Source organism: Magnolia sinica, chromosome 14 (assembly GCF_029962835.1).
Source record: "Magnolia sinica isolate HGM2019 chromosome 14, MsV1, whole genome shotgun sequence".
Lineage (NCBI taxonomy): Eukaryota > Viridiplantae > Streptophyta > Magnoliopsida > Magnoliales > Magnoliaceae > Magnolia > Magnolia sinica.
In genome coordinates this window covers 3094615-3166703 of record NC_080586.1, presented here as the reverse complement: position 1 = coordinate 3166703, position 72089 = coordinate 3094615, and the positions used below count along the sequence as shown (strand labels likewise).

General features: G+C 40.9%; 3 protein-coding genes and 1 pseudogene across 5 annotated transcripts in view; 1 reads left to right on the top strand and 3 right to left on the bottom strand.

Moving 5' to 3' along the window:
- The window catches only part of LOC131225586 (peroxidase 5-like), a 6918-nt gene extending 3737 nt beyond the window's left edge, over positions 1-3181 (bottom strand). The window contains exon 1 of the mRNA XM_058221137.1: positions 2875-3181. Coding sequence (XP_058077120.1) covers positions 2875-3084 — 210 coding nt within the window. The 5' untranslated portion in view covers positions 3085-3181. The remainder of the gene's footprint in view (positions 1-2874) is intronic.
- A 3462-nt stretch (positions 3182-6643) lies between these two features.
- Positions 6644-11417, bottom strand: LOC131225961 (peroxidase 5-like; annotated as a pseudogene).
- Positions 11418-13807: 2390 nt separating this feature from the next.
- On the bottom strand, positions 13808-17895 carry LOC131225618 (peroxidase 5-like). Its single transcript, XM_058221177.1, has 2 exons — positions 17627-17895; positions 13808-14731 (listed from the first exon to the last, which is right to left on the bottom strand). Exons 1-2 carry the CDS (start codon positions 17834-17836, stop codon positions 13904-13906), a joined length of 1038 nt encoding a protein of 345 aa, XP_058077160.1. The 5' UTR covers positions 17837-17895; the 3' UTR covers positions 13808-13903.
- Positions 17896-43923: 26028 nt separating this feature from the next.
- On the top strand, positions 43924-70614 carry LOC131224801 (uncharacterized). 3 transcript variants are annotated; one of them, XM_058220199.1, is made up of 23 exons: positions 43924-44082; positions 45814-46118; positions 46257-46377; positions 50150-50232; positions 50541-50582; positions 52891-53108; positions 53253-53382; positions 58962-59044; positions 59195-59407; positions 59549-59908; positions 59991-60153; positions 61587-61778; positions 61855-62064; positions 62207-62299; positions 63780-63994; positions 65339-65893; positions 66248-66328; positions 66464-66549; positions 68131-68799; positions 68912-69004; positions 69591-69744; positions 69864-69980; positions 70068-70614. In XM_058220199.1, the coding sequence occupies exons 1-22, from the start codon at positions 43968-43970 to the stop codon at positions 69946-69948; spliced, it is 4266 nt and encodes a 1421-aa protein (XP_058076182.1). In that variant the 5' UTR covers positions 43924-43967; the 3' UTR covers positions 69949-69980; positions 70068-70614. The 3 variants fall into 3 exon arrangements, with proteins under 3 accessions (XP_058076182.1, XP_058076183.1, XP_058076184.1); XM_058220200.1 differs by lacking the exon at positions 50541-50582 and having other exon boundaries at positions 43925-44082; XM_058220201.1 differs by lacking the exons at positions 43924-44082; positions 45814-46118; positions 46257-46377; positions 50541-50582 and having other exon boundaries at positions 50213-50232; positions 52881-53108.
- The last annotated feature ends 1475 nt before the right edge of the window (positions 70615-72089 follow it).

The following is a 72089-nucleotide window of genomic DNA, read 5'->3' as shown; positions in this document are numbered from 1 at the left end:
AGTCTATCCTTTTGCCTCGATTAGTGAGCAACTGAGGCAAAAGGGGGCTAAAAGTCTGCCATTTTATCTCAGTTGGTGAGAAACTAAAGCTAAAAGTTTGCCCTTTTGCCTCAGTTGGTGAGAAACTGAGGCCAAAAGTCTGCCCTTTTGTCTCTATTGGTGAGCAACTAAGGCTAAAAGTCTGTCATTTTGCCTCAGTTGGTGAGAAACTGAGGCCAAAAGTCTATCATTTTGTCTCAGTTAGTGAGAAACTAAGGCCAAAAGTCTTCCCTTTTACCTCGATTGGTGAGCAACTGAGGCCAAAAGTTTGTCATTTTGCCTCGGTTGGTGAGCAACTGAGGTCAAAAGTCTGTCTTTTTACCTCGGTTGTTGAGAACTGATGCCAAAAGTCTATCCTTTTGCCTTGGTTGGTGAGAAATTGAGGCTAAAAGTCTGTCAACTGCGGCTAAAAGTCTGCCCTTTTGCTTCGGTTGGTGAGAAATTGAGGCCAAAAGTCTGCCCTTTTGCCTCAGTTGTTGAGAACTTAGATTAAAAGTCCGCCCTTTTACCTTGGTTATTGAGAACTGAGGCCAAAAGTCTGCCCTTTTGCCTTGATTGGTGAGAAGGTTAAAAGTCTATCATTTTGCCTCGGTTGGTGAGTAATTGAGGCTAAAAGCCTGCCTTTTTGTCTCGGTTGTTGAGAACTGGGGCCAAAAGTCTTCTCTTTTACCTCGGTTGATGAAAAACTGAGGCTAAAAGTTTACTTTTTAGCCTCAGTTGCATACGAACTGAGGCCAAAAGTCTACTTTTTAACCTCAGTTGCATACGAATCGAGGACAAAAGTCTACTTTTCAGCCTCAGTTGCTATTTTTCCTCAGTAACACAGGAACCAAAGTTAAAAGTCTAATTTTTAGCCACAATTGCATAGTTCTCTTTGATGTGGTTCACCTATGCATCACAGCAAGATTCGTCAATCTGAGCCTAAATGAGGTGGCTCATATAATGGACGGTGGAGATGGAAACATATTGGCTACTCAAACATCTTACTTATGATATCCATTAAATTTTCTTTTTACGCTCTAGAGTCAAGGAAGGAACATGATGTACGGAGTAGATTTTACATACTCAACCTGGTGGACCACACAGAGCTTCTGTATTTTACGCCTGCATAAAACAGGTTTTGCGGAGGATTCCGGTCCAAACCACAGACAGGCATTGAATTGAGTTCTAATATCTTGATGCACCCAATCCCCGTATGTGTGGCTGTCGTTTGCGGATCGAGAAAGTTGATTTTATGGGACACCTCAAATGGGATATACTTCCAAACCCTTTATCCAAGTTTAGATCTATCAGATCAACGGTCTGGATCACCTAAATTTAGGGCCCACTTTCTTAGACTTGCGCAGCAGGAAAATTTAACGTTGTAACACATGACGACCATACAAATTCTTCCACACGGTGTCGGTATCTTCCAAACATCCAGAGCAACGCGTTTTCGAATTATCACATACAACTACGTCGTATGTAACTTAGCAATGGAAGTGGGTCCCACTTTCTTGCTTTGGACTCTTAAGGTATAGGTATGTAAAGTGGAATCCACTTCAAATCATGGTCTCGTGTTTGAGATTGTGGTATGGCATTTTATCGATGAGCGTAAGGTGTTTTACCATTCGCGTTTCTTTGCAGATGGTTTCACATGTAAAAAACATACAGTGCATATGCATAACTACCATGGATCTCACTTCTGAATTATTTCTTTTTTTGTTTTAGGTTGTAGTCGAACACAACATTGAGCGTGCAACAAGAAAATAGACTGAAGCAGATGGGTGCGATGGTGAGGAACGTTTGCTCGTATGTAGAGGGAAATGTTAGCAAAGACTGAGGTGGGGAAATCAGAAAATGTCTATAGGGCATTTATCTAATCTGCTCTCAAAACCTGCAGCACACGGCAGCTTTCAAACTTGCGTAGAAGGCAACAGGAAGCAGAACTTGATGCTTAGTGTTATTTGTCTTTTTTGTTAGTTTAAATAGGTGGTTAACTATTTTGTTGGTATTGTATTTTTATGCTTAGTGTTATTTGTGCCTGTAGTATTTTGAAAACCTTAAATAGACTGTTAACTACTCTATTGGTATCGTGTTTTTATGATTGTTTTTAAACAAATATTTAAAAAAATAAGCATTTTTAACCACAGTTTAGAACTGAATTGAATAAAAAATTTAGTCTCGGTTTTGCTTCAGTTATCTAAACTGAGGCTACAACCCTTGTCGCTAAAGGCTTTAGCCTCGGTGGTTAAGTACCGAGGTTAAAAATAGATTTAACTTCGGTTAAAGACAACTGAGGTTAAAATTTTGATTTAGCTTTATTTTGAGAAAGCTGAAGTTAAAAAGGTTCTTTTAGCCTCACTTGAAGAACCGAGGCTATAAAAGTTATTTTAGCCTCGGTTGTTAAAACTGAGGCTAAATCCTTTAGCCACAGTGGTTCCAACCTCGGTTTGAATAACTAAGGTAAAATTGAGGCTAAAGGCTTTTGTCTCAGTTTTTAACCTTTTTAGTCACGGTTTTGAACCGAGGCTAAAGCCCCCTTTTCTTGTAGTAACTATCTATTATCTAGTATAATGATTTGATATGTATGATCCAACGAGAAGACCATTTGAGGAGAAATATTCACGTACAATTTCCACGTGCAATGCTCTCTTTCCCACCAACTTAATTAAGGTGGGCCATCCCCATCAAATGAGTCAGTTTTCTATGGTGTAGCTAACCAACGTGATGAGCAAACCATCCTAACCTTTGTCTAGATTATCATTAAGGTGTGGCCCATGTATTGAACGGATCAGATATTCACTACGAGAGAATTGTATGACTTAAATTGTATCAGACGTACAAAATACATACCCTTACGAAGCAATCGTGGAAATGCATGCGGATGAGACCCGCGGCGAGACCCGAGTTGTTGGCGAAGGCATTGGCAACTGCCTGCCGCACGATTCGCTCAGCCGTCGGGCATGTTCTGTTGTAGAAACCAACGGTCAGGGCGGCTCCGCAGACCGTCGATAATGCGGCCACCAACACGAAGACCATGCAATGCATGGGAGTTGCAGACATTGTAATGAAAGCTAATAACACAAGCTTTGTTATGCTAGCTTTGCTGTCTTGTGATGAAATTACATGGGCTGAGAGATGAATTTATAGAAGAGAGAGAGAGAGAGAGATTGAATATTTTTTATGTAGCTAGGTTGACTAAGTATACGTCGGCATTTGTGGCTAGTGAGAAGTACTGCCAAAATGACTAGTGAAAAGTAAGGTACTGACAAAATGGCTAGTGAAAAGTATTGTTAAATTTCTATTTAATTTTAAAACGACATTGGGTTAGGTTCGGCCAAGATGTATTGGATGGACAGTAATGTACACACATGTGGGTCTAGGAAAACTATATAGTTTTTTCATCCTTTTCAACCGTCGTGAAAAAAAAATAAAAATGAAGGGCCCTCAACCTGGGGTGGCCCACTAATTGGACAGTCCAGATTGTTGCCATGGGCACTAATTAAATAGTTCACTAGAATAATTATGGTATCACAAGGGCACTTCTACTCATCGTGTTCAATTTTTTATTATAGACGGGATCTTCCATCCACCTTCCTTTTTTTGACTTTTTTTAAACGTGTACATATCTATCTTACTAACCTAGACTTCTATTTATATAGACAAAACAATAAATATGAAAATGCCTTTACTTTTCAGCTGCTTTTATCTGGAAAAATAGAGATATTTTTGTCCAAAACCTTTTTTCAGTACTTGAAAAATTTACTTTCCTAACATAGGTTTTCGTACCTGAAAAATCTACTTTCATAACATAAATTTTCTGTGTTCATAAAAAAAAAATACATAAAAGTTAAGCGTTTACAGAGCTAATTTTTTCTCCTTCTTTTTAAACAAATGGAACCTTTTAAAACTCACACGTGTGTACAATAGCTCATGTACATGCCACACATGTGACAGCATGGAATATTGGCGTAAGATCCAATTCGTTCATCAGAGTACTACTACGTAGACGCTCTAGTACACGATCCAGATAGTTTCACTTGTCAGGTGGAGGACATGTTATGAAACAAATGTGCGGACGAAGGCTTGGATGAAGTTTTATTAACCGTAAAAAAATTTCTAACGTAGTGGCCCACATAATGAATGGAATAAACTCTTTTTTTACTAGAAGAAATCTAAACTTCCATACCCACCTGATGGAAGGAGTGGATTTTACACGGGTTGTCCATGATGACATATGTGATAACGTGTACATGAGAAGCCATGTACATGCGTGTGTACTCAGTAAACTCCTTTAAAAAATGCCTTCTCCCTCGAATAAGAAAATATAACAATGCGCACCGCCGTGTACTACACTTACCGGTTCAAACTCTTAAAATATCACGAGCTCGGTGCTCCGAAGCGAAGTATGGCGTCCTTCTCATCAAGCAGCGGATTCTCGTACATCTGAGAACTTTCCCAGTAATCCAAACCGATAATATGTTAGGATGGACGATTCTATCAACATATGCTAGCTTGGACGCTCCATAACCCTCTATTTTTGGTGAATAGATTAACAGTCGAGAGAAAGAGTAGATTAATGGTGTACGTTCAGATCAAAATGGACCACATGTCGAAGGTTAGATTTCTTGTAGATTTGGGCTCATCATCGATCCATGGTGTGGCAGATCGAAGGTTTAGATCACAGAGCGTAGGCCCCATATGTAGGCAACTGGGTCCGCCGCAGACTAAATTGTGTTATTAAGTCTTAATTGTTTCTTTTACTTTAATTAATTATAAAAAAATATAAAATTATTATGAAGCAGCCGACTCTAGATTAACATGGGTGGTCCACCACATGTACGAGATCTAAACCATTCATCCATTGGGACATACGGAGGATAAGTCTATCACAAAAGTACCACTGGTCGGGTGATACAAATATGAAGAGAAGGTCGAACCAACGGCCCATTTTCAATGGGCCAACAACCTCTAATTATTGCCTAGAATAATCTGGTTCGTGTGATTTTTGGCACATGAGCTATCCAACGTGGGGTACAATAGATGAACGGTCCGGATCAATGACATGCATGCCACTTGTATGAAAATTGATTGCCTGATGCAACCAGGATCTTAGCTCACTGATGGGCCAGGATCAGACCCAGATCTGTTGCGTCTCTTAACTGAGATCATTTACGAGAAGAAATGTAAAGATATTCGCACGAGTCCTCACAGGATGGTACGTACACGTGCAAGATCTAGGCTTTTCATCAGGTGCACCCCCTCATGAACATGACTTCACTCAAAATCAAGCAATTCTACTCATCAAAATAGGCTATGATGATGGCTGAGGTGGCAACCATGATGATGATGATGATGATTTATACATGGTTAAGATCGTTTGACCATCCTGATCTTCTCTATCAGGATTTGATGGACACGGATTTCCTAGGAAAGCCTTTCGCAGCACCGAGATGTTTGTAAGAAATCCACCTCTCTCAAATCCATTTTTTTAAAGGATGTTCCACCAAAACTGAAGTGTATCTAACACTCAAGTGGGCCACATGAGAGGAAAGAGAACTGTTGAAGAATTCTTATGGATGTAAAAGTTTTGTATAAGGCTATATTTTTAGTGTTTTCACTTCATCGCGTTGCAAATGACCTTATAAACAGTTTTCCTGTCGCGGAGAGCACAGAAAGGTTTCAACGGTAGGAATTTCTTTTCCAATTTCTCCTCTCCTGTGACCCACTTGAATTTTGTATCCACTTCATTTTTCGTCACACGTGCTAAATTGATCTCTCACATACATTGGAGTGGGCCCCACCCAGCATCCTAGCGCAGGAAGGCTTGGTTAGGAAATTCACGTCTGGATTTGATTGATTGGGTCATTAGCAACAGCCAAAGCTGGGGCAGGTCAAGCATTTATTCGACCAAAGAACTTTCAAAGCGCGTGGCTCTGATAATGACACATGGTTCAATTAAATCCCACCACCTCAGGTTGAACATTTCATATTCATTTGTGGAGTTTTCTGATATAAGTAAGTTGCATATAGGTAGGACACCCGGACTTTTTCATGTGATAGGAGTTAATTAGGCTATTTAACATTATCTGATTGGAACAACTTAATTTAAAACATTTGGATTGGAGTACATGACACAATCAAATCCACCTATTATAAGCCACCAAGGTCACCTGTTAATACACATTGATCTGATTGGAATAATTCCCAAACACACTTGTGATACTGTACCTTCTTTTGAAGATGATCACCCACTAAAAAAATCAGCCTGGCCCACTATCACGTAAGCCCCACCATTTGAAATAATGGACAACTCATAATTTTGCTCACCATACAAGTGTGGCCCATCTAGTGAGCCGATCAGCTTGATTTTCAAGAATGGTGATCTTCATGGTAGGGCCTACTGTTTTCACGGTACTGATGTCCAATATATTATCATATTGGCAGGAACTCATGGTACCATCCTTGGGACAATCACTTAGAGAAATATGAGTCAAAATAGAAACCGAGTGGACAATTGTACAAGCTAAGCACACTCTTTATACAGTAATCCTAACAGTAATTGCAATCACAATAAAGATAAACGGCTTAGATTCATTTCGATTGATCTACATCCAGCCTTTATTGAGATACATTTCTTCATCTTGGATTGCACTCAGCTGCTAGCAAGATCATACCCAAGCAATGTCTTGATGAGAGAGCAGGAACTGGCACTATTCACTACACTACAATTCCTTCTGATCTCCCCTTGGGTGCCTTCCAAAACCTCAATATTGCCCATCTTCACCATTGCTTGCGCAAATTTTGCAAACATCCCACTTTGGGCTGTACACAAACTAGGCTAGCACGATTAACTCACTCGACTCGGCTCGACCCGCAACTGAGTTCGGGTCGGGACGAGCCATTTTCTTCGGTCCGAAATTGAGTTCGGCCGAACTCGACCCGACTATATATATATATATATATATATATATATATATATATATATATATATATATATATATCTATATTCCTAAATTCTTACCCAGTTACCCTAACCATTTATAGCAATCCAAGCCGTCCAAATTGTGGGTCCCTTTGTAGATGGACCAAAGTCCTAAAAATCTATGACAAAAGCCCTCCCTAAAAATCAAGGCCATTCAAGTTACCTGTCAAAGCTCTTCCCATGGAGTAGTTGGAGCAGAGTCAAAAAATCATGGCCATCCAAATTGTGGGTCTAAAACTAGCCCGAACTCGCTCGATTGCTGACCAGGCCGGGCCAGGTTCGGACTAGTTTGGCTGGTGACCAGGCCGGGCCGGGTTGAGCCCAGTTCGACCTGGTTCGGCCCGATGTACACCCCTAAACCCACTCTGATTATTTGCACTTTCATTCACCATCTCTGCTAGCAAAGTATAGGTGACAAGAGCGTGATCCGACATCAAGAGTCCCAAATTGTTAATAAGGCCCACGTAATACTTGTTATCGAGAATGATAGGTGTAATGATGTTTAGTGCAGCAACGATTGGACCTGTTAGGCCGCTATTTAATGGGCACTTGCATTGGAGGAGCTCGACGTAGGATGAACTAAGGGTTGGATCTGGTCTACCAGTGCCACTGATGTTGTAGAGCCTATCAGTGAATGTAGCACATTGGGCTACATCTATGGAGTGTGCCCCCCAGAAAGTATAACCATGTCCTCAGCTGTTAAGTTCTTCGCCGTGAAGTTGGCAATTAGTTGGATGGCATTGAAGGATGGCGGTGGGAGATTAATGTTAGCCTCAGCTATAGTGAAGATGCAACCATCCCTTCGGCCTGAGGAGACTTGGTACGATATGATCCCGGCGAGGGAAGCACTATCTCGAGCAGCAGCGAATGTGATGATGTCGGCACATGAGACTGTTTGGGCATTGTGCTTCGAGTGCGGCCTTGGCCGCATTAATCACCTCGAAGCCACAGAGGCTAGGGTTGTTGGCTGATGAGTCCTTCTCAGCTGTATTGTTAACTGTTGAGTCTATCAGCACCGAAGCATCGCAACCCTATAGAAGCAATCTTTTTTAATGTCGCTATTTCATTTCTAAATATAAATTTAATTAAGGGCTCATTTGGAAGCGTCGAAAAGTAATTGAAATTCTTTTTATTTTTAAAATCTTAAATCAAATTCATGCAATAATAAAAATTCATTTCCATTGGCAAGATAGTTAAGCTCTTTGAATGCATGAAATCTATAGTAAACTATTATTCTCATACATTGTTTAAATTTAATTTAGTGTTGGAAATGAAATGACTATTGTTTAATGAATTTAAGCATTTCAATTGCTATTTAAACACAACTCTTTTTCTTCTTTTTTTTTTTAATAAAAAAATCTAGCTTCTAATGATAAATAAGAAATTTATCACCGGATAATCATTACCTTAACCTATGGATTCCATGTATCAGGATGGGGTTTGGCTAGTTGGTGTCAAAGCTATGTCGCTTCATTGTATGTATTTTATCTTTTGGCAACTCATTCTAAGACATGAGTTCAAACATGAGGCAAATCCAAAACTCAAGTGGATCACACAAGAGGATATATATATATATATATATATATATATATATATATATATATATATATATATATATATATATATTTTATTACTCATTCACCATTTAAATTATATCGGATATGAGGTAACTATTGTTTAATAAATTTATATTATTTAAATATAATTCAATTTTTTAAAATTCACTTTCCTCTTATGAGCAGGAAAATTGTCAATGGATAATGATTATATCAGCCTATGAAGTCTCTGTATTCAAACAAGCCCAGGTAAAATAGATGTTTGGATGATTTTCAAACCCTCTGAGAAAATTGATATCATATTGTCAAATCATGAGCGTCCTTTTCATTGTAATGTCGTTAGTCATTGCATTTGGTTTATTATGACATCAATGAATTGCTATTTGATTCAATTGAGCATCCAAACGCACCCGAACTCTATAAAAAGTTTGGTTAGAAGTAGGCTTGATTTGACTTTACGTGGACGATAATTACAGAATAGAAAAACGTATCTGACTGAAGAAATATGTCAATTTGAAGCAAGAACGTCTACTCAATTAAGGGCTACACTCCAATTATAGTTTACCCATGTGGTGGCTCGTCCTCTTTGCACGTGTGATTCATAGGTGGATCACAAATAGGAAAGAGTTGGGATGGAAACGACCACCATTTAAACCTTCCATATTGAGTGTGGGGTCCACCATGTTTTTTATACTCAATCCAATCATTCACGAGATGTGACCCACCATGATTAATCGTTACTCTAAAGAATCAATCCATTCAGAAACTCAGGTGGACCACAACATGTCATTTTATAGATTTTAGGCATGATTTTACGTAATATGATTCACCTGAGTTTTGGATCAGCCTCATTTTTAGGATTCAAATATAACATGAGGGGGACCACACGATGGACGGACCAGATCTCATGAAACATCACTGTCATTCCCACACAGTAGAATAAGCTTATTCATCCATCAACGGCAGTAAATATTTCTTTTTTATTTATATTAATTTTAGCAGCAAGGACCCCACACACACGACCTCTGCATGCAATCCTTTGGCACATGAGTCGGATATCTAATCTTTGTACGGGTTTTCTAGCCCCACAAATCAAATGGGTTACAGATGCACGAAGAAAAATAAAATGGACCGTCTAAAAGCTGGGGCATGTTTTCCTCACGTCGGCCATTTGCATACGTGTGCGACCTAACTGATAGATATTTCAGAATGACATTAAAGCATGATAAATGATCTTATACACCTTTTTCCCACCTACTTAAGGTACAAATGGATTGTACTGGACACGTGTACGCATCGATCAGATGATCCTATCCATCGAACACATCGATCAGATGATCCTATCCATCGAACAGTGGCTCATTTTCTCATGACTGCGATGGGGTTTTCCTCCTCAGTTCAAGGGAGAGACAGTACAGCGGGTTGAAAATTCGGAGTATTTCACTACACTGCTCGATCGGTCAAGTAGGCTGCTCGATCAGTCATGGGTGGCGCTTGACCTGTTGAGTGGGGCTCGACTCAAAGTCCAGCGACCATCTGATGTGTTTTCTCCGAAGTACTCGACCAATCAAGTGGGCCGCTCGACCGATCGAGGACTCGGCTCGACCAGTCGAGGTTACACAGGTTCGAGTCCGAATCTTATGCAGACTACGGAAATCTGAGGCGGTTTCGCAAGAGGTACGAAAGAGAGTTGCCTTAACTATAAATATGGGTACTTAGGGCTTTTCTAGGTAATGTAAGAGGGTTTTCTAAAGCTTTGTAAGGGTTTGCTAAAGGGCTTAGGGCTATCAAAGGTGAGAGAGTGAGAGAGAGAGAAAGAGAAAGAGAGAGATGAAGCTTGTGGAAGGGAGGTTATGCTCATGGAGGTAATCTACTGTGCAATCAACATCTCAGTTAGCGCTTCTACGTCTTCGTGATTGGTGAGATCTCTCCATTTTTCTTTTATTCTCATATTGTTTATCCACTCCTGCATGAGTGAAGAAGGTTTTATCCAAGCGAGGTGTGCTTGTGATCGGTTGTAATGTTCTACTTCATAGTGGATTGTTGATCTGAACGAGGTCCCGTGGCTTTTACCTCTTTGAGAGTTTTTCACATAAAAATCTCTTATGTCGTGTGGTTTGTGATTTGATTTATTTCATTGCTTTATTATCCCATAATTCTAGTGTTTTTGGGAGGGTAGATCCTAAAGTTTTGTGTAAGGCCCCCAATAGACTGTCCATTGTTTAGTACAATAATTGTATACGTATGAACCTATGATGGAATTTCTATCCATCGATTGATCGATTGGCTTGATTAATCTGCCTCGATTGACCATAATTCAATCGAACTTTTACTAAATTTTATTGATTTTCTTCTTGAACTTCTTCCGATCCAATCATAATATGCACATGCTTGCTTCATGTCCTGCATCATGGCATCAAACTAATAAAAGGGAAGCAAATAACCAATTGCCCTACCTGGATAGACTTGGTCTAAGCAAGGGCTCCATGGGGCTTACCATGATGTATTGGTTTTTATCCACGATGTCCATCCACTTTGCCAATTAGGGTTTAGGGTATAAGTCCAAAAATGAAGCAGTTTAAGGCTTAAGTAGACCACATAGTAGGAATCAAAAGGCTACAATTAAATACATATTGGGACCAACAAAAGTTATGATGAAGCTGATATTTGTGTTTTCCTTTCAATGTGCAATATTTATGTTTTCTATTTTCTTTTTCTTTTTTTTTTCTGTGGATTCCAGGTATGTGAAGAGTCCATGAGAAGATCCATGAATTCGGAGTAGCTATCCTCTTGAGAAAGACGGTGATTGACCTCATCACGCTCATCCCTGCGTCACATACTTCATACATACCCATCGAGTGATAATGAAGATAAGAAAATGAGTGTCTGCTCTTGAATGATCGCCTGAGATTACGTAATTGATTTAACTGGCTCGTCTCCCTCTTGAATGATCGCCTGAGATTACGTAATTGATTTAACTGGCTCGTCTCCCTCTTGAATGATTAATTTGAGCGGGGCACCAATTTTCATGTCTTGACCATGTGATTATGGCGTGGCTGATCGAAGGTTTAGATCACAGAACGTAGGCCCCACATGAAGGCAACTGGGTCCGGCAGCAGACTAAATTGTGTTTTTAAGTCTTAATTGTTTCTTTTAATTTAATTAATTATAAAATATATAAAATTATTATGAAGCAGCCGACTCTAGATTAGCATAGTTGTTCCACCACGTGTACGAGATCTGAACCATTCATCCATTGGGACGTACGGAGGATAAGTCTATCACAAAAGTACAACTGGTCGGGTGATACCAGCTACCGGTTGGAGGAAGATGAAGAGAAGGTATAACCAACGGCCCATTTTCAATGAGCAAACAACCTCTAAATATTGTCTAGAATCATCTGACTTGTGTGATTTTGGGCGCATGCATGACCTATCCAATGTAGGGTACAATAGATGAACAGTCCGGATCTATGATATGCAAGCCACGTGTATGAAAATTGATTTGCTGATGCACTCAGGATCTTAGCTCACTGATGGGCCAGGATCAGACCCAGGTCTCAGGTCTTTAGGTTGCAGGCCGGGCACTATACCAACTCGGTCTGTTGCGTCTCTGAGATCATTTATAAGAAGAAATGTGAAGGATTTTCGCATGAGTCTTCACCGGGTGGTACGTACACGTGCAAGATCTAGGCTGTTTATCAGGTGCACCCCCTCATGAACAGGACTTCACTCAAAATCAATCCATTCCACTTATCAAAATAGGCTATGATGATGGCTGAGGTGGCAACAATGATGATGTTGATGATGATTTATACATGGTTAAGATCGTTTAAGCATCCTGATCTTATCTATCAGGATTTGATTGGGTCATAAGCCACCGTCAAAGCTAGGGCAGGTCGAGCATTTATTGGACCAAACAACTTTCAGAGCAGACGCTATGATAGTGGCATATGGTTCAATTAAATCCCACCATATCAGGTTGAACATTCCATATTCATTTGTAGAGAGTTTTCTTATATAAGTAGATTGCATACAGGTTGGTCACTCACGCAGTGATGAACGTGATGAGGTCAAGCACTGTGTTCCTAGGAGGATAACTGTACTAAATCCATGAGACTTCTCTAGATTCCCCACAAAGGCTTCTCGAATTCACGAGAAAGAAAGCAATCAAAATAGAAAATAAATTCTACAAAATTCAAAATTGATTAATGAATGAAATAAATGAGTTCACAACTCTTTAAATAGAGATACCAAGCAATGAGAGAGAAATCAGAAACAAACTACAAGCAAAATTCATAGAATTCGCACCTTACTATAAATAGTAAAATTACTATTTATACACGGTCATGATGTCTACTAGTGCGTAAGGTTTCTAGTAAAAAATAGTAAGTGTTCTATTTGGCTTTACCAAGCTATTTTCCTAATTATTCTAAGCTCTTTTCATGTTGGGCGCAACCCAAACTTATTATTTATAGTAAAAACGTAATTAAAATAGGAAAACGACCGTGGATCTAGGGGTATTTCGCAAATTCAGTTTGTGTAACCCAGCGTAACAGGGTTGGTTGGTTAAAGTAGCTTGTTCTACCTCAAAATCATATATTTTACGCCCGATAGCTTATTCCGGACTTTGAGATACGCTCAATCTAAAGTCTGATAGTCCAAATCACTTCTGCTATCGGCCATGCCTTTTCTGATCCATCTTAGCCATGAAACTGTCTGCGACCTGCTATACATCAGTCACCCGGAATTTCCATGTGATAGGTTTTGATATGGCTATGTAATACTATCTGATTCAAACAACTTCCAAAGATTTGGTGTGAGGTATTTATGACAGCCGTACCAGCCATTATAATTAATACACATCGATCCAATTGGAATAATTTCCAAACTTGTGACACCGTACCTTCTTTTGAAGATGATCACCCACTAAAAAGATCAGTCTGGCCCACTATCACGTAGGCCCCACCATTCAAAACAATGGACAACTCATAAATTGGCTCACCATATAAGTGTGGCCCACCTAGTGAGCCAATCAGCCTAATTTTCAAGAATGGTGATCTTCATGGTAGGGCCTACTGTTTTCACGGTACTGATGTCCAATATATGAATCATATTGGCAGGAACTCATGGTACCATCCTTGGGGACAATCACTTAGAGAAATATGAGCCAAAATAGAAACCGAGTGGACAATCGAACAAGCTAAGCACACTCTTTATACTAGTAATCCTAACAATAATTGCAATTACGATAAAGATAAATGGCTTAGATTCATCCATATTCGATCGATTGATCTACATCCAGCCTTTATTCAGATACATTCCTTCATCATGTATTGCACTTAGCTACTAGCAAGATCATACCCAAGCAATGTCTTGATGAGAGAGCTGGAACTGGCACTATTCACTACACTACAATTCCTTCTGATCTCCCCTTGGGTGCCTTCCAAAACCTCAATATTGCCCATCTTCACCATTGCTTGCGCGAATTTTGTGGCCCACCCATTTGGATTATTTACACTTTCATTCACTACCGCTGCCAGCGAAGTATTGGTCACAAGAGCGTGATCCGACGTCAAGAGTCCCAAGTTGTTAACAAGCCCCACGTAATACTTGTTATCGAGAATGATAGGTGTAATGATGTCTAGTGCGACGACGATTGGATCTGTTAGGGTGCTATTCGACGGGCACTTGCATTGGAGGAGCTCAGCGTAGGACGAACTAAGGGTTGGATCTGGTATACCAGTGCCACTGAAGTTGTAGAGCCTATTAGTGAATGTGGCACAGTGGGCCACACCTATGGAGTGGGCCCCAGAAAGTATAACCATTTCCTCAGCTGTTAAGTTCTTGGCTGCGAAGTTGGCCACTAGTTGGCTGGCATTGAATAATGGCGATGGGAGATTAATGTTAGCCTCAGTCACATTGGAGATTCGACCATCCCTTCGGCCTGAGGGGACTTGGTATGATATGTTCCCAGCGAGAGAAGCACTGTCCCGAGCAGCGAATGCGACGATGTCGGCACAAGAGACTGTGTTTGGGCATTGAGCTTCGAGTGCGGCCTTGGCCGCGTAAATCACCTCGAAGCCACGGAGGCTAGGGTTGTTGGCCGGTGAGTCCTTCTCAGCTGTGTTGTTGGCCGTTGAGTCTATCAGCACCGACGCATCGCAACCCTATAGAAGCAAACTTTTTTAATGTTGCTATTTCATTTCAAAATATATATAAATTTAATTAAGGGCTCTTTTGGAAGCATTGAAAAGTAATCAAAGTTCTTTTTATTTTTTAAATCTTAAATCAAAATCGTGCAAGAATGAAAATTATTTTCCACTGACATAACAATTAAGCTCTTTGAATGCATAAAATCTATAGTAAATTATTATTCCCATCTATCATTTAAATTCTCTAGTGCTATAAATAAAATGACTATTGTTTAATAAATTTGAGCATTTCCCTTGTTATTTAAAAGCAACTCTATTATTTGAAAATCCAGCTTCCAATGGTAAGTAAGAAATTTATAGCTCGATGATCATTACATTAACCTATGGATATATCCAGATGGGGTTTGGCGTGTGACCTGGGCACTAGCTAGCTAATGGGTGTCAAAGCTCAGTGGCCCTTATAATTTGTGTTTCATCGTTACCCATCTGTTTTGACCGTTCATTTTAAGACTTTGAACTCAAGGTATATTCAAAGCCCAACCACATCAAAGGAAATAGTGAGGATAATGACAAGAAAGAACATATTATATAAAATACTATTATTCTCATTTATTATTTAAGTTGTTTGACATGCGAAATGAGATGGCTGTTGTTTAATAAATGTAAATTATTTAAATATAATTCTATTTTATTTTTTTTTTACATTCACTTTCTTGTAGTCTAGAAAATTGGCAATGGATAATGATTATATCAGCCTATGAATACCATGTATTCGAATTAGCCCAAGGAAGATGAGATGTTTGGATTATTTTCAAACCGTCGTGACAAAATTGATATCAATATTGTCAAGTCATGACGTCCTTTTCACTGTAATGTTGGTTGTTATTGCATTTGAATGAATTGCTATTTGAGCATCCAAACGCACCCTAAGTCTACGTAATTGTGTGTGGGGTCCTTCACAACTGGATCGCTGGTTTTGTTGAACGGTTTGGATCACCATACAACTATAACATGGGTACGGTTGAAGAGCCACCCCCATTTCCTAGCGCCCCACATCAAATGGAGCCGGGTCGCATCCACGTGAGTTGCCCAGTCCTGTTCTTAAGACGATTGAAATCGACGGCGGATCCTCAGCAACTGCTGCATATTCTACAATGCGGAGTGTGGGGCCCACCGTAATAGAGGGATCAAATCCAATCGGTCCAAAATGTGTGCCTCTTCGATATACCCTCGTATATAAAGAATCAGTCTGACCTAAAACATAGGTGGATCACAACTAGGTAAGAGTTGGGATGGAAACGGCCACCATTTAAACCTTCCATATTGTGTGTGGGGTCCACCATTTTTTTAATTCAATCCAATCATTCATGATGTGTGACCCACCATGATTAATTGTTAATCTAAATAATCAATCCATTCAGAAAATCAGATGGACCACAGCACGTCATTTTATAGGTTTTAGGCATGATTTTACGTAATATGATCCACCTGAGTTTTGGATCAGCCTGATTTTTGGGCTCTAAAGAGAACATGAGGGGGAACACATGATGGACGGACCAGATCTCATGAAACATCACTGTAATATTCCCACACCCCTTGTTGAAAAATAAGCTTATTCATCAATCAAAGGCAGTCAATATTTCTTTTATATATATATATATATTAATTTTAGCAACACTGGCCTCACACACACGACCTCTGCATGCAGGACGCCCTCTGGCAGATGAGTCGGATATCCAATCTTTATACGGCTTTTCTTGCCCCACAAATCAAATGGGTTCTTATAGATGCACGATAAAATAAAAAAATAAAAATGGAAGGTCTAAAAGATGAGGCATGTTTTCCTCACGTCATCCTTTGTTTTCATACGTCTGCGACCTGCCTGATAGAAATTTCACAAGGACATTAAAGCATGATAAATGATCGTCTGTAACTTTTTCCCACCGACTTAAGGTGTAAATGGAGTGTACTGGACACGTGGACACATCGATCAGATGATCCTAACCATCGAACAGTGGCCCATTTTCTCATGACCATCCATTGTCTAGTACAATGATTGTATATGCATGATCCTATGTTTGCGGATGCAGTTTGGCTAGTGACGCGGCCACTATCCAGGTGGCTAGTAGTCGGTGCTATGTGGACCACATCATAATGTATATGTTTTATCCACGCCGTCCATCCATTTTGAAAGATAATTTTATTGCTATAACCCAAAAATGAGATATATCTAAATCTCAGTTGGACCACACCATGGGAAAACAGTAGTAATTGAATGTCCACCATTAAAAACCTCCTAGGCCCACTATAATGGTTATTTGAAATCTAACCTCTTGATTAGATCATACAGACTTGGATGAAGGGAAACAATATATATCAGCTTGATCCAAAACTTTTATAGCTTCCAAGAAGTTTTAATGGTGGACGTTCAATCAACACCGTGTGGTCCACTTGATATTTGGATAAACCTCATTTTTGGGTTCATATTATGAAACGATCTGTAAGAATGGATTTAAGGCATGGATGAAACATATAAATTATGGTGGGGCCCACAGAGCACCGAACACTAGCCTAGTGGCAGGGTCCGTAGCCAACCTGTTTCCTATGTTTGCAATTTACTAAAAAGCTTTTAGGGTTTTGTATGAATGAGAAGTCCATTTGAAGAGAAATATTAAATTACAACTTTCACATGCAATGCAATGCTCTCTTTCCCACCAACTTAAGGTGCGTACACCATAAGGTGGGCCAACCCCATAAAATGAGTTAGTTTTGGACGGTGTAGCTAAGCAAACCATCCTGGCCTTTGCCTAGAGTATCATTAAGGTGTGGCCCATGTCTTGAACGGATCAGATGTTCAATACGAGAGAGTTGTATGTGAATTAAATTGTATTAGACGTGCAAAATACATACCCTTACGAAGCAATCGTGGAAATGCATGCGGATGAGACCCGCGGCGAGACCCGAGTTGTTGGCGACGGCATTGGCAACTGCCTGCTGCACGATTTGCTCAGCCGACGGGCATGTTGTGTTGTAGAAACCGACGGTCAGGGCGTCTCCGCAGACCGTCGACAATGCGGCCACCAACACCAAGATCATGCAATGCATGAGAGTTGCAGACATTGTTATCAAAGCTAATAACACAAGCTATATTATACTAGATTTACCGTCTTGTCTGGAAATTGCATGGGTTGAGAGGTGAATTTATAGAGAAGAGAGAGAGAGAGAGAGAGAGAGAGAGAGAGGTACTGCCAAAATCACTAGGGAAAGGTATTACCAAAATTCCATTTAGTTAAAAGCCATGAAGTCTATTAGTATTTGCAAAACTGCCATTTTCCCGTCGGCCCTTTGAGGGGTTTTTTTTTTTTTTTTTGGTTTTGTTTTTTAATTTTTTAATTTTTTTTTTCTTTCTGTCTCTATTTAGTAGTGATGTCGGTGGATACGATGATCAAATTTCATAACTTACCAGACTATGGTTTTGTAAATTAAAATTTTTACAACTTACCAGCCTATGGTTTTGTAAATTTCTATGGGAAAAGTACTAATAATGTGATGATTTTCATGGACATCTCTGTGTGGTGCGAGATCAACGGCCATGAGGCCCTCTATCCTGGCCATTTGTGATGAAGACCCGTGTAATTCCTAGTCAAGTCTTTCAAATGTTCTAATAAAATTATTATTATTTAGTTTTAAAATATAAGTTACCAACCGTTTATGTCGAAGATTGAACTCTCGTTAGCACGAGGGGGCTTTTGACTTTTAGGTATTACAGATCTGACCATTGGAGTGGTAGATCAGTGGCTAAAAAGAGTTGTTGCAACGCCTTAGCCTACACAACAAGAAAACATCAAAGAAAAAGAAAAAGAAAAAAGAAAAAAAATCCTATTGCGACGGCAATTAGGCCGATGTTCCATTTTCATGTATGCCACGAGGATGGTGTCCCACATCTTAGATCATTTTAAGGTGATTATCATTGTAATTAGCACTGACCCAATCAAGATCTGATAGAAAATGTTGCAATTAGTTAGTTATCCTTTCTTGTGTCTTTGAAGTAGACATGATTAATGCCCTCTAATATAGGGCAAAACCATCTGCTGCCATCCATCGGGGTGAGATGGGACCATATTTACTGATTAGAAAACATTTAGATGTATAAAAAAGAAGAGAGAGAAAAAAAAAAGAATATGGAATGAATTGCATGTCATCATAGACTAATGACTTGCCATAACATATTTCAATCTTGTTTTATAATAATGGGTTATGGCACCCCACTTTCTATTTTGCTTTTGTAAAGTTGATAGTTTCAACTTTTTTTTTAAAAAAAAATGTTGTCTATTAACTTCTTTCACGTGAGAAAACACCATTTTAAGCATGTTGCATGAGATATATATATATACACACACACTTATGGTTGAAGTGCTGGATTCACCATAAAAGATCTACACGTAAAAGAGAGAAAATGAAGCAAGCCATAAAAAATAAAAATGACAAAGATTGTACCCATGCTTGAAGTGTTGGATATGCATTGAATGTTAGCTTGTTTTGAATTTTCTTGTCCACTCGTTGCAGAAGTAGAAATGTCTGCATTATATAAAATAGAAATGATTAAGTCTTAAACGTGTATGAATAATTTTATACTCATGTGAATAAGTTTTACAATGCAAACAAATGTTTTGAGTTCAAGTTTTGTAGGTTTAGCTTAACATATTGTTGATGTAAATATCCGGTTCGTCCTCTCTGACCTTCGTATACCTGCACAGAGAGAGAGGACAAAGGAGACCCTGGCTTGAGCAGGGGACCCTCCGATGCCAAAGTCAGGCCTGGATCCTGGGTCTAAGTATATTGATGAGTTTTTAGAGAGAATTCTTTTCGTACCTCTCAAGGTGACAGGGGTCCCTCTTTTATAGCTGCGGGGGCATTTAATCGTACGAGGATTCTCTTCCTGATATTGTGCGCGGGATCTTCTCCTGGGATCACGGAGATAGGATCGTGCCCCTCTCGGGCCTTCATCCGATCCCGTGAGCTTCGGGGTCGGAGACCTTATCCCAAGATATCCGGGACGAGGCTTGATCTTGCGATGGTCGATCTGATAAGGAGGTCCGCCCGACGCATGCCCGGAATGCTGATGAGTCGTCCGATCCGACTCAACCTTTGTCTCGGTTCAGCGAATCATGCCTTGGATTTGGCGCATCCTTTGATGATCCGAGGCATTAAGTCCGAGTCTGCGGACTTGTACTTTTTGTCCCCAACAGTAAGCCCCCCCTACTCCGTGTGTTTCATATGACACTTAGGAGTAGTGAGTTTTGAGTCGGTCCACAACCCAGTCCGAGACAGTAGGTAGTCATTTAATGCGTTCCGTGTCGCCTTTGACGGGAGGCGGTTCGGTTCCTGACATCGCATCCGCCGTCAGCCGTCAAATCGCACATCCCGCCAATGAGGGTTGGACACGTAGCCAGGGCATTATTGTCGTCAGTCGACGAGCGCCACGTGTCGAGCGGGGGAATCGATGCAGGCGTCGAATCATTTCCCCATTAATTACTTCCGCCGTATGGCCATCTTATAAATTAGTGGGGGTCCCGCATTTTGAACTTCTATTGCCATTCCTACTTTTCATTCCCTTAGGAGCCTTCTCAGTCTTTCATCTTCTTCCTTTCCTTTCTCTTAACCGTCAGCGCTTCCTTCCGCCATTTCCGTTCTCCTTTCTCCCTCCGGTGAGTTTCTCCTTCCTCTTTATTAGATAATAATGGCGGATAGGGGTTCTCGAAGTCCCCAGGGGGGAGCTTCCGGAGACGAAGGCGAAGCGCAACGTTTTTAGACTGTTGCGGAATCGCCTTCTTTACTGACGGAGATAGCAGTGGATGCCAACGCTGCTTTTCTATCTGAGAGAGTCACTGAAGCTCCGGCGGAGCGCCCTGCTTCCGTAGCTCCTTCTCGTGGTGGGTCGTCTTTATTAACCCGCCCGGGAAGGCCTAACTTTCCAAGGGGCATGGAGGAAGATGAGGAGAAAGAAGATGAAATGTTGATTGCCGAGGGAACCTCTGATCCAGTTCCTGTTGATGAATCGGCGCACGCCGAGTCAGAAGGAGAAGGATCGGGGGAAGATTTAAGCGGTCCAGTTCCCTCGGTTTTAACTGAGGCGGACTTAGACAGAATCCGAATCGGGTATCACATCCCCGAGTCGGTCATCACCTATCTCCCCCGTCCGAATGACTTGCCGGATCACCCTCCTGCTGGGGCGGTCGCGATTTACCAAGTGTCAATGCAATGTGGCTTGCGTCTGCCCCTTCAGGCCATCGTCCGGGGAGTTTTGTCTCGCATTCAGATTGCCCCGGGGTAGATAGTCCCGAATGGGTGGAGGAACTTATTCGGGTGTGCGGTGTTGTGGGCCGAGATGGAACAGCCACCGCTTACAGTCGACGAATTTCTCCACCTGTACCAAGTGCGAGTGAATCCGAACTACCCTGGCTTCTACGTCTTCGCTGCTTGGCGAGGCGGAGGCGGTTCCCTGATCACTGACCCTCCCACTTCCAACAAACATTGGAGAGAGCGTTGGTTTTGGGCATGTGGTCGCTGGGAGACGGATGAGTCCGGGTCTTGCGAGGCTCGTGTTCCTCGGACATTTCAGAGAGCAAGTGACTTGGGTCTTCTCTCTCTCGCCCTTTTTCATTTTTTGTAATATTCTGAGCCTGACGGGTTTGTGTCTGGCAGACATTCCGAAGAAGCGGCCGAAACTCGGTTCCAGTGCCTCGGCTCGGATCAAAGAGTTGAGGACGTTGGATCCGGCGGATAGGTCTTGGAAGGTGCTTTTACAGCCGGAACGCCTTCACCTTGCAGGTCTAGACTCAGAAGTCACAGGTAATTGAAAACGTATCTTCTGAATATTTCAAATTTTCCCTGACTTACTTCATTTTTTATTTTTTTTTTATAGATCTGCCCGAGGCCCGTCCCAATCTCAGGATTGTTCACTAACCGGCTCCCTCAGAAATGACTGGAGCTCGTCCTCCCCTTAGGGCAGTCACGAAGTTGAAGGCTCCGCCGCGGTCAATTCTTCTGTCGGAGCCTCGGCCGCCGAAGAGGCAAAGGGTCGTGCGGAAGGAGAAAGAGCCAGCGAGTTCTTCTGCCCCTTCCGTCGTCGTAATTCCTGACCCGGAAGAAAGGGCGGAGGAGACGGCGGCCGCTGCCTCGGAACCTCGGGCGGCACCCGACTCGGTACACATTGAGACGGATGTTCCGAGACAGGAGGAAGAGGCCAGGGCCGCGTCTTCCAGAGGGGAAGGTGAGACGAGGACCGCATCCTCCAGAGGGGAGGAGACGAACCAGGAAGGGCCGTCTGTCCTGCAGCAGGTGGTATCAGGGATGGTTCCCTGGGCCTTAGCCCACGGGGGCGAAAGAGAGTTCGTGAAGCTCTACAACGCTCCGTCATCGCAAACCGTCAGCCATGCAGCAAGGGTGCTTTTTGAACTCACTCCCTGCTTGATTAAGGCCAGCAAGGAGCTATCCTCGACTCATCGGCTGCAGACTCTTCTGTCGGAAGCCAAAGGGCGACGCGAGGAGGCCGAAATCCAGGTCGGCGTCCTGACAGGCGAGGCGTCCCTTGCCCGGAAGGCTGCCGAAGATGCGAGAGCAGAGGCGGCTTCCTCCAGAAGAGCCTTGGATGAAGCGCAAGCAGAGGTTGCTCGGGTAGTGGCTATGCTCTCCGAAGCTGAAGAAGAGAACCGGCGAGTTCTCACAGTTCATGCTTCGTGCGCAGATGACTTAGCTCGGGCTAAGCTTGAGGCGGCGGAGCATATTCAGCAGGCCGACGAGAAGACTCGGGAGGCTGAGAAGGCCAGGGACCAAGCCGTCCAAGCTTTCCTTGAGTCGGCGGAGTTCGAGGACGAGAGGGACCGCTTGTTCCAAAGCGGATATCTGGAATGCGTCAAGGATATAAAGAAATCTTTTCCTGACCTTGACCTTTCAGAAATCGAGGGCGGAGCAGCCTCGGAATCCGAGAATCCGGACGCCGCTGCTGAAGACACTGCTGCTGGGGACGAGGCCGGTGCATGAGGACAGTTACTAGGACCCTTCGATTTTTTTTTTTGCTTTGATGTATTCACACGTTGTATTTGTATGTGTTTTGACAAATGAAAGAAAAATGCTTAGCTTTATTCATTTGACTTGGCTTTAATCCTTCTTAGTTCAGAATCTTTAAACATTGAGTACCGAGCTAAGGATAGTAGACCTTGAGGTGTTCAGCGTTCCAAGGGTGAGGCAATGGTTGTCCGTTTAGGTCTTCTAGCCGATACGTTCCTGGTCGGATGGTGCCCGAGACGATATAGGGTCCTTCCCAATTGGGTCCCAGCGTACCCGACCCAAATTCCTTGGTGTTGGAAAATACTTTCCGGAGAACCATATCTCCCATTCGAAACCTTCTAATCTTAATTCGGGTATTGTAGAACCGAGTCACTTGTCGTTGCCGCACCTCCGTGCGCAGCCGCGCCACTTCCCTTTGTTCGTCCAGAAGGTCGAGTCCAAGTGCAAGGAGTTCTTCATTCTCTTCTGCATTGAATGAGGTGATTCGAGCCGAAGGTAATCCGATTTCAACGGGAGTGACGGCTTCCGAGCCATAAGCTAATGAAAACGGAGTCTCTCCTGTGGCTGTTCGAGCTGTAGTTCGGTAAGCCCAAAGAATTTTCGGGAGCTCTTCGGCCCATGCTCCTTTGGCTCGGCCAAGCTTGGTCCGAAGATTTTGCTTGATAACCTTGTTAACCGCCTCAACTTGTCCGTTGGTTTGAGGATGATGAGGTGAAGAATAAACGTTTCTGATTCCGAGGTTGTCGCACATCTCGCGAAAGTTCCTATTATCAAATTGCCTTCCATTGTCTGTAACAATGGTACGGGGTACTCCGAATCGGCAGATAATATTTTTCCATACAAACTCGGTGATCTTCTGCTCGGTTATTTTAGCTAATGGTTCTGCCTCGGCCCACTTCGTGAAATAGTCCACTGCTACCACAGCAAACTTGGTCTGACCTTTTTCCATAGGGAGCGGTCCTATAATGTCGACGCCCCACTGTGCAAAAGGCCAGGGGCCAGTCATCGGTGTCAGTGCCTCGGGTGCTTGCCTCGGAATTGCCGCGAACCGTTGACATTTATCGCATTTTTGAACGAGCTTGCGAGCGTCATGTTGGATAGTAGGCCAGTAGTATCCCTGTCGTAGGACCTTATGGGCGAGAGATCACTCTCCAGAGTGGTTTCCGCAGATTCCTTCATGGATTTCCCGTAATACATAGTTTGCCTCGCTGGGTTTGAGGCACCGCAGCAACGGGGCGTAGTAACATTTCTTATAGAGGGTTCCGTCGTGTATGGTGTAACGGGAGGCTCGGATCTTAATTCGTCGAGCCTCGGCGCGATCCTCAGGCAACTTTCCTTCGTCAAGGTATTGGCGGATTGGATCGATCCAGGATGGTCCCGAGTCGATTGTGTTGACGGCCTCGCCAATTGGTTCATTTACACTCGGCTTGTCAACGTATTCGATAGGGACGGACCTGGGTATATCATCTTCATCGGCGGAGGCGAGCTTTGCTAATAAGTCGGCTTTGCTGTTTTCTGTTCGAGGGATCCGAGTGACACGACAGAGCTGAAATTCATTGACAAGTTCTTTCGCTTTCTCCATGTATGCTCTTAATTGGTCTTTCCGTGTTTGGTATACACCGGTAACTTGATTAACAACCAACTGAGAGTCGCTGAAAACGCTTAGGTGGGTAACTCCCATACTAGCGGCGAGTCGGAGGCCGAGTAACAATGCTTCGTATTCTGCCGTATTGTTCGACGCCTGGAATCCGAGTCGTAAGGCATACTGTATATAGGTATTATCGGGAGTTTCCAGCACAACCCCTGCCCCACTGGCCTTCGCGTTGGAAGAACCGTCGACATACAGTTTCCATGGAATAGGGCAAGGGGGAGCGGTTGATGTCGGAACTGCACCGTCCTTCGGCGTATCATTTGCTGAGAGTTCGGTTGGAAGCGTCCCCTCGGTGATAAAATCAGTTACGGCTTGCCCTTTGATTGCTGCCTTTGGTCTGTATTGAATATCAAACTCACTCAGCTCGATAGCCCATTTAGTGAGTCGGCCGGAAGCCTCTGGCTTCTGCAATACCTGGCGAAGCGGAAGATCGGTCATCACGATGATGGTATGGGCATGGAAATACGGCCTGAGTCAGCGAGAGGAAGTTATTAAAGCCAAGGCGACTTTTTCCAAGCTTGGGTATCTCGTTTCTGCAGGCAGTAATGCTTTGCTGACGTAATAGACCGGCAGTTGCTTTCCTTCAGATTCTCGTATCAAAGCCGAGCTAACCGCTGCCTCGGATACTGCTAGGTAAAGGAGCAGGGACTCCCCTGATTCGGGTTTTGATAAGAGAGGCGGAGAACCGAGATATGACTTTAATTGTTGGAATGCCGCTTCACATTCTTCCGTCCAACCCATCGTTTGCCTTCCTTTCAATTGTTTGAAGAAAGAGAGACATTTATCCGTGGCTCTGGACAGGAACCGATTAAGTGCTGCGACTCGCCCGGTCAACCTTTGGATGTCCTTAATAGTTTTGGGGGATTCCATATCAATCAAAGCCTTTATCTTCTCAGGGTTTGCCTCTATTCCTCGCTGACTGACCAAGAAACCGAGAAATTTTCCGGAGCCTACTCCAAAAGCACATTTACTCGGATTTAGCTTCATCCGGAACTTCCGTAGGATTAGAAATATTTCTTCCAAATCATTCACATGATCTGCCGCGTGTATACTTTTGACAAGCATGTCGTCGATATATACTTCCATGGTTTGGCCTATAAGCCGGGCAAAGATTTTATTAACTAACCTTTGATAAGTTGCGCCGGCATTCTTCAAACCAAATGGCATCACTCGGTAACAATAAAGGCCTTTGTCGGTGACAAAGGTAGTTTTTGATTTATCTGTTTGATGCATTACAATTTGATTATACCCTGAATATGCATCCATGAAGCTAAGGAGCTCATGTCCGGCGGTACTGTCTACTAGCTGGTCTATCCTCGGAAGCGGAAAGCTATCCTTGGGGCAGGCTTTATTTAAGTCGGTATAGTCAATACAGACTCGCCACTTCCCGTTGGATTTCTTTACAAGCACGACATTCGCGACCCACTCTGGATAGTGTATTTCTTCTATGAAATTGGCCTGGAGGAGTTTGTTGACTTCTTTTTCGATGATGGCGTATCGTTCAGGGCCGAGCGGTCGTCGCTTCTGTCGGATCGGTCGATACGACGGATCGACGCTGAGTCGGTGAGTCACCACAGAGGGGTCGATCCCGGGCATATCTTCATGACTCCAGGCAAATACGTCGGCATACCTACGGAGTAGGGCTATCAGCTTTTCTTTCAAAGGGGAACGTAGAGACGAGCCAATTCGTACCGTCTTGGATCCATCCGTCTCGACCAAGGGGACCGAGACAAGATCTTCGACCGGCTGTCCTCGCTCATAATTCTCGCCCCGAGGGTCCAATGATTCGATCGTTAATATGTTGGTCGGACTTTTGTCGGCGGCTCCCTTTACAGCTATCATGTAGCATCGCCTCGCATCTTGCTGGTCTCCTTTGACAATTCCGACTCCCGACTCTGTCGAAAATTTCATTGAAAGGTGGTATGTGGATACCACGGCCTGGAGGAGACTCAATGAAGGTCGGCCGAGTATTGCGTTGTATACTGAGGGTTGATCGACGACCAGGAAGTCAACCATCATCGTCATCTGATGTGGGGCACTACCAGCAGTGAGTGGTAATGAGACAATCCCTTCGGGCAGCACCTGTCCTCCGGAAAAACCGATCAACGGGGTCCGAACTGGGCGTAGCATGGACCGTTCGATCCCCATTTTGTTGAACGCCTGAGTAAACAACATGTCCGCAGATGACCCCGTATCGACCAGTATCCGGAATACTTTTCGGTTAGCGATCGCCAAGGTGACGATCAACGCATCATCGTGGGGGTGATGGATACCTCGGGCGTCTTCCTCAGTGAACGATATGCAATATCTTTCCCTTTTCTTCTCTTTTGGTGGCCGATCTATAATCATGAGCTCGGACTGAGGCTGACTAAGTTTTCTTGCATGATTCCTTCGTGCATTATTTGAGTCGCCCCCACCTTGTGGACCGCCGATAATCGTCCGGATTTCTTCCATAGGCTGATTCTCGGTCGGGCATGCCTCAGCTGCCCCAGCTTTAACCATATGTTCTCTGAGTCGGCCGTCTTTGATGAGTCGTTCGATCTCTTCTTTTAGGTGACGGCAATCACTTGTGTTATGCCCGTGATCACGGTGATAATGGCAGTATTTATCCTTGTCCCGCCGATTAGGATTACTCCTGAGCTTACTGGGCCAGTTAACAAAGCCTTCGTTTTTTATTTCCATCAATACCTCTTCCCGAGTCTTATTCAGGGGAGTATATGTGGAAAATCTTCGATCCGGCCGTTTCCCTGACCTTCGCTCATCACGCGCTTGATCATCCTTGCGTTTCCTTCCTCCGGCCGAGTCGGCTTCCTTTTTGGCCGACTCTTTGGCCAAAGTTTTAGTTTCACGCAGGATTCGCGCTTCTTCAGCATTCGCATACTTGTCCGACCGTGCCATAAATTCTGCCAGAGTATCGGGGGGAGTTTTGTCTAGAGATGCCAAGAATGGTTTATCTCTAACTCCTTGCATGAGCGCATTGAGGGCCGTTTCTTCTGAATGTTTTCGAACCTGAAGGGATTCGAAATTAAAACGCTTGATATAATCTTTCAGTAGCTCTCCCTGCTTTTGAACTACGTTGTTCAGATGTGCAGGGGGCTTCAATTTCTTCTTTCCGCCGATGAAGTTGGTGAGGAAGGCGTCGCTCAGCTCAGCGAATGAACTGATGGACTTTGGTTTCAACTGTTTGAACCATAGTCGAGCTACATCGGTCAATGTAAGAGAAAATGCCCGACACATTACTGCATCCGAGGCATCGTGGAGCTCCATGTAGGTTCTGAAGCATTCAATATGCTCGGTCGGGTCGGTCTTGCCGATGAAAGGAGTGATTTGAGGTAATCGAAACCTCTCGGGCAACCGGGCCTTCAATACCGAGTCCACAAAGGGGGACGCCTTCGCTTCGGACCCGGTTGAATATCCATTCCGGCCGTGCTTCATGTCCGCCATCTCTTCCCGCACTTCTCTTTTAAAATTTTGAATATCGGCTTTCCAAGGTTCACTGCTCTCTGCCGTGCCTTCGATGGATGGGCGATTACGCCTTCTTCGCTCTATCTCGTGCCGAAGATCAGTCGGGGGTAGGGAAGCGTTGGCTGTCTGCTCTGGAGATGGTTTTGATCCGCCTTGGGGTTGACTAGGCCGGAGAGACTGTGGCGCGGAAGGTTGAGGATCAACCGCCGTAGTTGGTACGTGCGCCTGGGGTTGTGTTGTCTCCCCTTGAGGATGCGGGAGCGGCTGCATTTGTTGCTGATACATTCGTTCCAGCATCTGCTTCATCACATTCATATCAGACCGGATTTCTTGAACCTCCTTATCCAACCGTCCATCGTCGCGACCCTGGTGATTGTTGCTCGTCCTGGTCGCTCCTCGTTGGCGGTTGTTAGGTGGGTTCTGGGCTGCGGGGACCGCGACTGGACCCACCGGCCCTCCAATCTCATTCAAATCTTCCTCTGGGACCGTCCTTCTAGTCATTACCATTGAAATCAATATAGAGATATGAGATGGCTTTTTTGTACGGATCCCACAGACGGCGCCAAGCTGTTGATGTAAATATCCGGTTCGTCCTCTCTGACCTTCGTATACCTACACAGAGAGAGAGGACAAAGGAGACCCTGGCTTGAGCAGGGGACCCTCCGATGCCAAAGTCAGGCCTGGATCCTGGGTCTAAGTATATTGATGAGTTTTTAGAGAGAATTCTTTTCGTACCTCTCAAGGTGACAGGGGTCCCTCTTTTATAGCTGCGGGGGCATTTAATCGTACGAGGATTCTCTTCCTGATATTGTGCGCGGGATCTTCTCCTGGGATCACGGAGATAGGATCGTGCCCCTCTCGGGCCTTCATCCGATCCCGTGAGCTTCGGGGTCGGAGACCTTATCCCAAGATATCCGGGACGAGGCTTGATCTTGCGATGGTCGATCTGGTAAGGAGGTCCGCCCGACGCATGCCCGGAATGCTGATGAGTCGTCCGATCCGACTCAACCTTTGTCTCGGTTCAGCGAATCATGCCTCGGATTTGGCGCATCCTTTGATGATCCGAGGCATTAAGTCCGAGTCTGCGGACTTGTACTTTTTGTCCCCAACACATATCATGGGCGTCTAATTTGAATGGTCCATGTGATGTGGAATCCCAAGAAACCCCAATGAACAAATTTTTACCTTGATCTAAAATTGTGATGGGCCATAGCAAAGAGATATATAAATCAAGGGAAGAAATTGTTTTCATTTTCCATGGCACACCAAAGTTTGAGATCAAAGTAAAAATAGGGCCCGGGGTCATGAGGTGCTGCTTCACTTGGACTATTCAGATTTTGGAGTAATGTCACTTATGATAAGTTCTCAAAAAAGTAGAGAGAGAGAGAGAGAGATGCCCACTTGGGCACCTTCTTACGTGAGCACCCGTGTGCACCTTTGCACACGTGTCATAAGCACAAAATCTGAATTGTCCACAAGATATGACACTCTTTAAAACCTCACTAGCTCAACTTTCAGTCCCATGCATAACTTTGGAGGGCAGAAAACAATTTCCTCTATTGATTTACATTTCTCTTTTCTATGGCTCATTATAGTTTGGAATCGGGCTGAAAATTAGGCTTATGAGGTTTTAATGGGTACCACATCACGTGGACCATTCAAATTTTGTACCTATGACATGCGTGCAAATGTATGCACGGGTGCTCACGTAAGAAGGTGTGCATGCATGTTTGTATGGAGCTAACCATGATGCACATGTGGCATCCGCTTTGCCCATCGTGTGCCACGCCTCATCTTTCAATTAGTGCCCAAAAATCAAGCCAGTCCAAAACTCAAGTATACCACACCATGTAATTAAATCATGTCTAGAGCCTTTAATTATGGTGGTCATGTGGCACACCTAAGTTTTGAAATGACCTATTTGGATCCCACCGTATTCCCTCCGACCTATATATAAAAAAAAGAAATGAGCTAGTGACATGCAATTTCAAAGAAAGTCTCACGAAAGATGTTGCTAGCCTATCAATATTCTCATTGAAACTAGGGCATTTTAACATGGTTTGGTTTATAAAAGGTGTAATGGGGGACCGACCAAATATCAAATACTTACCTAACCCAAACATTTTTCCAAGTAAGCACGTAAACGGTTCATTTTCCACGCATTGCTGCTTTACACGTTGTTTAAAGAGATGGTTCCTTAGAAAAACGTATTCAGCTTTCTCATTGCTTTTCAGTGAAGATGAAAAACCAAATTTCCACCCAACAGATTACTTCAAACCTTTTGAGTCATGCGACATCCAAGCCTTTCATTATGTTGGCCACACTACAAGGACAACCTGCTACAAAAATCAGACCCATCTACTCATCAGGTGGGCCACACCATAGAAAATTATCCATTGATAAATAGAAAAATACAAGTGTTTTTTATTTGATGGGTGGATGTGGTTGATTTTTTAACTTGTGGTCCAATGGATTGAGCATGAAGCCACTTAATAATTTTTAATTATTTGGTCCACCTTCCTCAACCCAATTACCATGACTCAACTCATCTCAACCGTCTATCCATACATAGACTAGATGAATCCCAACCCCGTAGATTAATTAGATGACCGGTTGAATTTGAGACCACCTCATTTTTTTATTATTTGGTCCACCTTCCTCAACCCAATTACCATGACTCGACTCATCTCAACCGCCTATCTGAACATATACTAGATGACTCGCACCCCATACTGTCTATGCATAGACTAGATGACCGGTTCAACTTGAGATCTACCACCTTATTTTTAATTATTTGGTCTACCTTCCCCAACCTAATTACCATGACTCGACTCATCTCAGCCGTCTATCTATACACAGACCCCCCTCTATCTGGAAGTGGATCGTCTCTGGCCACGAACAGGCGGATCTGTGTGGGGGGTGATCGTGTCGTATCTGCTTATCCATGCCGTCGATCCCTATTCTCATATCACTTTTAAGGTATGAACTAAAAAATGAGGCAGATCCAACGCTCAAGTAGGCCACACCACATATGACTCTTGCATTTAATGCAACCCAAGCTTCCTGTTTGGTGTGGTCAACTTGAGTGTTGGATATACCTCATATTTAGGTTCATACTTTAAAATGGCCCGAGAAAAGAGATGAACGGCGTGGATAAATAGATAAATCTCGTTGGGCCCCTGATCTGCCCGTTCGTGGCTAGAGACTTGCAGGGATAGGACGCAATCCGCTTCCCTTCTCTCCACCGTCCATGTATTCGTTTTCCTTTGTTTCATTGAATGTTTGACCATACGCAAGCTTTCGGCGTTATATATGATGATGGAGAATATATGGCCATGTTAAAATCGTATGTGTGCGCCATATGTATATATACAGCAATCCACATGACAACTTGGTAGGTTGCGTACGAGCTTCAGATTAATTATCACGTGTTCATTTCCGGCAGCTGATGTGATATTCTACATACCAACTTTCCACGGATAGAAGATATGCAATTTTCTGTACAAATTTTATCAGACATTTATGACAAAATTCCTCCAAAAATTAGATTTTATAAAGTAATGCTTCCATCAACCGAAATTATGAACCATGCTTATGGATCAGAGAAATTACCTAAACACCTCATTTTAATTTTTAATTTTTTTTTCTTGAAAAAGTACCGGTGAATGGAGAAATATGAGGCCCACAAGAAATGTCTAACATCTAACCCATCTAACCCATGCATCATAACATGATTACCAGAAGATCAATGATAAGATGGGTCAAACCATCAAAGTTAATATACACCATTTAAAAACATCTAAATTCATGTGTGGCCTATTCCGTGATTTGATCCAGTAGATTTTTGGGTGGCCTGAATATCATGGTGGATTTTATATAGAGGTGTACACGAGTTGAACCGAGTCCAGCTTGGCACAGCTCGACTTGGCCTGGCCACTAGCTGACCCTAGCTCAAACTCGGCTCAACTCCGTCCTTGAGCCTGACTGGTCAGCTCAGCTTGGTTCGATCAGTAGCTCAGGCCAATTCGAGCCAAGATCGAGCATGTGCGGCATTTTCGCAAACACGTGGAGTGCACTTTCAATTTCTTGTTGTATGTAAAACAATAAGCTGTTTACAAGTATTTCATTAAATATCTTGCAGGCAACATCGAAATCAAGAACAAAGGGTATTTGTTTCATACACATACCTTCCTTGTCATCGACCGACACTTTGTTGAGTCATTTCAGTGAACACTTGGTGAGCAACATCAACATCAAAGTAACTGAGTTGCCGAACTGGTTCAATCCGAGTTCGATTCGAGTTGGGGTTCGATCCGAGTCGAGTCGAGCTTAGGCAAGCTTGAACTCGGTTTGAAATTTTTTTGAGCTAAAAAAATCAGCTCAACTCGACTCGAACTCAATTTCGAACTGAGTCGAATCGAGCTTTTTCGAACCGAGTTGAGCGAGCTAACTCAGTTCATGTACAACCAAAGTTTTATATGTTAAGTTGGATATTATACAAACACCATGTGGACTCCACAATTCTCAACTTCACTATCATTAAAAAATTTAAAAAAAAAACAAAACAAAAAAACAAATTACATGATGCAATTTTGGTATCTTAAACCCTTGAAAAGCATCTCCCTGTAATTTCATTTTTTAAAGCCATTATTTGATAAAAATACAAACTTTTGAGGTAAAAATCTCTAAATTTATATATGTACATTAAATAAACAAGATTGCCTCGAAATTTAAGGCTCATTCAGTCTTGGACAGAATCTGAATCAATCGAACATCAAGTCGAGTTTTCGGATTAGAAACTATGATCTGAATTGTCCATTAAGTTCAGAACACATTTCACAGCCCACCATGCAAAAGTAGTGCTGATTGGATTATTCAAACCATTATTGTTTTTTCTGTTTTTTGGCTTGTTTTTGTATAGCCATCCTTTTTTCTGAGCAATGGACAGTTGTGATTGCCTAACGAAAGCGACTCTCTAGCATCATAAGCAATCTATTTTTGTATAACCAATCTTGATTGTCTATATTAAGTTTTAATTATTTAAATGGTATCATATTGCATGATGTTTGCATGGGAGCCCATGAGATGTGCATTGGCCTCAACGAACGGTCCAAATCAATGAATTAATTGTTTATAGTGATGTGAGAGCAACGGAGCATCTCTCTTTTGACAAGCTCTCTCTCTCTCTCTCTCCCCCGCTGCATCGGCCCACCTTAATGTATCCAAGACAGCCAATATACCCATCATGTGCACCCCTGATCATGTTCTCATGGTTTTCCAAAAATCAGGCCGTTTGTGGGCGACATCAGATGTGTCAGATGGGATGGTGACACCCATCGATCATTAAAAACATCTAGATGGCTTGTGGGGCCCACTATGTCCTTTATATGCTATCCAATCAATTCAGAACATGCTCCCCACTGGGATGAATATACAACTTAAAATCAGGCCCTTTTCAAAACTTAAGTGTCACGCGCTGCACGATTTTAGAGGTTTTAGGTGTGATTTCACATCATGTGGTACACAGCTCTGGATCAGTATGTTTTTTGGGCCCCAAGTGGAAAATCAGTGGGTGATGTGATGGATGGATGAATATCATGCACATAGCGTATAATGGTTATCTTGTAAGGTAAGTGCAACTTTCATATCTTCTTATGTTATCCAGCTTTTACTACGTAATATTATGATATTAAGTTATAATATTTTAATAATTAAATAATTTTAATTTTATAGATTGGATGGTTGAGATTATCTAACGGGCATAACTTTTGAAACATGAACCATGTACTCGTCTTCACATATGGGTTGACCCAACTTCTATTATAGAGAGATATATATATGACTCTACTATATTTTGGTTCTTGTGGCCTATCATTTTCTTGCCTACCCCAACATGCAATCATGGATATATGATAACTTGCAAGTGTGTGGGATATCAGAGCCATACATCAAGTGGGACTAGCAATGAAGATGCGTTGATGAAAAAAATGGGCCAGTGATCCACTCACACAAAGGTCCACGTATGTTGGACATAAACCGTTCATTGTTTGTGGACAAAGTTCTCCAACTTGTGAATGGACTAGATTGATTTTTTTGCAAAATGTTCAAAGTTGTACGTACATATGCAAGGTTAGCACATGTGCCACTTGCGAAGGTGTGTATAGATTTTCAAAATTAATTAGCTTTTAAAAAAGCAATTTAAATCTGTCAATTACTAGTTAATCCTATACTATTGTACAAAAACGTGGGCTTGGTAGTTACCATCATTGGATGGCATGATCTGATTAACTCATCGGTTAGGAACATTCCATATACTCCATATACCAAAAATCAAAAATAGTCTAATCATTAAGTTGGCCACACTATTTTGTATTAGATTTTTTTTTTTTTTTTTTAACTACCCATTTTTTCTCATATATATTGATACATTTGAAAAGCAGACTATACACACACACACACACATGGGAAGGGTTCAATGTAGTCGAGCTCATGGGAACTTCCCAAGGTTGAGTTGTGTGGGCCCCACTATAATGCATGTCAAATATCTACCCCATCAGTCAGATGCACCATTACATGGTGGGCCTCGGGATTAAAAATCAAGTCAATTGATGACTTTTGTGGGCCACACCACGTACAAAAGTTGAGAGGAGTTACCCTCCTGTTAAAACATTTATAATCATTTGTTGGGCCCATCGAGGTGCGGTTCACAAATCTGGCCCATCCATTATATGTGTCCCACTTGGATGAGGGGGCAGACTAAGTTTCAAATGCATCCAAATTTTATGTGGGCTTTACCAAGTACTTTTATATGTTTTAAGCATGTCTTCACATGATTTTAGATGGTATGGTCCACCTGAGGGACCCATCAAATGTACAATGTTGATGCTCAACATGCATTACAGTGGGGCCCACACAACTCAACCTCATGGGAAGCCACATAGTACCATTTCCCATATATATATATATATATATATGCACAATTCACAATAAGCATTACCTAATGGATAGTCTAAACTTCTATCATGTCTTCGGTTTGAAGGTGTGAATCATGCTTGCATTCTATTAAACTCAACATTACAATGCCATAGGGTATATTCCAATAAATGAAGATAATTTTACTATTTTTAGATATTGATGTGAGTAGGCTGCATCACGTGTACCTGATATCTACAATATTATCAGTACTTATGTCATTTTAAATTTTAATTTAGCCACATGCCACTCACATAAAAATGGACCATGAATCTTTAGAACAAGTTCTACACCGTCTGGGCAATAACTAAGTTTGTGGCGCCACCATATTGTTTATGAAAGTATGCTTGGAAGAGTGGACCCACAGGATCCGACAGTCTATACAATCTTGGGACCTTTGCAAAAGTTGAAGATTGATGGTGTATGTTTAACGGTCCACCTCACTGCTACGAGAGCGGAGAGTCTTATCACCCACCTAATTCCACAGTTAAGATGGCTCTAGATTACAATCTAGGGCATGAATTGTATAAAAGTCAGGCAGAGACAAAATCTATATAGAACATGGTATCCTCCTTTTCTCTATCTTTCATAACTCTTTAAAATCCTTATCTAATTCAAGTTTAAAATTCAACTTTAAATAGTCGATAGAAAATAATGATGAAAAATGAAGGGTAAATCTTGTGGGACCCACCTAGTAGTTGCTCACAAGTAAGCACCATAGGCCCATGTCCAATTATTTGTTTAATGCACTCATCCATGAGCTATGATCCTCTAACGTAAAACTTGAGTTCAAAACCCAACCTCATCTACAACTGATGTAGAGCAGGTCACGGACAATTTCATGGCCAAGATGGACCACAAAAGACCCAGTTGGCATCATAAGTCATTTGGACCGTCAGAACCTTAAAACGGGCGTATCTTGCAACCAGAATGAGTTATCCGATATGACATATATGATTTTGGGGGTAGGAAAAGATACTATAGTCATCGAGTTGCGCACGCCGAATTTGTAAGATTCTATCAGATCAACAGTTGAATTTCCATTTTAATTTCGTTTTTACTATTTATAATAAGTTTTAGTTTGATTATAACTCTTCATCCATTCAGCTTTAGGAGTTACCTCCAACATAAAAAGTGCTTAGAATAATTAGAAGAATAGCATGTTGAGCCAAATAAGAAACTCGCGCAGAAAACCACGAGGTCCAGTGGAAATTATGATTGTCTATAAATAGTAAGTTTATTATTTATAGTAAGTCACAATTTTTGAGAGTTTTAGTTGTAGTTTGATTCTGAAATTTCTCCCTAAGGTTAACATTATTTAAAGGGTTGTAAACTTTATAATAAAAAAAAATCATCAATCAATTTATTTTAAATTTATTAGAATTATTTTCTACCTCTTGGCATGGATTCAAAGCATCCCTGTGAGGATCTAGAGAAGCTCTATAAGTTCGGAGTAACTATCCCTTGACGAAGACCACGAGGAAGACCATGCTCGACCTCAACACGTCCTTCCCTGCATCAACAACTCAAGTAGGCCACACCACATGGCATAATGGTGAAGGGGAAGTTGAGTCCAAAACCCAACCTCATCCGGGACTCAAGTAGGCTACACCAGAAGGAGTAATGGTGAAGGGACACCAACCATAGTTTTTCATGTGGGGCCAACAATGCTGTGTATGCTCCATCTAACTTGTCGAGCCACGTTGTCTGAACTTAAAAGGTTTTAGGAGTAATTTTACATTGTTTTGTGTTGTGGCCCACTAGGCTGTACGGTGAAGATAAAAAGCCACACCTGATGAACCCATCCAAAGTGGCTGGGTTTCAGGTTCATAATAAAATAGCCCCACATACCTTGGGCGTGCACTGAGAGATTCTATTAACATGGACATTACACCCACCACCACATATGGAAGTCCCCAGTACTAGAAGTGATTGGCACCTGCATTTTGCTTTTGCACGTACATTCCACAGGGAGAAAAAGAAAGGGAAACGGATTGCATGCCTCTCGGTATGTTTTATCGCACTGATTAAACTCTATTGGGCCCACCGTGAATGTATGTGGATTATCCACACCGTCCATCCATTTTTTCAGCTCATTGTAACGGTTGACCCCAAAATTGAAGCATATCCCAAGTTCAAGTGGACCCACCACAGGAAACAATGGGAATAATGATGTCCACCGTTGAAACCTTCCTAGGGCCTACAGTGATGTTTATTTGTCACCCAACCGCTTCACAAGGTCACACAGATACGGATAAAAGGAAAACACAACAAATATCAGCTTGATCCAAAACTTTCGTGACCACGCTTAAGATTTCAATGGTACGTGTTTAATTCACAGTCTCCTGTGGTGTGGTCCACTTAAGCTTTGGATATTCTTATATTTTGGAATAAAATACTAAAATAATCCGTTAAAACGGATGGACGGGATGGATAAGGCACATAATTCATGGTGGGCCCCATAGAGGCTACTCAGTACGGATTTCAAATGAAAGGGTGTATCTATCAAACAGGTAGGATGCAGCAGAGGTCTGTCAAAGACCCACCTGAGTAGTGAATCCTAGCCCGGCCTGAACCGCAAGTCGGCCCACCCACTTCTGTGCTAGATCTGATCCGTTCATCAGGCGTGCCCTGTCATGTAGGATATATCAAAATTCATTGAATCTAAACGGGCTGGGCTTGCAAGGCCTTCCAAGCCCGACCCTGGCCTGAACCCTGGTCTGAAAGCTCACCACATGGAAAGATAGGTGAGCCTGGCCTCCCAAACCCAGGCCTGCATTGGAAATATGCCCAGCTTTCTCGACTTGGCTGAGTCCTGAGTCCTGACTAGGGTCAGGGCCGTTCCAATCGGGAAACGGATTGGCTACTCCCCCTGTGGGCCCCACCATGATGTATGTGTTTCATCCATGCCGTCCATCTATTTTTCTAGATCATTTTATGTTATTAGACCAGAAATTAGATATGTCCCAATCTCAAGTTGACCACATTACAGGAAACAGTGTTGAATGAATGTCAACCATTAAAAACTTTTTGGGGGCCATAAAAGTTTTGGATCAAGATGATCTTTGTTTTTTATGACCTAATCAACTGATTGGATGTCAAATAAACAGTACAGTGGGCCTTAGGAAGATTTTAACGGTGGATATCCAATCACTATTGTTTTCCTGTTGTGTGGTCCACCTGAGACTTATATCCCTCTCATTTTTGGGATCAAGCACTAAAATGATCTGTAAAAATGGATGAACGGAATGGATGAAATTATTACATCATGGTGGGGCCCACAGAGCACCGACCACCAGCCAACGGTCTGGTGGCAGGGGGAGTAGCCAATCCGTTTCCTTCCTATCGATCCTAAATAGCCATTCTTCAGTCCTGACTAGTAAGAGCCATGGCTAGGGTTGGGGCCCACCACACATGTGGCCAGGGATGACAAATCAATTAGATCCGTCCATTTAGGTTCCCATACTGTGGACGCGCCCGATTCAAAATACACACATGCATCAGATGATCCCGGCCATCTCATCATCATTGATAGCCTTTTTATTTAAACGGTGGTGATGAAAAATAGCTAAACACGGTGAACATTCAATGCTTAATATGTGTGGCTTTTGAAACATAGGTGGCTAGCAGTGCTAGAAATCACAAGATGGGCCGGGCTTAGATTGATGGATCACCTACAAAACTGTTTCAAAATGGGACTTTGGAGCTGAAGGGGAAATGCATGATTAGTGGACAATTAGCACATTTAAACAAGATTAGGGGCTTTTTTAAGTCATATCTTCTAAGTTCAAAGGGAAATGATCTAGTGGGCTAAGTGTGCCAAAACTAATTTATGAGCAGGTTAGATGGAAAATAAATATCACTGTGGGCTCTAAGAAAGTTTCAACGGTGAGCATCATTATAGCGACTGCTTCATGTGGTGTGGTCCACTTGAGCTTTGGATTTACCTAAAATTTGTGATTATTCCCTAAAATGATATGGAAAAATAGATGGACGGTGTGGATGAAACCCATACCTTATCGTGGCCCCTCGGAGCCTCAGCTTGTGCTGAGCTCAGGACTTCCACGTCCTACTGAGAAACACTTGTCTATTGAAATGAGTATATTCAAGATTTCCGATTTTTCCATATCACTCCAAATAGCATATCATAAGGTTTGAAGGTAAAAATGCATGGTGTGCCTGACATGATTGCTACTGATATATCTTTGATGAGCCGTACTAGTCGTTCTTTCACACTTATCTCATTTAAGGCTCTCCTAAGAGTTATCTTAAGATAAGGTATGAAAGGGTATTGGAGACGAAGAGATGAAGAAGAACAATCGTGACTCATTACAACTACTCTCCTCAAGATTCCATCCCCCAATGAAAAAACTACGCTCACTGTATTCTTTGTACATGGAAAAAAAAAAAAAGATAGTGTTACCACCCAAATCATATTTAAAGTGTTACCAGATAGCGGAGCCCACTAGCATTCTCATACACTTAAGATCCAGTGGCCCATCTAATCCGATCAAGACTGTTGATCAGCAATGGTCTACAAAATTAAAGTCTTGTGATAGAAATTTTTTTGGATATATTCATTTTACACATCCAATAAGGGCCTGTTTGGATTCCACCAAAAAAAAATTATTTTTTCTACCTACAACAGTAGATAAATAACTTATTTCAAATAAGTTTGGTTTATATACAAGTATAAGTAACTTTTTTTATTTAAAATCGGGAAATTGACTGTACTGGCCTTGATGTATGGTCAAATTCCCTAAAGAGATTCAATCGTTCAAATATTCTGAGGGTGGCCTTTTGACAAGCTTTCAAAAATTACTTGGACCAAAATATCCTTTGTCCTTGGTTCAGTAATTGTATAGTTTTTCAGTGAATAAGAAGTTACATCGTATTTAATGACATGTACGGAACCCTTTTTTGGGCATGGGTAAGGCCCAACTTGTAGGGCCCACACTTATGTATGTGTATAATCCATGCCACCCATCCTTCTTGCCATGTCATTTTAGGGATAAAGCTCAAATATAAATATCAGTCTGATCCAGAGCTAGTGTGGGCCACATAATAGAAAATAATGGTGATAGTGCCACCCATTGTTGATAATTTTCAGGCTCACTGCGATGTTTGCCAGAAGTAGACACCGCACAAGGCGGGGCTTTTTTGGGCCCATGGCGAGCTGGCTGACAAGGTGGATGAAATAGATCACCCCATTATGGGCCTTAGGCTATGGTACCAATGGCTAGGCTTTCCTTTGGTAGTAACCACGACCCATGTAACATGACAACTAAGACCCATGCAAACCACGACCCATATAGGCCCACATTGATGTATCTGTATAATCCATGCCGCACATCCTTTTTGTTGTGTCATTTTAGAGCTAGGGCCCAAATATCAGCCTGATCCAGTGCTTGTGCGGGCCACATAATAGAAAATAATGGTGAATGTTGATACTTTTCAGGCTCATTGCAATGTTTGTTAGAAGTGGACACAACACAAGGCTGGACTTTTTGGGCCCATGACGATTTGACCGATAAGGTGGATGGAACGGATCACCACATTGTGGGCCTTAGGCTATGGTACCAATAGCTAGGCAGTAAATGAAGTGAACACGTGAAAATCATATAACATGATTACTAGGACCGATATAACATGACAACTATGACCTATGCAAACCACGACCCATATGGGCCCACATTAATGTATGTATATAATCCATGTCGCTTATCCTTTTTACCGTGTCTTTTTAGGGCAAGGGCCCAAATATCAGCCTAATCCAGTGCTCGTGTGGGCCACATAGTAGAAAATAATGGTGATTGTTGAAACTTTCCAAGCTTAATATGATGTTTGTTAGAAGTGGACACTATGCAAGTCAGGACTTTTTAGGCCCATGGTAAGCTAGCTAACAAGGTAGATGGATCAGATCACCCCATTGTAAGCCTTAGGCTATAGTACTAGTGGCTAGGTAGTAAATGAAGTGAACATGTAAAAACCACAATCCATATCATGACAATCACGACCCATATAACATGAAAACTACGACCCATGCAAACCACGACCCATATGGGCCCACATTGATATATGTGTATAATCCATGCTGCCCATCCTTTTTGCCGTATCATTTTAGGGCAAGGGCCCAAATATCAGCCTGATCCAGTGCTCGTGCGGGTCACATAATAGAAAATAATTGTGACTGTTGAAACTTTTCAGGCTCATTTTGATGTTTATTAGAAGTGGACACTGCCCAAGTTAAGACTTTTTGAGCCCACGACAAGCTGGCCGACAAGGTGGATGGATTGGATCACCTCATATTTAGGCCCTAACCCTAAAATGACACGGTAAAAAGGATGATCGACATGGATTATACACATACATCAATGTGGCCACATATGGGTCATGGTTTGCATGAGTCATAGTTGTCATGTTATATTGGTCGTAGTAATCATGTTATATGATTTTCACATGTTCACTTCCTTTGCTACCTAACCATTGGTACCACAGCCTAAGGCTCACAATGTGTTGATCCCTTCCATCCACCTTGTCGGTCAGCTCGTCGTAGGCCCAAAAAGTCTCGCCTTGTACGGTGTTCACTTCTAACAAACACAAACATCGCAATGAGCCTAGAAAGTATCAACAGTGGGTGACACTATCACCATTATTTTCTATTACGTGGCCCACGCTAGCTCTGGATCATGCTAATATTTGGGCCCTAGCCCTAAGAAGACACAATAAGAAGGATGGGCGGCATGGATTTTACACATCCAGCAGTGTGGGCCCAATGACTTGGGCCTTGCCCATGCTAAAAAAAGCTTCCGTCCATGTCACGTTTTCGGGATTGAAATAGCACGTAACTTTTTCCATATTCTAAAATTGTATAACTACTTATCCAAGGACGGGGGCATTTTCATCTGAAACGTTTTATAAAAGTTGACAGAAGGCTACTCTCAAAATGCTTAGTAGGTAGTATCTCTTTAAGGAATTTGACCATACATCGAGGCAAGTATGATTAATTTCTCTTTAAAAATACTTAATCACCTTAGTTAATTTTTTTAACACTTTTACTTTTTATAAGTAACTAAAAAAAGGAGACGTTGATAATACGTTGTTTGCCAGATATACTTATCTTCTTCATAAGTAGAAACTAAGGTAAGCCACTTATAAAATAAGTAGCTTATCTTAAATAACTTTCTATTCAAATGGGCCCTAAATGTCTAGGAAACCCATATCTTGATGATTAAACATACAAACTTTTTGGTCTGTGATGCATCTAAGCTAGGACCATGATGTGGACAGTTTAATTTGAGTTACTTATATGCTAAGTTGCAATTTTGAAGTAATTACTACACGCCTGCGTGTCATCCATCACTCTGTGTTAGAGTAATAATTTTTTTTTTCTCAAATAAGTAAAGTTTCCTGTTTGATGTCCACGTGTGGCCATCTACAGTAGGTCCATCTGGACACACGGTTGGATCATCATCCAGTACTAAGATTAACTGACGTATGAGATTTAACTGCAGGGAAGAGCAGATCGTTAGCTGGCATCGTATAACCGTTCATCCATGAGTAAGACATGGATGGACAAGTCAAGTAACCGAACCCAAGACTAACAAGTGTCTGGCCCAGAGTTAGACCATGCAGTGGATGGCCCACCGGTTGAAAAATCTTCTCCGTCCAATTGATTACAAAAACAGAAAATATTGAACGGTCACATTCATCTGAGAAAAATTGGGAAAATAAGACGGAAGGGATCAACGATCGGCGTGAATTTTGGATGGTGGGTCATCCATGTCAGTGTCCACTAGATGGACGGACGGATCAACGCATTTTGATGCCATGTTAATATGAAGGCTCTACAGTCTACAATATTCCGGTACTACAGTCTGCGAGTATTGTACCGTGACTGTGAGTCAAGTTAAGTGGGGGCTGGCCAAGGCCAAGGCCCGTCACGATAGCTGAGCCCAGCTTTACCTTACACTGTCTGCACAGACGATTGGCTTGCGCGCTGGCCTGGGCTTGGACCCAAATGCTGTTGCTCGTCCTGACTCATATCTTACTTGCCCGAGTCGAGCTGGTTCTTATCTTGAAAGGGCCAGGTCAGAACCATGAGTAGAGCTGGGGACGAGTCGAGTCGGACTGAATTATGGCTGACCTGACTCGACCCGACTTGGCACTGAGTCCAACATGCCTGACTCGATCCGAGTCTGGGTCTGGCCTAGACAAACCTAGACCGAGTCCGACCCGGTCACATGTATTGAGCCGGGTCAGGTGCTGCAGGTTGAAATCACATCTCAAAACCTATGTGTACTCACCAGAATTGCAGCCTCTCCATCAGCTACACAGCATCTCACATCTAAAAAGTCGAATTTGGTTTTTATTTTATTTTTTATTTTTTTATAATGTACGAGTTAGGTTTCGAATCGAGTCGAGTCAGTACTGAGTTGGATTTCAAGTCAAGTCAAATTACTGGGTAACCCAAACTCAACTCGGTTTGAATTTGAATTGTATGAAGTCTACTCGGTTCATATCAACTCACACATTCAGTTCTAATCGAGTCCCGCCTAAGCGAGTTGGATGAGTCGAGTCTGCCGAGTTGAGTCATCCCGTGCCCAACTCTAACCATGACTCAACCCCCTGATTCACTCTGTCTGGACAGAGCCATAATGAGTTGAGTGAGTCAAACCATAGTCCAGGCCCATTCACTAGCTTAAGTAAATGGGCCTGTACAGTAGGCCCATTTACAGTAGCAAATGGGCAATGGGTAGGATAGGCATGGTGCCCATGGTAGACCCATTTAAGTAAATGGACCTCATTGTTTAACCTGAGCCCAATCCGCTAACTATTTAGCTTGGTCCGAACCCACCTCATATGTGGGTTGGCCCAGTTGACTCGTGGGATTGTTTGTGGCCTGGAAAAACGTTTATATCATCCGGACACGGTCCATTAACAATGGCCGAGATTTATTTATGAACATGGGCCCCACATGTTATTATTGAGAACCCGTGTATGACGTTCATAAGCCTCGAGCGCGTATGTTATTACTTCGTCACTTCAAAACCCCCGCTCCCCTTCCTTACGGAGAGTAACAGAGCGGAAGCCATGGCTGCCGAGCAGAGCACGAGGCGTTTGCAGAGCCGTCAATACCTTGGGGAGATCTCAGCCCTCTGTTTTCTCCCTCTCCCTCATCTCTCTTCCTCTCCCTTCCTCCTTGCTGGTATGAATCTTCTTCCCTCCCTCTCTCTCTCTCTCTATCTCTCTCTCTCTCTATCTTTTCTTCTTTCTCTTGTCATATATACATACATACATACATGGTTGTTCTCTTCATATTGATGGGTTTTTCGGTAATTCGCATGACTGACCGGAAACAGTAGTTTTTGTATGATGCTGATGATTTAGTGTACTGAGCTTTTCTAAATGTATTAATAATCTTTTTGTATGATGCTATTGCAGCCCAATTTTTATTTATTTTATATATGATACTCAGGCAGTGTATGATGCTTGATACACGGGCAGGCAGAATTTTACACATGGAATGCATTAACTCAAATTAAACTAAGTTGTGAAACCCAGAGCTGCTAAGTCACAATCCAAAATGAGATAGTTTGAACGATAATAACTACTAATTTGTGGTCCTTTTTTGTTAACTCAGGATCATTTGATATAATATATATATATATATATATATATATATATATATATATATATATATATATATATATATACTTTCATTTTTAACTGTCCAATTAAGTGTCCACCAATCTGATAGTCAGATAATGGAATAATCATAATTTTTGGTTCGTGATCATAGTATGCCAAAATGGCTACATAATGGCCGAATGGTCATAAGTGGAAAAAATGACCCGTAACGTTAAGGAGACCCGCTTTCCCCATTTCTCTTTGTTGTTATAGCAGAAGCATTGGGTTGTATGCTAAACTAGGAAGCATAATTTGGACAGTTTAATTTGACTTACTTGTATGCCGTGTATGCAATTTCTAAGTGCTCATGCTTCATCCATCATACTTGGCCAGAATAGCAATGTTTTTCTTATTTTTTCTTTGGCTTCTGAGTATTTTTTTTTCCTCCCTTCTGCAGTTGAAAATGTTGGATATTTTTCTTGGTCGAAGCCTGTAGTTCGATGGCAGACTGCCTTAATTTTGAGTGATATGAAGAGGCATGCTAGCCTCCAAACACACCTTTACACATGCACGTGCTCTGGCCTGGCATGTGATTTGATGTACTGTGGGTATGGTGGGCCCCACTGTGCTGTTGACCCAGCACAGAAAGAAGGTCAGTACACTCCTTATGCAAAAAACGGAGGAACTTGTGATGGTCGGAATTTTGATGTATATCCATGTGTGGCCAGCTTGATGAATGGACCATCTTGATTTGTTCACCAGTTCATCTGTACTGTGGGGTCCACCACCCATGTGTGCAGGTGCTTTGTGACTAGATGGCGTTCTTGGTTAACGAATCAGCTGTGGGATTATGATTGCTAAGCCTATAAATCTGAAAATTTACCAGTTAGATTAATGTGCTAAGAATATGGTCGTTCGCTTTAGTCCTTACCACCATTCTTCCCTTTTAATCTCTGACGGCCTTCACTAAAAACTCACATGAGACCATCCCTTTACAAAATTTTCTAGGACGTAAGTCGATTTGGATAATGAAGCTGATAAACTGATTATGTTAATGGAAATTTCATGCATGTCCCTTTAGATTTTGCAGTTAAACTGGAACTTGCTGAAGTGGAGCGTTTTTAATTTTAATTTATTTTATTGCCTTCTCTTTCTACATTTTAGGGTTGAGCATGGAAAGAAGAAGCTGAACTAGTGAAAGAAACTATGATTAAGGAAAATGAATCTGGCAAATGCTTTCTTAGTATATTTGAGTTTACTAATACTTCTAATTCATACATTTCTCACGGGCTTCCTTTATTCCATACAGGAAGTGGGTCACAAGTGCTAGTATATGATGTCGAAGCTGGGAAGATTCTGAACTCATTTAATGTATTTGAGGGTGTCCGTGTGCATGGAATTTCTTGTAACTTTCTTGATTTAAGAAACTGTGGGCCATCTGCAACAGCTGCTATCAAGATCGCTGTGTTTGGAGAAAGGAGAGTTAAATTATTTAGCTTACAAGTTGAAATGACCTCTGATTATCAAAGTTCAGTGAAAGCATGTGTCAGCTTGATGCTAATCCATATTTTCTCTAAATTTAATCATTGGGTCATGGACGTTTGCTTCTTGAAGGTACAAATAGTCACTCTCTCTCTCTCTCTCTCTCTCTCTCTCTCTCTCTCTCTCTCTCTCTCTCTCTTTTGATAAATGAGTGATCTCTCTTTAAGCAGATGTTTTTGTTCTTAACATTATTTGCTGGCCTGTTAGTAGCAGGACGATATGCCTTGTGAGCATGAGGATGATAGTCATCTTGCAGTAGGACTTAGCGACAACTCTGTCTGTCTATGGGACATTTCTAGATCCAATATGTTTGCTGAAGTAAAATGTCCAGGTAAGTTTTCTCAGAGGCAAAATGTTCAGAAATAAGCCATTCCTTCTTTCTGATTGGATTTTGGAAGGATCAGGATTTGGTAGTTAAGGCAAGAATGCAAGTCCTATGAAATTTACATTTTAAAATAATGCTAGATTAGCCAGTCAGGCCAATCTCGTGCTTTTGAGTTTACTGCCATTCTGGAGTCATGATCAATGTAATCCCACTTTTTTCACTATTTTATATAGATAAGAATAAACATACATAAAATGTCTCATTTTGGATTGTGATTTTGTGTGTTTTTATTTTATTTTTTTCAATACGTAGCGAGTATTTGATCCATAGCCATATCATGGTCATCTGTGTTGATTATCTCATTGATCTAGGATTTTTTAATCTACCTTTCTTCTTGTTAGTAGAAGATTTGGAATCGATGGAGTTGTGGATCCTAGAAAATAGGAGTGGATTTAAAGACATAAACATGGAAAGTTAGAACCTGTTTTTTGTAGCATCTCAAGGCCTGTTTAGTAGATGCCCGAAAATGAGTTCGCCTCATTTTAGTCAGTCATAATTATGTGTTGGAGATCTCTCAAAAAAATTATATATTGGAGATCATGATTTTGTTGGTTATCAAGATTATTAATCCTTACCAAAAGGAAATATGATCTCTAATACAGAATTACAATTACCTAAAAATGAGATGAACTCATTTTTAAGTGGCACCCAAACTGGCCGTTAGTGTAAAGAATTGATACCATATTCTTTTTCGTCTCCCCCCCCCCCCCGCTTGCGTGAAGAAAAAGGGCAGTGGTGAAGATAATTTAGTCATGAGAAAGAAAAAAAGGAATCACCTCTCTTCAAAAAGGGAACACAAGTTTTGTGCATTTAGTAGTTTTATCCTAACTGGTAGGAATGGATCCCTGGTTTGTTATTTGGAAACAGAAGAAAGAAGCTGTTCTGTTGAATGGTTGACTCACCATTATGCATGTTCCTTTTGCACTACAAGAACCTTACTTATAAGGACAAGACTGGTGGTTGTTCACTCCCATTTTCAAAATGACGGTGATCCCCCTTACACATTGTATGGATATGTAGCTATGCAGAACATATTAGCATAGCTCGAAAATCACATGGATTGAGCAAGCCTAACCATCCAGTTGGTGGCTATCAAATGGATGGTTACAAATAAAATTGATTCATTGCTTTCATGAGTTTCATGGTTTCGACGACCTTAAAATGAATGAATCTTTTCTACATGGGAAATGTTATTGAATGTAGATGTGGGCTGTTATATGGCTCATTCTTAGGCCCATCTAGGTTTCAAATGTAATGGGTATTTTTACTTTTGTTATTAATGGCATTCTTGTAAAATATTGAAAACTATGTTAATAGCCTTTTTTTTTTTGTTATAATGGCATACTTTTGTTATTAATGGCATTCATGAGAAAGGTGGGAACATATGAACCCTAATCCTTATATTCTCTCTCAGTTCTTCTCTTTCCTCCTTTTGTCAATCCATCCACTTGGTATCAGAGCGAAATTGATCCGGGTATTGATCTCGTTTCTTCTTTTTTTTTTTTTTCCTTCAATTGTTTTGAAGTGAAAAATCTAAGGTCTTTGATGGGTGATTTACTCAAATCTCTCAACCACCGTATGGTGGACCTTGACATCGTGTGCCGTGCATGTGTGTGAGGCCCACTTTCATGTAGATCGATCGTGATGGACAAAATTGGGGCATCATGTGTTTATGGCTAGATTTTTAATCAGATTTGGGATCGAAAATATGTGTTGAAGGTGAGCATTGTAAGGGTGAACGAATCAATGTACGTGTGAAGGTGTTGAAACAAGAAGTTCCATCAAGTGGTCGAGTTCGTTGATATACATTGGTTTTTGAAATACATGTGGGATAAGTTAAAGTCGTTCCTCCTTGGGTGTTTGATTTCTTCTTAATTAGTGGATGCCAAGAATGAAGCCAAGATTCTCTGTCTCCATCTAAGTTGAACTTTTAGATTACATTGACTAAACCCAATGGCGCAAATTACATACATTGGGCCATGTTAGCTGAGGTATTCGTTATGGGTAAAAGGAAATTAAAATATTTGATTTCCCCCAAACTTGATGAAAGTTAAATAGAGTATGAAGATTGGGTGGTAGAGGATGCTCATATTAGGGCGTTGTTATGGAATAGTATGGAGCCCCAGATTAGTGCGAATGTTATCTTTTTGAAAACAATAAGGAAATTTGGGATAACCCGAAGGAGATGTCAAGGGAAAAGCTTAGCTCGGATTTACGAGTTACTTCAAAGTATTTTCACTATTCAACAAGGAGATAAGAGCGTCGGAAAGTATTATTGTGCCCTTTGTATGTTCACCTTAAGGCCTGACACAACTTCAAATCAACAAACGATCTTCCTCATGTTGTCCACCTTCGCGCCTCCACATCACGGAAAAGAATTGTGTTGTCGGCAAATTGTAGATGGGACAATTCAAGGTCTTCCTTATCCACCTTAAACCGACTTATGAGCCCCGCCAAAACCACTTTTTCCAACATTTTACTTAAGGCTCTTGCTATTAACACAAATAAGAACGGTGAAAGTGGATATGCTTGCCATAGTGTCCTTGAGGATTTGGAGAACCCTCTTAGCGATCCATTAATTAGGACCGTGAACTTGGTCAAGCTAATGCACGATTGCATCCACCATGATGCATGACAATTAACCACTTGCTCTAAAAGCTCGAATTGATAGAGCATGGCGAATTAATCCCTTTATCTCATAGCCCAGGCCCTAAATCCATGGGTTAGGTCCTCAGTTGAACCTTCCTCGTGAGCTCCAAATCCATGGGTTCTGCGGGCCGCCCACTCCGAGTGTGCCCCGACATCCCACAAGGGACCCTACTCGAGCCTGACGTGAAAATGCCCCCGCATTAATCACCCATGGTGAGAAGTCTCGAACACGAGACCTCCCGCTCTGATACCAATTTGATGCAGGACAATTAACCACTTGCTCTAAAAGCTCGATTGATAGAGCATGGCGAATTAATCCCTTTATCTTATAGCCCAGGCCCCAATTCCATGGGTTAGGTCTTCGGTCGAACCCTCCTCGTGGGCCTAAAATCCATGGGTTCTGCGGGCTGCCCACCCCGAGTGTGCCCCGGCATCCCACAGGGGACCCCACTCGAGCCCGGTGTGAAAATGCCCCCGCATTACACCACCTCCATTTCTTGCCACACCCAAGATGGCTTAGCATGTAGTCTAGGAACTCCTAATCCACATGATCGTACGCCTTTTCTGGGTCCAACTTACAGACAATACCCCTCTTATCTTTTTAGTGACAATAATCTATGCATTCATGGGCAATCAAGGCACTATCCCAGAATCCGTCTTCTACAATAAAATAGTCATTCATTAAACAAAAAAAAAAAAAACTGAATGGAATTATGAGCATTTTCCAAAGAACAAAGGATTCTGGTTGCACTTGCACAAGTTTTATACTTTGATTCACTACGCAAGGAAGGTGGAGGAATTGTCTTATGTTTTTGCTTTTTCGAATAGGGATTTGTTCAAAAACATTTGTGAACTTGTCTTTGATTATTTCAGATAACTAGTTTTTTTATGTTTAATAATTTGTTCTCTTGGGTGCAAAAATTATCAGCTGCAAAAGGCCTTTTTGTGTTTAATAATGTAGATAGTGTGTTTCAACGTGTGATGTCTCGGGTTTTATCCCAGCTTACCTATCAAAAAATAATAATGGTAATTTATTTCTTTTGGCATTTTGTTCCTTTATCACTTGCAGAAAGGTGCCTTCTATATTCTATGCGATTATGGGGTGACAATGTAAAAGCTCTTCGGGTCGCATCTGGTACCATCTATAATGAGGTAATCTTATCTGCTCCTGTTAGTGATTGTTTATATATTTATTTTGGGTGGTTATGTATTGAATTGATTTAGAGGATATTATGATAAGATTTCATTAGGGTGTAAATGGGCTTGGCTGCTCTATGGCTTGTCCAAGGCTAGTCCATGAGTTAAATACCCATCTCTTGGCCCAGCCTAGCCCACTAGGTAGACAAGTGGGCAAATACCTTGCCTATACCACTAGCGAAGCACCCAATCGGATAGTGTTAGATAACTTTGGTGGAGTGGGCTGTCCTCTAACTAATGCCTTTATTTTTATCCAAGCCCAGCCCCATTCTGATTATTTATTGGGCCTCAAAACTCGTACCCAGGTGAGCCAAAATATCTCCTTCACCTGTCATAACTGCAATTACTTGTTCATATGCTGATTGGAATAGACTGTATGAGAATTGTTATGTGCAAATTAGACTCATTTTGTACCAATTATGATTCTACACGAAAGTGGACTTTCCTAGAATATACCACCTTGTGCTGGATCCTTCCATTGTTGTTTCCAACTACTTCTCATTTGTAGGAGGAGAGGTGGAAACCTCAATGTAGAAGATATCTTTGTGATGTGGAGATCGAGGAATTTGTGGCCCTATTGGATCATAGTCATCTATGCTGCCCGGACATATCCTCTTCAGATAGCGTGCTTTGGAGATTTGACAAATCAAGCGCATTCTCGGTCTGGTCTTTCTATGCCTGCCTCACTAAGAATTCCATGGCTAGAGAAGAGGCGATCACTAAACATGTTTGGCACTATCTAGTTCCTCCCAAGATAGCGGCCTTCGGTTTTGACAGTCGATAATCTCTGGAAACGAGCAATGATTGTTCTGAACACATGCTTATGCTGTATGGGAGATGACGGTCGACCATTTGTTCATTTATTGTCGCTTTATTGGGATGATTTGGACAAATATTTTGTCCCGTTTTGGAGTGATGTGGTCTTTTCTGGCTTCAGCGGGTGATCTCATGAAAGCTTGGCATGGGATAAGATTGGGAAAAGAAAGGACAATGTTATGGAGGATGACCATTCTTGTTGTATGGTGGTCCATGTAGGAGGAGAGATGCTAGATGTTTCTGACATGAAAGCAAGTCAGCGGAAAGCATTTCCTAAAGGGCGAGGCTTCTAATCATAAAGGGAGCTTCCAATTTTGAGAAGCTCAAGGATTGTAATTTCACTTTTCTGGGGATGTAGCTGGGCAGCCACCTCGGCGGTTTAGCGATGGCTGTTTGTTTTGTTTGCTTCTTTTGTTTGTTTTAATAAAATTTGAGTTATCTTTTTTTTAAAATTATGATTCTACATGAAGCCTGACAATGTGGGTCTGCCTATGTTGGAACTGAGGAAGCTTGTCTGGCTTATGGGCTGTATGATAATCTCACTATAATAATCCAAGTAGCTTTTAGACATTTCTGCCCCCCGCAAATAGTTTTCTTAGGTGCAAAACTTTGAATATTGGAAGGGCTTAGAACAACATTTTAGATGAAGTCGGGAATATTTTGGGAACTAAACAATGTGGTTATTTTCTGTCGAGTGGTTCAAATTTCACTTGTAATAAGCCTTTGAACGGCATAGATTTTTTACCTGCAAATATCCTTTCTTACATGTAGCTCGCTCTCCTCTTATTTGCTTGTAGCCTAGTTTGCTAGCAAAGGTTGTTTGGGGCCCACCATGATTACTATATGAAATCCACTCGATACATCTAATGTGCCACCTCATGCTAGGACGTCAGCCCGAAACGAGGTAGATCTGGAAATTGAGTATGCCACAAAACTAGAAAAAGTGGGATGGATCGCCCACCATTGAAAACATTCCTCTTTCTTTCTATGTGCAGTGTGTGGCCGCACCCTTTCCCTCCGTCTCTCTCCCCTACTCCCACTCCACGTGCCTTGCAAGTGCCATACCCCTAGTCAAAAGTACGTCAATAGTGTTAGCAGCTATACATGGAAAGCAAAGTTCTCTCTATTGCTACCGATGGCTTAATTAGATTTTTTATTTTTTATTTAAAAAAAAAAAAAAAAAACTCATAACTGCCAATATATTCATCTTTTAAAAGGTAAAAGAGGATTGGTTTCCATTGCCATTGTTATTCTATCTCACTATGCATTCTATATTGGCATAATCAATTGTTTCATGCCATCACTTTATTTCCATAAAATATCTGAATTACCATTCAACAATTATTCTTATGATCATTCTTGAGTATCTTGATCTTTCAGTCTTGTATGTTTCCACTATATTTTGTAGGAAACTGAACTCTCAAATGTTTCCGATTTTTGCCTTATTAACTAAACATGTAAACATAATGCTTTTTTATTTTGTTTCAACTTATATTTCTTGCCTTTGAATAATGATTTTTTCCCTTTTCTAATATTATACTGCATCCTAATCTATTTCCATTTCTTCAATTTCATCAATTGCATGTATTTCCGTGATGGTAGTTCAACTGTACTAACATACAAATTGAATTGTGCATTTATGGTATTATGTGAAATATCAGTTTTTTTCCCTTAAATTTCACGTAGTTCCTATTTGCTAGTTGGTGTGATTTATGACACGTTTCCTCTATTGGCAAGTGTTGCTCTCTGCTCTATTAAGAGTTGCATGATTTCTTCAATTGTATTAGTTTCTGGCAGGTAATTGTTTGGAAGCTGGTTCAACAAGCTCAATCTTCTGCAAGTCTAGTGAAAGCCTCTAATGATCATGGCACTTCTTGCTTTGAGGATAGGCAGCTCTGTGATCAGCAATATATGGCAGTTCCTTTGAGTAGATTAATAGGGCATGAAGGCTCCATCTTCCGTATAGCATGGTCCTCTGATGGATCAAAACTGATGTCCGTCTCTGATGATCGTAGGTGGGTAATTGTTTTTACTCCACCTTCCACAGTTTGTTCATTTTCCAATTTGAGATAAGTACTTTTAATTCGGTAGTCCTGTCTATGTTCCAGCAATTTTTCCTTGACTTTAATAATGGTTCTTTGGTTTCTTTGTTAGAGCAGTGCCCGTATCTGGAAAGTTAGTGCTTTGATGACAGATTCTGGTGAAGAGGCGTGTAGCTTTGATGTTTCCATCAGCCTCACACTTTTTGGACATAATGCTAGAGTTTGGGACTGTTATATCTCTGATTCTGTAAGGTTAAGTTGTCCTCCATTTTTTACCATTCCTTTCATGTTTTTTACATGATATCCAAGGGTTTTGTTTTGATGGATATTCAAATATTCATTAAGTGAAAAAAACTACAGTAAAATCCCAGCAACTGGGAACCAAAAATTACAGGAAAAAAAAAAGATATTATATATCCAAGGTTTAACTGTTATTTTATGTTTTTTAATGCAATTTTACTATTATTTTATGGTTTTTAATGCAATTTTACTAATATAATACCATTACATGAATTAATTTATTTGTCTCCGCTTTGAAAGGAGGCAAGTTGCATATGTTTTTCACTGGGCAAGAGAATAAGCAGAACTAGCATCTCTCTCATTAGCCCCCAATTTCTTGGTGTCTATTTATATCTTGTTAATGACCCAGGTTAAGGGATCAATAAATAGTTTGTTTTTCATGACCTCATGGTTATGTAGATGTTTCCATAAGATTGAAAAGGTGCAAGTAAAATAATTAATATGTAGAATGTTCAATGGTTTCTTTTTTTCTTTTTTCTTTTTTTTTTGAAAAAGATAAGTATTTCCATTTTGTGTATTGGTCAAGATTTAGGCGCATAAGATGTAACACACATGGTACATTATATATATATATATATATATATATATATATATATATATATATATATATATATTGTCACACCTCGAAATTTGAGTACAGAGTGTGCACCCTCTGACTCGAGTTTCAGTTCATAACTCGTACACAAAGTGTACTAACTTAATTCCTTGATTAGTTTAATCAGAGGTGATAATTACATTCAATCTAAATTCCACCCCAATTCCAATCACACATACATAACACTTAGCACCAATCAACCAAGCATATATAAATCTTGACGACCCTTAAAATAATATAAATCTTAAAAATCATTCATTTATTATATCATCATATTATAAATATGTTTATTCCAGACTAACATTGTTTCAATGAGATAAATCTAAACAATTTCTTAAAATCTCACAATCAATACCAATATGCATTATACGCTAATCAAACTATTCTAGCAAATAAATCAAATAATCAGAAATGGTCTAATGTCGCCACTTCGTCTTCAGACAAGTATGGCCACGTTTTACATGGGTCGTGTTCAAGTGCGATGGATTCTTCTGGTTCCTGCGCCATATCGTCTGCTAATGACTCATCTGTATGGTTTTTCCATCAATAAAAAGGTAAGCTGGCCAGACTAAGTGAAATAACTCAGCATAGGTCATAATCATAGCAATTAAAATAATACAAGCACTGAATGTAACTATGTATGCACAATGATATGGATGCAAATAGTGTATGAGTGCATCAGATGGGATGATCGTTCATCTGCTTGGGTTAGAGATCGTCAACTTGCATCCGCCTGTTGGGTAGGCTTCCACCTTTCGGTAGGCTTGGGCATAGCCTGCATCTAGTAACACTCTACTAAGATCGACATTTTTTCCATGGAGGGCCCCTAGGATCGACAATGCAAATGCAATGAATGATGGATAATGAATGAATGTATCGTTTTCATAACCGCCATAAATATTTGTCTTGATAAGAGCATTCATATGTGAATTTAATGTACAATTATCATAGTCATGTAATTTGGCACAAATTAACAAGTGATTTACCATAGCATATAATATTGCAACAAAACACTCAAATCAGTATATCAATCAATCAAACAATCACAAATAATTTATTTTAATTCCAATGAATCATGAGACACGTTGGGTTACTCACTTGAGTCTGGTAGTGTAGAATCCACAAGGTAATTAGGTTGGTTTGAATTCAGAGATCCTATCAGTTATATCAACAACATTATTATTCATCTGATTATATTACACGGTGGGGCCCACCTTTGATATACATCCGAGACCGAGTCCAGTAGGGCCGACTCGATCTGATCCGAATCATTGCTGGCCTGACCCAAACCGAGTCCAACTCAGTCAAGGAAATCGAGTCGGATCGAGTTGAGTATGTTCGGTCGATTTGGACTGTGTTGAGTCAAGCCAAACCGGAAACTTTGGAAGGAAACGAGAGGGAAATCGGGAGGGAGAGAAAGGAGGAGAGAAAGAAGGAGAGGAAGGAAATCGAGAGAAAGGAGGAGAGAAAGAAGGACCTCGTGTGGCGCCGCTCAGGTAGGGATGGGTTAGGGTTCGCCGTTCGGGTAAAAGAGGGGTGAATGTAATAGTTTTAAAAAAATTATTATACTACCCGACCGGATCGGATCGGATCAGATTGGCTACTGACCCAAACTCGACTCGATGTGCAGTCGGATCTGAGTGGGTCTACTCGATCCGACCCAATCCTGGCTTTCGGTTCGGATCCGTCGGTTCAAGTTGGATCTTGCCTAACTCTAGTAATTAGGTTGGTTTGAATTCAGAGATCCTATCAATTATATCAACAACATTAGTATTCATCTGGTTATATTACATGGTGGGGCTCGCCTTTGATATACATCCTTGGTAGCCAAACCCTAAATGATCAAATACTTAAAATTATATGTTTATTAAATTTAATTATCAAATTTTAGATTTTCTTTTTAAGATCCTGAAATTAAATGTCAAATGATTAATCGAGGTGGCCCACCGGATGATTGGATCATCCAGATTCTTAAGGTCTTGGCATATTTTGCCTCTACACATTGGACGAATGGTGTGGATCTAACCACATATACACCGATGGCCCTTCTCGACTTTCTACGCTAAGTGATATCAATCAGTTGCGCAGAAATCTAAGCTTTCCTTATTAAACATTTATAAATCTGACTAGTGTGGCCCATCCGATGGTCGAATCGATCTGAAATTCAAGGCACGGTTATCTTTTGGTGCTTAGAATCAAATGACCCGTTCAGATCTATCTTAACACAATCAGATTCCATCCATTAAATTTATTCTTAAAATATTACTGACCAAATCTGAAATCATAAAACATCAATTTGTCAAAATTTTCTCTACACACCTATACAATGATCGTGTGGATGATCCACACCATCCATTGTATATATCTTTTTATGTATCTATTATGTTGTTAATTTCTTCCCGATCCATACAACGGATTGTGTGGATCATCCACACGATCATTGTATAGGTGTGTAGAGAAAATTTTAACAAAGTGATGCTTTTTTATTTCAGATTTGGTCAGTAATATTTTAGGAATAAATTTAATGGATGGAATCTGATTATGTTAAGATAGATCTGAACGGGTTATTTGATCCTAAGCACCAAAAGATAATAGTGCCTTGAATTTCAGATCAATCTGACCATCGAATGGGCCACACTAGTCAGATTTATAAATGTTTAATAAGGAAAGCTTAGATTTCTGCGCAACTGTTTGGTATCACTTAACGTGGATAGTCGAGATGGGCCATCGGTGTATATGTAATTAGATCCACACCATTCATCCAATGTATAGAGGTAAAATATGCCAAGACCTCAAGAATCTGGATGATCCAATCATCTGGTGGGCCACCCTGATTAATAAATTTTGATAATTAAATTTATTAAACATATAATTTTAATTATTTGATCATTTAGGGTTTGGCCACCTAGGATGTATATCAAATGTGGGCCCAATCGTGTAATATAACCAGATGAATAATAATGTTGTTGATATAATTGATAGAATCTCTGAATTCAAACAAACCTAATTACCTTGTGGATTATACACTACCAGACTTAGGTGAGTAACCCAACATGTCTCATGATTCATTGGAATTAAAATAAATTATTTGTGATTGTTTGATTCATTGATATACAGATTTGAGTGTTTTGTTGCAATATTGTTGCTATGGTAAATCACTTGTTAATTTGTGCCAAATTACATAATTATGATAATTGTACATTAAATTCACATATGAATGTTCTTGTCAAGACAAATATTTATAACAGTTATGAAAATGATACATTCATACATTATCCATCATTCATTGCATTTGCATTGTCGATCCTAGGGGCCCTCCCTGGAAAAAATGTCGATCCTAGTAGAGCGTTACCAGATGCGAGCTATGCCCAAGCTTACCGAAAGATGGAAGCCTACCCAACGGGCGGATGCAGGTTGACGATGTCCAACCCAAGCAAATGAACGATCATCCCATTTGATGCACTCATACACCATTTGCATCCATATCATTGTGCATACATGGTTACATTCAGTGCTTGTATTATTTTAATTGTTATGATTATGAACCATGCCGAGTTATTTCACTAAACCTGGCTAGCTAACTTCTTATTGATGAAAAACCATACAGATGAGCCATTAACAGACGATATGGCGCAGGAACCGAAAGGATCCACTGCCCCTAAACACGACCCATGTGAAACGTGGCCATACTTGTTTGAAGACGAAGTGGCGACATTAGACCATTTCTGATTATTTGATTTATTTGCTAGAATAATTTGATTAGCGTATAATGTATATTGGTATTGATTGTGAGATTTTAAGAAATCGTTTAGATTTATCTCATTGAAACAATGTTAATCTGGAATAAACATATTTATAGTATGATGATATAATAAATAAATGATTTTTAAGATTTATATTATTTTGAGGGTCGTCAAGATTTATATATGCTTGGTTGATTGGTGCTAAGTGTTATGTATGTGTGATTGGAATTGGGGTGAAACTTAGATTGAATGTAATTATCACCTTTGAGTAAACTGATCGAGAAATTAAGGTAGTACACTTTTTGTATGAGTTACGAACTGAAACTCGGGTCTGAGGGTACACACACACACACACACATATGATTAATCAAGCATAGATGCATATACAGATATATGATAAGTTAATAACTCTAAAAAATAAACTGGAGAAGGAGATGAAGCAGTGGAACCAGAGTTGTATGATCTTGCTGAGGAACTCGATAAATTCTCCATCTGACTTGAGTATAATTGGCTGATGACTAATGCATGCGTTTAAAATACATAGATAAGTGTAAAGACATAAGCACCCATATGAGGAGATTCATGTCTGGCACTTCCCCTGAAAGTGATGCTCTGGTGGCAATGAGCAGCAATTTGCCAAGCAGAAACCGATATCTGGTGTCTGGTCATTGCTTAACTAAAAAGACCAGCAAGTGTATTTGTGATAAGATTTGTCAAGAAAATTTCACGTTCGCTGTATATTCAAAGAAAAATGGAATTCCACATCAATGAGTTTAATCTGCACAAGAAAGGGAAGGTTGGACAATATTTTCATAGCAATGGTAATATGGATCCAAGAGTATAAAATTAGTGCCATGATCACAAGGCAACACCCAGAAAATATACGGCATCACTGCTTCCAAATGACATCAGGCAGTACTTGCATTTTTTGTTGGCTTGAAAATAAGAATTTTCTCCATGCAACTAAAGATTCAGTGACTTCAGGCACTGCTTTCTCAATAAAATTGTTCACTCGGTTGCAGCAGATAAGTGCTATCTTTCTTACAAGAGACGCTGTTCTACTGCTGTTATTGCAGGAGCACTTTGCTTGACTTGTTCTATTTCATGCTTTCAGGCATCTTTCATGGTTGGGCTTTTGATTGGTTCCTAGAGCTGAAGCCACCTTTATCCTGTTTGGGTTTATTTCAGGTAATTATTACTGCTGGTGAGGACTGTACCTGTCGTGTGTGGGGAATGGACGGGACTCAGCTAATGGTGATCAGGGAACATATGTAAGTTGCAAATAATACTCATTCTAGAGTAATTTAAGATTGAAGGAATACTTTATTCTATGACCTACAAATTGGAGGTGGTTCATAGCTTCATACATATATTGTATTCGAAGATGCTTAACCTATGTGCACATTTTTGTAACCATACAGCGGAAGAGGCATATGGAGATGCCTGTATGATCCAAGCTCTTCGCTGCTCATCACTGCTGGGTTTGACTCTGCAATAAAAGTGCATCCACTTAATGCTTCTTCACTTGGGAAGAAAATTGACTGTGATGGGGCAGTAAAAGAATTTATGGATAGGACAGAGATCTTCACAATTCATATGCCGAGCTCATCAGAACAGCTCGGGCTCATGGACAGGTAGCACCTAGTTAAATTTCACTACTGCCCTTTTACTAAGCCTATTGATTTTTCTGGAGTACTTTAATATGCACACTTTTTTTCCCATTTCAATTTTGATTGGAGGTTCTCATGGATTTGTTTGACTGGTGGCATTTACAGCAAAAGCGAATATGTACGATGCTTGCGTTTTGCTCAGGATGATGTCCTTTACGTCGCCACTAACCATGGCTACCTATATCATGTTAAACTCTCTGAACCTGGGAATGTAAAATGGACTGAACTTGTCCGCATAAGTGAAGAAGTGCCTATCATTTGTATGGATCTGCTGTCATCAAATTCATCTGGTTTCTCCAAGGATGCAGAAGACTGGATCGTTGTTGGAGATGGCAAAGGAAAAGCAACAGTTTTTAGGATAACTGATAGTGTGTGCGCCCCTAAAGTAGCCCTCTCCTTTACTTGGTCAGCGGAGAAAGAGAGACAGATTTTAGGAACTTATTGGTGCAAGTCATTGGGATGTAGGTAATGACCATTTTGTACATGTATGATTCAACAGGGTTGAAGATGTTCAAAACTCCGCATTAATTTTGTGCCCATTGTGCAGCCATCTTTTCACTGCTGATCCAGGAGGAAGACTAAAGTTATGGAGAATAGATGTTACTTTTGCAGACGAAACATGTGTGGATTGTGAGATGTCTTTAATTGCAGGTTTCACATCATGTTTCGGAACACGAATCTTGTGTCTAGATGCTTCATTTGAAGAAGAGGTGATTGATTTTTTTTATTTTTTTTAAAAATCACAATCATTTTTAGCCCACCTCAATATCCTAATCAATGTGGTATGGTACTGATCCTTGCCAACAAAGCTTTCAGAGAATCCTTGGATTTTTAGTTCTCACAAAATAGGGCCCATGGTTCACAGACTATTGGTCTACTGTGTCCTACGGTTGATGGACCATGCCCCAGTAATCTCCCAGATTGGAAGATCCTAGAAAACTATTTGCGACTTGTTTCAGTTGAATGTGGATAGTTGCTGTGTTTATCTTCTTCACCATCTATTTGTAGATTGTAAATGAAAAGGGCTAGGATTATCCTATCAAGCAGGCTTTTAAGGCATGATCCACCCACACTGGGATGCAACAGACCCATAGGCTAGATTACTGATCAATGGGCCCCACTTGTCAGAACTGAAAACCCGAGTATGTTGTGCAAAGCATCGGGCTGAGGATCCTTTTTTTATTTTTTTGAGAGAGAGAGATTCCTCAGGCTGTGGATCCTATAGTTACTTATTACTGAACTCGTTAGAGATTTGGCTACATGGTTTTAAGATGGATTTATTTAGTAGAATCTTCAGCATTGGGGAGGGTTTGTAAAATCGGCAATTAAACTTGGGAGTTGGTCAATCCAAATTGGATTAACCAAATATGAATTTGTGATTCATGTTGAATGATGCTGATGGGGTGTGGCAGGATTCTCTCAACTTGTCTGACTCGCCTCCTAAGCTTGTCAACTATTTGCATAGATTGCCCAATTGTACATGTTCATTCTCTTATTCACATTTCTGCATATTTTTCCAATTCATGAAAGCATCTTACCCTCTACTATCTGTCTATCTTGTTTTGTCATTCCTCATCTCACTGAAAGTTTTCTTTATTTTGTAATTTTCTATTTTGAATTTTATTATTAGTAAATGTTCAAGTTCACCTGAAAAACACAATGGCGCTGTAGTAAAAATGAATTATATGAAATATTCATATAATTCATCCACTTGAAAAATGAATGAATAGTTTTATCATGTTATGTTTTCATGGTATTCACTTCAGATTAAAGAATGAAACATGTAATAGAGGGAGAGAGATGATTAGGGAAATGCGAGAAAAAGCAATTTTAAGTAGTTGTAGACATACAGAAATGAGATTCGGGAAATGTGAAATTTCCAAAATTCTGCATTTTTACAAGGCTTAACTTATAAAGAGCATTAAAAAAGGGTTAACTTAGCCACACTTTTAACACCCAGTTAGCTCTTCTCTGGGTCTTTGCCTCAAATGGGTTTTCTCCTATGGTGAGCATGGCAAGCCCATGACTGTGTTGAACCTTCCTTTCATCAGCAGGAGGAGACCGTGGAATTGAACATCGTTATATCGGTGTATCCATTGCATCTCACATTCTTCTTTTGATTGATCTAACTGATTTCTTGCAGGTGCTGGTATGCGGTGATCAACGTGGTAATCTTATAATGTTCCCCTTATCAAAGGGCCTGTTACTTGCTACTTCAATTGAATTAGGAGAGAATATCCCTTCACTAGCTTATTTTAAAGGAGCTCATGGGATATCGAGTGTGGCCAGCATTTTTATTGCCACATTACATTTCAACCAAGTTGAAATACGTTCGGTAAGTACTAAATCTAAAACTATCAAAGTGAGGATTTAGATCTGTTTGTTTCATTACATAACACGTTCTTGTCTAGACTGGAGGAGATGGATGCGTGTGCTATTTTAAATACGACAAAGATTGGCGAAGTTTGGAATTTATGGGGATGAAGCAAGTGAGAGAATTAAGTTTAATTCAATCTGTCTTTGCCAATGCCAGCTCCGAGGAAGACTTGGCACATGGTAATTATGCAGTAGGCTTTGCATCAACAGATTTTATCATATGGAACCTAGTAAATGATACAAAGGTACCTTCTTTTCTTCGCATGTACACTCACATTTGCATGCATGCATGTGCATACATACATATATGCAACTTTATGTTGGAAGTGATATCATTGCTTGCATATGCTATTTCAATGCCTCAATAACAAATCGTTACTTGTTCAGATTTTACTGGTTCCATGTGGTGGATGGCGGCGTCCTCATTCTTATTTTCTTGGTGATGTACCGGAAATTCAGACCTGCTTTGCCTATTTGAAGGTTTGTATCTGTAATTATTTCTCCCTTTTGTCAGGAGATGACATCACACCCTCCTGCTGGCTTTGCAAGTGTTATCACATGGGAAATGCCCTTAGATAAGGGAACTTATGCTATTCTATAGTTATTTTACCATCAAGTTTATGTTTGGTAACTGGCAATTTATTATCAAATAGGAAGAGAAATAAAACTATTCATGGGATCAAGGTATTCCGTAATGGTAACGGTGGCCATAACGGCCACCACCATTACCTTTACGATACGGGTCATAACGGCTGTTATGGCCGCATAATGGCCATTAAGGTCTCTCTTTTTTTCTTTTTTAATTGAAAGAAAAAACCCAAAAAACTTTTATCTGCCTCGTAACATTGAAAAAATAATAATCTGAAAAACCTATATTTTTACCGTAACAGGCCATTACAGGACTGTTATGGCCTTTATAAGGGGCGTAACGGGCCATTAACGACGGTTACAGGTCATTTTTTTCTATAACGGCTGTTACAACTGTTATAACCCCGCAACGTGTAACAATTGCCTCGGTTACCTTTACGTAACGGCCTTTACGGTCCCGTAATGACCTTTACAGCACACCACGCATGGGATAGAGATCGATCATACACAGGGAAGGTCTCCTGATTTCTTCTTTTGGTAGCCTGTTGGGAATCTGATCCCACAGTAAGAAAATCTAATATGAACACACACGATAAACAGGGTTTTGCATATGAGGGTACTATTCTGGTCATTTTCTTTTCTAATGCATTTCTTTAATAATAAGCTGCATATCAGAACACTTGGTTTCTCTCTCTTCCCAAGATGAAACCATAGTAACACCAAGGAAGATGATACACCCTTGAGAGCTTGTTGAGGATTTCAAGTAATTGGCTATGGGATCCAATAGCAATCCGGTGCATTCAAAGAGAAAGGGTTATGAATCTTATGATATACTCTGTTAGAAGACCCAAAATTGTTTGATTTTTGTGCTACCAAGGTTTGGAATGGTGTGTTATGTAATGTATCGTTCACCATCAACACAATTATGTATTGCCCTGTATCTCGCTGTACCAGGCTGTTTCGGTCGATACACCCGTATTGTTCATAGGTGATACTGGTACATATTAGGCAATACGTACTGGTTTTGGACGATACTTTAAACCTTGTGCGCAACTGTTTGGGTCAAATGCTTGGGGGTGACAAAAAGCATCTCTGTCATCTTTTTCTCTGTAAGACATGAATTGTCAGAAGATATAAAATAAAATAAAATAAAATAACCATAAAAACCTAACCTAAACAGTTGTCCATTCACAGCTTCTGGCACTCATTTCATGCAAAAATCATATAGTCATTTATGAATAGGTGTATGTTTTAGTAGAAATGGGTGTGTTCAGAGCTTTTTAGCCAAATCCATGCATCACCTTGCACATCATAAACCAATCATCCTGCCTGGCATCTTATTTCTCTAATAAATACTGTTTCTTATTCCCAGGATCACACTATTCATATTAATAGACTCTGGGTGCCAGTCAGTGATAGGAAGTTATTTCCTCTGTTTCTGCACATGCAATATCATGGGAGAGAGATACATTCCTTATGTTTTGTATCTGTTGGGTTGCAAAAAAATCCGAACACAGAAAGTAACTGCTTCCATGAACTAAGCTGGGTCGCAACAGGATGTGAAGATGGAACTGTGCGATTGACAAGGTATGCTCATGCCTCATTCTGTGCAGAAGTGTGGCATTTAAATGATGCCAAAGCAATCGAATGGCCCTTTTTATAGACCTGGATTTGAGCTGGATATAGGATGTTAAACTAAGTTTCTCAATATTTAGTTCATATGGTATAAGGATGATTGCGTATGTGTGAGTCGGGATACCCCCTTATGCAAGTGCTCACATATCACTCTTTATGGATTAAAAACAAACCTTTGTGCATACTATCATTTATTGTTCTTTTGTCCAAGCAAAGTTTTTATTTTCAAGTCATAACTATATACCAGAAAAGACAGGAACATTAGAGACCTCTTTTTTTATTTTTATTTTTATTTTTATTTTTTACACACGCACACACACGCCATGGGATTTCACCACTGGTGGGTACTCGAACCCTTGACCTGGTGTTGAAACTCCTGGGAGTCTACCACCCGCGTAAGAGTAAAGACCCAACGTTAGAGACCTCTCTCATGCATAGATTTTCACCTGAGAAGTGCGATTAGGCACAGTTGTCAACCATCTCGCATTGTGAAGTTCATAAACTGTACGTTGGAACTCTTCAAGTTGCAATTTTCAAATAGGTTACGTAGCACCATTGATTGCCTTATGGAAGGGTTTGAAGGGGGTGGTTATAGAAGGGTTTGGAGTGATAATTACAGCACGAATCCAAGCCACCCTAACCCTTAAATCCTTGAGAAACTCCAGCAAAAACCATAAATGTGATTTTTGGTGTATCCTAGGTTTATGGGCAAGAAAAAAAGAAAAGAAAAGAAAAGAAAAGAAAAAACCTCACTTGTGTCATAAAAACTCAAGTGTGCTGTTAAGAACGTAATGGATTTTTCCTTTTTTGCTTAGGAAAAGAGATGAGCTGTGTGTACATGAAACTCAGCTCGAGTCTCAACTGAGTTGACTTGGCTGAGAGTGGGACTACTCTTGGAGTGCTAAACTGTGTCCCAAATAGCTATTGTACGCACTCCATATATGCCTTATCTCACTGTTGAACATGATAGGACCATCTGCCAAGTGCCTACCTCATCAAACTGCTTCAGGTGGTTTTTTATTTGCCTTACAGTATCATGCATCATATCATATCTGCTAGCATTGTGTATATGGTGTTTTGTGCTTTTACTTTTTGCATGTAATTCTTGGTGTGGACACGCCTTTTTTATCCCATTTTATGCTATCAGTGGATAAATCTTCACTCCTAAAGAAGTTCCTCAAATATTCTACGGCTTTTTTGAGTCAAATATTCTACTGCTTTTTTACTGCAATGTCATGAGGTAAATTCAATGTTCATTAAAGATGGCAAGCTGAAATCATAGTATGCATGTTGCAGTTACAATCCTTCAGATGTTGAAGGTTGGTCTGCTTCCAAGTTGCTTGGGAAGCATGTTGGAGGATCAGCTGTGAGGTCCATATGCTTTGTATCAGAGATATACACGACTGGTCAGGCCTACATCTCTTGTGGAGAGCATAGACATGATGCTATTGCAGACAGAGATGATCAGTTTCTACTTATTTCCGTTGGTGCAAAGCGGGTTTTAACTTCTTGGCTTCTTCAAAACAAAAGACACAAGGAAGAAGCCCTTGTTCAAGGGGCTGTTGCAAAGACTGGAAATATAGGTGGTCCAGAATGCCCATCAATGTCTTTTCAGTGGCTCTCCACTCACATGCCACCTAAGTTTGCCAGCACTCGCAAAAGTATAGAAAACACAGTACAAAATTCTGGACAAGGGAGAAATGTTTCTGTTCTGAAAGCCTCTCCAACATCTAGAGCTTCCATTGCTAAAAGCAAGGAGACTGAGTCCAAATTAACTCAAGAGGAGCAAAATGAAAATGACTGGCGATACATGGCTGTAACTGCTTTTCTTCTGAAAGGTGCTGATTCCAGGTGAGATGACTACAAATACAATGTTGTCTTCTGCTTGCTAAAGCAGTTTGAACTTGGCAATCTCTCACTGCTTTGTTGAACTTGGGTAGCATTTTTTGTAGTGCTAAATAGTGGTTGGCTTGATTTCTGAGTCAACTATGTGTGGTTTGCTTCTGGGGTGGACAGAAAATGGAACCTGCTTTAAGTGGGCTTAAGAAGTGGGGTATGGCAACATCCTGAACATATCTCACCTGCAATTCTGCACTAGTGAAACACGCCGGCCATATCAACCAGGGACTTCTAAGCATCCCCTTAGAGAATGGTGCATCAGTATCTCCTACACATGTAGTAAACGCATTTTTTCCTTTGTTACAGGTTAACAATCTGTTTCATCGTGGTTGCCTGTTCGGATGCCACACTCATATTGCGGGCTCTTCTTTTGCCTTCTCGTCTCTGGTATGTATCTATGCACTCATGTAATCTAGTTCTTTTTTTTTTTCAGGGACGTCTCTCCAAGATATTTGTGAAATTCGCTGCTCTGAATATTTCTCTTTTTCTTGTATTGCACGTATTGATCTTTATTTCTTGCAGGTTTGATGTTGCTTTATTGGTCTCTCAAACATCCCCAGTACTTGCACTGCAGCATGTAGTAATCCCCATTTTGGACCCTTCTAAAGGTAAGTTCTTACTTGGATCCTTGAGACAGATCTGCATCCTAGATTAAAGTATATTGATAACAAAGAGTTCTGCATTTCAACTCCATAGCCATGCAGTTTTACAATCAACACATGTACAATGGACACTCCATTTACTTAAAATTTCCCCAGCTGAAACATGATATGGCTGTGCATGTGAGACTGGTTGATCTAGCTATTAAGATTAGTGAACTGATCACCTACGGGCTGCCTGTATTGTCAGAGCTAGGGGTGTCAACAGGCTGGGTTAGGATGGGGGCAAGCTCTGTCCAACCCCGGCCCACATTTTTCAATCGAAACCCAAACCCAGCCCGGGCCTTGTCAGGCCAAAATAGTCCAGCCTGAGCCCGAGCCTGAGGTGGCCTGGAGATGGGCTTTTCAAAAAAGAACCTGACCTCTGATATTTACAGAGGAATGTGAGCCAACGAAAATGTTCTTTTCAATGTTCCACATTCATCTGCACATTGTGATTGCTAGAATCATCTGTTCAGCATAAGCTCTTGTTATGATTGCCAGTATAGAGTACCAACCAGGACATGGACAATCCAGATAATCAGACCATCACAGCATGTGGGCCCCAACATAGCGACACATTGTAGCTATGTTAAGTCATGATATAGGCAAAATGAGGTAAAAACTCTAACACTTGCAATTGAAAAAATGTCTTGAAATTTCATGATAGTTACATACCTGGCATATGCAGTGGAGGGAGGGAGGGGTGGGTTTTGGGTTTTGGGTTTTGAAGAGGGTAATTGAAAAAAATGCCTTGAAATTTCATGATATTTACTTACCTGCCATCTGCAGCAGAGAAATTTTTGGGTTTTGAGTTTTGAAGAGGGAAAGATGGAGAAATTTGGATGGGAAAATTTTCATATAAATTAAATTATGGGCTTTTGGAAAGCTAAGTCGAAGCTTGACCTGCTGGAGAATCGGCCTCAAGGTTTGAGCTTGAACCCAACCCTCGGTCCTGATACTTTAGCCCTAGCTCAGGCCAAGGCGGGCCAAGCTCAGAAGCCCATCAGGGCAGCCCAACCCATTGACAGCCCTAGCCAGAGCAATGCAGTGCATTTTCCTGCCCGTAAAAAATTCTCTCTTGTGAAAATACACTGCATTCCTCTTGTGATGCAGGCAGTTTGTAGGTGATTAGTTCTCAATAAGATAAAACTGCATTTTATTTTTGCTGTATTCTATATATCTACATATTTTTATATTTTATGCTGATATGAACGGATATTTGTGGATGCATCTCTTGTTGTGTTGGGTATATGATGTGTGATTCATACATCTGCATTGATACTTTGCTTGATGCTCATATCCTACATGCATGTGGAAAATGGTGATATTTTAATATATGGAAGCTCTCTTGCTACGTGTTCTGAAGATTTTCTTTTACCATATTTGGACAAAACTTTTTAAATGGCAGTTATTTTACATCCTCCAATCTCGCCTCTTTTGTTTCTATATACCAAGTTGGCTACCTTGTCTGTCAACCATTCACAATCATATTTCCCCTTATTCCTTTAACCCAAATTAGTAATTTTTCTTTGTCGATCTGATACACAGATAAGGTTCAAGTCCGAAGCATGTATATCGTCATTAGTGGATCTACAGATGGAAGCATTGCTTTCTGGGATCTGACGGAAACAGTTGAATGTTTTATGCAACGGGTCCTGACACTTGAGCCTGAAAAGCTCATTGAGTGTCAGAGACGACCCCGAACAGGGAGGGGAAGCCAGGGTGGTCGATGGTGGAGATCTTTACCAAATCGATCTGCTAAAAAGGGTCCATCGGATGCCATGGATCCAGTTCACATCGTTGGGGACAGTAATGGCTGTGATGTCACCCAAGCTGCAGGCTTGGTTTCATCTGAATTAGGTAGTGATCATTCAGATGTGCCAACCATTTCTACCCAGAGTACAGCAGCCGATGGCTTCCCGGTGCCAGAAATGCAGTCTGATGAATATCTGGCTGGAGTGCATGAAGTATGGCCGGCACATATTGTGAATTCTGTCCACCAATCTGGGGTCAATTGCCTCCATGTCTCGAACATCAATGATCGCCACCATTCAGAGTCTGAACGAGTTTACTATGTTCTCAGTGGCGGTGATGACCAAGCACTAAACTGTCTTGGCTTTGATTTGGCACTGCAACCGACGAATGTTGATGCTAGACCTCAGCAACCTACTAATGTTACAAACCATGTGCTGGCTGGAATGGTCCGAGAGCCTACTGGTATGGCTCTAATTTCAAGTAGTTGTGCTCTTTTCTATTTTTGAGTAGTTGTGCTTTTTTGGTGTTTATTTATCATGTAATAATTTAGTAAAGGGATTTGTATTTCTTGCAGAGCTGGGTGGTACAGGGATGGGTTCTCCTTGCAATAGGTTGAGAATGTTGTGTAATGACAGAATTGCATCAGCTCACAGTTCTGCAGTAAAAGGTAGTTTTTTTTCTTCCTTTTTTTCCTTTTGTTTTTGTTTTCTTTTTTCTTTTTTCTTTTTTCTTTCTTTCCACACTAGTTTTGCATATTCGTTTGGCTATTCCAAGAGGCCCCACGCGCACTTCTTCACATGCGACCACCACATGCCAGCCTGGCAGGTGTGTTTTTGACATGGTCTTATGTGTGTGTCAAATGTGGACTGTTAGTATTTTTTAAACTCTGTTGCTTGTACGTGGATGGTCCACCTAATGAGTTGACCAGAGTGATTTTCAGGCCAGGTCATCTAAAATGTGGGGCCCATCTGATGCACTGGTTGGATGTTCCTTGCCTGCACATTATGGCAATGTTTAGCGTTTGGCTTTATAAAGCTCTGCATATTATGAGGCTTGGTTGCATTTGTAGTTTATTTCTTCTAATTCTAAAAAGAACAGAACTTTGAAGTGAGAACAAAAGCTCACTCCTCGTCAATGGAAGTGATACCTGTTTTCTCCTTCCCCCTTCATATTAGTGTGCATGCCCTGCAACTCGCATGTGGATTTTTTTGTTAAACGATATTCGGGTTTTCACTTTGATGCTGTTTATGAAGGTGTTTGGACAGATGGGACTTGGGTGTTCAGTACTGGTCTTGATCAACGAGTCAGGTGCTGGCATCTCAGCAAAAATGGCAAACTTACTGAGCATTCCCACCTGGTAATTAGCGTGCCAGAGCCGGAATCATTGGATGCCAGATCCTGTGGCAGGTGAATTGAGAGCCTAACTCTTAAATTGCATTTTTAAGCAGTGCAAGAAATATGATTTTAGAACATTTTGTGAGGAGATTTGATGGTCTTCTTGGATCTTGCTTCTTAATCAATCCCAGAAATCAATATCAGATTGCTGTAGCTGGAAGGGGCATGCAAATGGTCAAGTTCTCCACTTCCTGCGATGAGGATTCTAAAGACTGAAATGGGTCTCGACAGTCATGAACTAATAGATGGTGCGGAGGACTCTTGCTGACTATTTTGCTGATTTTGCGTGTGTTCTCTCTGAAATAAGTCCGATGTTTCGAGTTTGTATGGAACAGGTGATGGTTACCATACGGAAGATTAATGCGATCGTTGCCAGTGGATCACTGTAAGAGGAAAAAATCCAAGAATCAGTGTTAAAATCTGGTGCATTACAGTTGAGGAGGCTGTGGGCCTGTGGCTTTGCCCCTCTCACATCCAGGAAAATCATTTCAACTCATTTGATCCGTTGTTTTCTTTTTCCGGCCTTCCTCTGGCTTTCAATAGGCTTTAACAAGGAAAATCATTTTAATTTATTTGATCCATCATTTTCTTTTTCCAGCTTTCATCTGGCTTTCAGAATGCTTTAACAAGGAATTGAACTGAGCTATTTACTGGACACGTTGGTCATACATACTAGCTGGTGGTAACCATTTGTTGAATTCAGTAATTTCAGCATCTGTATGGAGTCGAATGGCATTTGGGTTCTAAGTTAAATGGCAGGGCAGCAGAGATTCTATATCATAGTTGGAAAATTGGAGAGTTCATTTTCAAGTTGCTCGGTAAAATCAAGTACCATTCTGACCTTTTTTCCTTTCAACTAATATAATTTGATTAATATTCCTTGACCTTTGCAGGTTTGTGGATTTTCTATAGGTGTCCTTGTCCTTGGCAAAGGGCTACTGGTATTGTAATAGTCTTCTGTCTTTCTAGGAAATACTGAAATTGTTGTGTAACATCAGAAAATCAGTAATTGGAGCTGTTTTTTTATATTTCATGATATTTAGTGCAACCAAATGCACCCTTGGAGATGATCTAATGTAGAGGTTTTTGCATATAGCAACCTCCCCTTTTAGATCATAAGACAAATAACACGCGTTTTTCCAAATAACACCTTCCATTTTCTATATTCAGTCAAAAACCACCCCTTGGTTAACATCCATTAGCATGACATCATAGAACCATGTCAAAGGCTTTACAGCGGGCTTTTGACATTGGAAAAAAGATAAAGAAGAAAACTTTTTACCCCTTGTTTGGAATAGGGTAGGGTTAGGGTTTAGATTTGGTACAAGGGAGGAGAAGTTAGTGTCAAGGTTGGAATTTGGGGGATTTGAGAGGGATAATATTCTCATTTTCGAAAAAAGATTTTGCTAACCTAACTATGGTTATTTCTCCCAAAAGATTAATTGCAGGTATTTTTGTTTACCTTGTTTGGAAAATAGGTCTTATTTGGTAAAATCCGCAGGGGAGGGTGTTATTTGTCTTTGAGTGGGAGGTGTTATATGTCAAGACCTCTATAATTTATGTGATCATTATGTGTGTGTGTGTGTGTGGCAACATTATGATTATACTGCCACCAAACCTAATATAGGAAGCACGGGTCAAATGCACATGTTTTTAGGAGACAGGTAAAGGAATTCGTAATCATTGCCCCTCTACATGGAATTATCATGAAAATCTCAAATCCATGCAACGATGCCAACGTATTTTGGTGAGGATTTAACATTAATGGAAAGTGTTAGCATTACGATTTGTTGTCAATAAACCAAACATGGGAATCTGCAGTCAAATGCAGATATTGTTGTTATGATCCCATGGGTTTAATTGCTTAACTTGGTGAATTCCACTAGTCATGGGGGTTTTGCAGTTCTTAACTGATATCAGAGCCAACACCACATCCTGTGTTGAACAACGGAAGGGGTGACCTATGAAAAGGGTAACCTGGACTAAGTGACAGCCGTCGAGACGTGAAGAACCACACCTGGATAAGCAAAGTGCAGCTGCCATGAGTTGAAGGCTATCTGAAAAAGTAACCAAACTGAGTGCTGCCACAGAGTGAACTGTAGACATAGGCTACAAAGCGTGATGGAATGATACAATTTCAAGGGTTTAATAGCCTAACTTGGTGCGTTCCATCAGTTCTGCGGCTTTTGGCAAATGAGGAAACAAACAGGGCCTTAAGTCATTGATTTTTTACTCCTTTTGTGAGGAGTCACATTGGGTCTGTTGTGTTGGAACACGAACAGTTTCCTGATTGATGGTTTGGACACTCGTGGCCCAATGGTTGGGGGAAATCCCAACTGTTGATTGGGAGGACCTAC

Coding starts and splice junctions, on each gene's coding strand:
- LOC131225618 (XM_058221177.1), bottom strand. CDS start 17,836: ATGTCTGCAACTCTCATGCATTGCATGATCTTGGTGTTGGTGGCCGCA. Junction 14,732..17,626: donor TCCACGATTGCTTCGTAAGG/GTATGTATTTTG, acceptor TTGCTTCTATAG/GGTTGCGATGCGTCGGTGCT.
- LOC131224801 (XM_058220199.1), top strand. CDS start 43,968: ATGGCTGCCGAGCAGAGCACGAGGCGTTTGCAGAGCCGTCAATACCTT. Junction 50,583..52,890: donor GCCTCAAAACTCGTACCCAG/GTGAGCCAAAAT, acceptor AGTTTCTGGCAG/GTAATTGTTTGGAAGCTGGT. Junction 66,550..68,130: donor CATTTTGGACCCTTCTAAAG/GTAAGTTCTTAC, acceptor TCTGATACACAG/ATAAGGTTCAAGTCCGAAGC.